The 72,089-nt window shown below is 38.3% G+C and overlaps 4 protein-coding genes and 1 long non-coding RNA gene across 8 annotated transcripts; 3 read left to right on the top strand and 2 right to left on the bottom strand.

Moving 5' to 3' along the window:
* Positions 1-7,150: 7,150 nt before the first annotated feature.
* LOC307004732 lies at positions 7,151-10,624 on the bottom strand. Of its 2 annotated transcripts, XR_013799123.1 has the most exons (4): positions 10,468-10,624; positions 9,171-9,451; positions 7,953-8,380; positions 7,151-7,459 (listed from the first exon to the last, which is right to left on the bottom strand). It is a non-coding gene; the product is annotated as an uncharacterized lncRNA (long non-coding RNA). The 2 variants fall into 2 exon arrangements; XR_013799122.1 differs by having other exon boundaries at positions 9,171-10,624.
* Positions 10,625-14,661: 4,037 nt separating this feature from the next.
* Positions 14,662-16,468, top strand: LOC307004539 (uncharacterized protein; the record flags this gene model as incomplete). Its single annotated transcript, XM_079623857.1, has 2 exons — positions 14,662-14,859; positions 14,945-16,468. Exon 2 carries the CDS (start codon positions 15,125-15,127, stop codon positions 16,466-16,468), a length of 1,344 nt encoding a protein of 447 aa, XP_079479983.1. The 5' UTR covers positions 14,662-14,859; positions 14,945-15,124.
* Positions 16,469-18,487: 2,019 nt separating this feature from the next.
* LOC307004716 (uncharacterized protein) lies at positions 18,488-27,468 on the top strand. 2 transcript variants are annotated; one of them, XM_079624131.1, is made up of 10 exons: positions 18,488-18,707; positions 18,803-18,928; positions 19,043-19,090; positions 19,169-19,222; positions 19,340-19,381; positions 19,486-19,560; positions 19,911-19,967; positions 20,209-20,274; positions 20,523-20,713; positions 27,313-27,468. In XM_079624131.1, the coding sequence occupies exons 1-10, from the start codon at positions 18,584-18,586 to the stop codon at positions 27,439-27,441; spliced, it is 912 nt and encodes a 303-aa protein (XP_079480257.1). In that variant the 5' UTR covers positions 18,488-18,583; the 3' UTR covers positions 27,442-27,468. The 2 variants fall into 2 exon arrangements, with proteins under 2 accessions (XP_079480257.1, XP_079480256.1); XM_079624130.1 differs by having other exon boundaries at positions 20,209-20,286.
* An 8,935-nt stretch (positions 27,469-36,403) lies between these two features.
* LOC307004708 (uncharacterized protein) lies at positions 36,404-38,589 on the bottom strand. Its single transcript, XM_079624116.1, has 3 exons — positions 37,279-38,589; positions 37,089-37,175; positions 36,404-36,887 (listed from the first exon to the last, which is right to left on the bottom strand). Exons 1-3 carry the CDS (start codon positions 38,297-38,299, stop codon positions 36,520-36,522), a joined length of 1,476 nt encoding a protein of 491 aa, XP_079480242.1. The 5' UTR covers positions 38,300-38,589; the 3' UTR covers positions 36,404-36,519.
* A 1,353-nt stretch (positions 38,590-39,942) lies between these two features.
* LOC307004692 (uncharacterized protein) lies at positions 39,943-70,448 on the top strand. Of its 2 annotated transcripts, XM_079624086.1 has the most exons (10): positions 39,943-39,992; positions 40,083-40,164; positions 40,385-40,607; positions 46,207-46,457; positions 46,557-51,952; positions 52,061-52,226; positions 57,146-57,357; positions 57,701-57,973; positions 58,126-58,232; positions 69,372-70,448. In XM_079624086.1, the coding sequence occupies exons 2-10, from the start codon at positions 40,096-40,098 to the stop codon at positions 69,587-69,589; spliced, it is 6,915 nt and encodes a 2,304-aa protein (XP_079480212.1). In that variant the 5' UTR covers positions 39,943-39,992; positions 40,083-40,095; the 3' UTR covers positions 69,590-70,448. The 2 variants fall into 2 exon arrangements, 1 of the variants encoding a protein (XP_079480212.1); XR_013799109.1 differs by lacking the exons at positions 39,943-39,992; positions 40,083-40,164; positions 40,385-40,607; ... (4 more) ...; positions 57,701-57,973; positions 58,126-58,232 and adding an exon at positions 58,247-68,821 and having other exon boundaries at positions 69,372-69,506.
* The last annotated feature ends 1,641 nt before the right edge of the window (positions 70,449-72,089 follow it).

Here is a 72,089-nt window from a genome sequence, read left to right as displayed (position 1 = left end):
CATCCTCAGTCGATCTGTTGGCACGGTATGCATACTGGTGGGGGTCTAGTGCAGGAGGAAAACTGGGCTTGAGGTGAGCTAGGATTAGCTTCTCAAGACATTTGGTGATGATGGGGGTCAGTGCTACCGGTCGATAGTCATTCAGGCACTCTGGGTTTGATCGCTTGGGCACAGGGATGATGACGGTGGTCTTGAGGCACACGGGAACAACAGCCTGGGCCAGTGACAGGTTGAATATATCAGTGAAAACTCCAGACAGTTGCTCAGCACATGTTTTCCACACGCGCCCAGGGATCCCATCCGGGCCGTCTGCTTTCCGTATATTCACCCTGCTCAGTACTGACTGCACGGCAGAGACCGTGAGTCTGAGGGTGAGTCTGAGTTGGTCATCAAGTGGGGGGGTAGTTTTGACAGGCGTAGTGTTGTTGTCCCGATCAAAGCGGGCATAAAAGTTATTGAGCTCATTAGCAAAGGAGGTAGTGGTGGTAAGGGGGGTTGAATTTACTCTTCTGTAGTGTGTGATGGTCTGTATCCCTTGCCACATGCGTCGGGGGTCAGAGTTATTGAAGTGGTCCTCAATCAGAAGTTTGTGGCTATGTTGGGCATTCCGTATTCCCCTTTTCAGGTTAGCCCTTGATGTGCTAAAGGCTTCTGCATTGCCAGATCGCAAAGCAATGTCACGAGCCTTTAGCAGTAGGCGGACATCCTTTTTCATCCAAGGCCTTCTGATTGGGGTATAACTTGATCTGCTTGTGAGTTGTGACATCATTGACGCTTGTATTGATGTATTCCAGAACAGAAGAAGTATATGTGTCAATGTCCAATTGGGAGTCAGAGATGGCATTGGTGGCGAACAAACTCCAGTCTGTGCGCTGAAACCCAAGCTGTAGTGCAGCCTCTGCAACCTCGGGCCAGATCTTTACATTCTTTACTGTGGGTTTCACCCTGTTAATGAGGGGTGTGTATCTGGGCAGCAGCAGCAGGGATAGATGGTCAGATTGACCCAGGTGGGGGAGTGGTTTAGCTTTGTAGGCCTCTGGTATGTTTGTGTACACCTTGTCCAAAATTCTGTCACCTCTGGTCGGGCAGGAGACATGTTGGTGGAACTTGGGGAGTACAGACTTGAGGTTTGAGTGATTAGAATCATCAGCAGCAATAAATGCCCCTTCTGGGTGTGCAGTTTGCTGTTTGCTAATGGCAGCATATAGTTATTTCATTGCTTGCTTAGCATTGGCATCAGGGGGTACATAAACGGCCGTAATAACAGTACATGTAAACTCTCTGGGTAGGTAAAAAGGCCGACATTTAACAGACAGATATTCCAAGTTCTCAGAACAGTGACTCCCGGTCATGACAGCGTTCGTACACCAAGCATTGTTGACATAAATGCCCAAACCACCACCTCTGGTCTTACCGGAGTCTTCAGATGTTCTGTCAGATCTAAACATAGTCCGCCCCTCCAGTTCGATCGCGACGTCCGGAACACGGCCGTTTAACCAGGTTTCCGTGAAAATCATGATATTACAGTCCATAATCTGTCTGTGAGAGGAAATCCAGAGTCGTATTTCATCCAGTTTATTCGCCAGTGACCGCACATTGGCTAGGAATAAGCTTGGTAGTGGTAGCTTATATGGGGTTAGCCTTAGCCTAGCTCGTAGGCCACCGCGCTTTCCCCGCTTCTGTTTACGGTCTTGACGCCGCCTCCGAGCCCTCCTTCCTGGGAGAGCTGATAAGTTAGAGCCCGACGTTCTGGCTATCTCCGGTGGAAGTTGAAGATTTTGAAAGATGTTACTCATGCAGAGTGCGTGGATTTCAAGAAGTTCTTGTCTACTGTAAAATATATTCCCATGGTTGTAGCGAGGAAAAAGCACTGCTAATAATAAACAAACACTCAATAATTCATAAAAACTGGGGAGACGCAGAGCCTCGCGCTGTACTCGCGACGCCATCGCCAGCTGTACCCCTTTAAAGGCAATTTCCCCCTAACTGTCATCTTTCATGTCAAATTCTATGCATTTTAAGTCACTATATTTAAATGTAAAAAAATAAATGCAATGAGAATCAATTTAAGATTATTGGTTCAGAATAAATGACTTTTACAACACAAAAATTGAACACTTTACTGAAGTAGTTAGTTATTGCACCACCACAGGACTTTATAAGGGTAGATTTTATTATAATATTAGGTCAATATAGCTTACATGAGTGAGTCGCCAGCTGAGGAAAGTGAGTCGCTCGCTGAGGAAAGTGAGTCGCTCGCTGAGGAGAGTGAGTCGCCCGTTGTTTGAGGAAAGTGGACGACGCTTTGCAGGAGACCGCGATGATTGGTCAAAGTTTCAGAAAAGTTGCGGTGATAGGTCAAAATTGCAAGTCGCACTGAATTTACCGGGATTTGTTGAAGTTGCGTTAATAGTTGCGATCGCAACATCCTGGAGGGACTGCATAATGATAGTACTTGTTGAATCTGCAGACTAACCATTTGATAGATGAAGAGAAATATAGTAGGAACAATTAATTAATTTAAGAAAATAAAATGTACGATGATACATTTCCATGTCTTTCATGTGATTCCGTTAGTCATGTGATCCTGCCATGTGTTCCCTTGTCTGATGTGTCATGTTGTCATTGGTTAATTGTTCACAGGTGTCCCTTGTCTTGTCATTAGTCTTGTGTGTATTTAAACACCTCATGTTTGCCATGTGTCTTTGTCAAGTATTGTTTTGTGTAACCACTGTTTGTATGCTTTTTCATGCCATGCCATGCCTTTTGACTTTGTTTTCTGTTTAATCATGTTTTGTAATAAACTACACCTGGGTTCTCGTTAAGCTTGCCTCCAGTGGATCATTTACAGAATACTTGACCGACCATGAACCCAGTAGTTGCCCTCCTGTGTTTACTCCAGGGGAATCGTCACCTGGACAATAATGTCCAGGACTTTTGTGAACTCTCTCACCTGGTGGACTTCAATGACATTTTTCGTTTTGGGTTAAACAAACCTCCCCGGTCTTGTTTGCCAGGTGGGAAGATTCACTTTTCCCTGGCCAAACACATAGACTATGCCCTTTTTCAGGGTGGCTCATGTTTTACTGTGGGAACTGTGAATGAGGAACTCCACAATGCCTGCCAAGTCTGAGTCTCTTCACGTCATCCCTGCCAAGTCTGAGTCTCTTCACGTCATCCCTGCCAAGTCTGAGTCTCTTCACGTCATCCCTGCCAAGTCTGAGTCTCTTCACGTCATCCCTGCCAAGTCTGAGTCTCTACACGTCATCCCTGCCAAGTCTGAGTCTTTTCACGTCACGTCCGCCGAACCTGAGCTTCTTCACGTCAAGAAATGGCGTGAGCCCTCTCGATTGGTTGTTCCATATTACAACTGGTCCCCATTCGTGAGCCAGCAGGGCCTCCTGGTCAAGCAACCAGGCTTATTCTCAAAATGCCAGCCTGCCAAATCTCTGCATTTTGGGGGGTCTTTAATCTGCCGGCTGTCCTTTTTAAACCTAATTAAACACAAAAGGACCTCATTCATATAATGAAACCGAATTAGACACGAGTGGAGCACACTCTGTTAACCCTCTGGGGACCAAGGTGTTTTTGGGGTCCTTAAGATGTTATGACATGCCCTGACATTTGTGCTTTTTTCAGTTGCTTATAAACATATTAATGGAAAAGGTGTAATTACACTCTATTTATCACAAACAGGGCTACCATAATATGTGAGCAACATGCATGTACATGTTTGTATTTTTGAGGGAATAATGTTTATGCATGGTTATTAAAAAAACAAAAAATTAAAGTGTCTGAAATGACGCCACAAAACACATAGTAAATATGTGTTCACAATACTTTTGAATAATGGGGGTTGTCGCCTAGAGTTTTTCCTTCAAAGTTATCTGAAAATCATCCTGCCTAGTCACTCACATAAAACAATACATTGATTTACATTTTGTAAAACACTTTTTGTTTGGGAAGCCAATATGCGCAGGGGCGTGACCAGTGTTGGGCAAGTTACTTTTAAAAAGTAATTAGTTACAGTTACTAGTTACTTCTTCCAAAAAGTAACTAAATTAGTTACTCAGTTACAAGTTTTAAAAGTAGCTAGTTACTTAAGAAAGTAACTACTGCGTTACTTTCAAGTAAAATAAAATTTTAAATGCTCAAATGTGACCCCACCTCTACCTAGGGTGACCACCCGTCCCGCTTTGCGTTGTACCGCACAGCATTTTCACCCCTTGTCCCGCACGTCGCATATTGAGAAAATGTCCCGCATTTCCATCAGTCTGTTGGTTTTTAATGATCATATTAAGAAAACGTGCATGCGATCTTTTGCCTTTTTAAGAACGCATTTTATTTATTGTTTTTGTGGCGTAGTTTTTCACCTATATTTAACAGCGCTTCGTCAGAAGTGCAAATACAACAGCCGTTTTTAAAATCCTATGGTTGAAATGAAAGGAGTAAACACGGTCACTGGTAGGTTGTGGCGGCTGTCAATCAAAATGTGGAGCGGTGATTCGTTCCATGTGTTCCCTGTCAGAAAACAAATGGATAATTCGGTCAATTAAAATGTGAATTTAACAGAGTTAGAACTTATTGCCTGCTGTGGTTGTTCTAATTCACATCCTTTCTAAAAATATAAAAGTTTTTGGTTTAATAGATTCTTAATATATAAGACTGTCAATTAACTAATTTTATGTTGTTTTTTATTTTATTTGATCTTTATTTATTTTGTTGGATTTTAGTTGGACTTGGTCAGAACTGTTTCAAAAATAGTTATCTGCATGATGCCTGCTGCCTTTGGGCTCAGTGATGTTGAACTTAAATGACATGTAAAATACATGTTATGTTACATTGTAATGTAATGGTGTTTTCTGGAAGGGACTAACGAACAAAGTATTTTAATCAGCTGAAAGGCAGAATACAAATGTTTTTATTAAGTTAGATTATATTATATAATCTTTACATTATATAACAGTTTCAGGTTATTTTTTAGTGTTGGTAACATGTCCCACATTGTCCCACACAAACTTAGTAATCGTCCCACATTTGGTTTGTTTGATGGTGGTCACCCTACCTCTACCCCTCTTTAACGGAACTTAAAATACATGTGCATGTTCAATAATTTATGATAAATCTGAATATTATAATGAAATGGACACTTAATACAATACATTATTAACAGAAACATGAAACATTGTACACACATCTAAAAAAATGTTTTTTTTTTGCTGTGAGACTAGCCTCCATTATTTGGGCTCGTCGCCTTACCTGTCTCTCGTTGACTGACTGGCTTGTGTTGTTCCTTGTGTGTCCTGTCCTGTCCTGTCCGACTATGCGTTATGATGGGTCGTTCGCAATTCATGAGCGTTAGTGATGATGTGTCGTTCGCGAATGAGCGTTAGTGATGATGGATCGACTCGTTCGCGAATGAGCTTTTGATGTGTCGTTCGCGAATGAGCTTTTGATGGTTTGTTCGCGATTCGCGAATGAGCCGACTCTAAGAGCCGGCTCTTTTAGGTGAACGTCGGGAGCTGGCTCGCATATCTGAAGAGCCAACTCTATTTTTACAAATTTAGCCTATAGAAATTAAATAATTATGTAATAAAAATTTAAATATTATAGTCAAAGTCATTTAAAGAGCCGTTTGTGAGCCAAAAGAGCCGGCTCTTTTCAGTGAGCTGACTCAAAAGAGCCGAATGCCCATCACTACTATGCGTGCTTTCGAACACCCGCCCAACTCTACCTCTGATTGGCTTACAATGAAATTTTACTCTACCTCAGCCAATCGTCAGCATTTATGCGCTTGTCTCTTGCTCTGCCCACTAACCAAGGAAGAACAGCTTCATCAGGTATCCCAGCTAACACACGACGTCGCAGTTACGTAATTTATTCATACTTTTTGGTCATTTCATGACTTACCAACTGACAACGTAGTCTCGACGTCGCATGTCTGTAATTTTATTACCATCAAATTACCAACTGACAACGTCGTCAGTACGGTCTCCTAAGGTTACAAAACAACCAACTACGTCCCAGTTACGTGACGTTTTGGTCATTTCATGACTTACCAACTGACAACTTAGTCTCGACGTCGCATGTTTGTAATTTTATTACCATCAAGTTACCAACTGTAATAATGACCTGCAAGACACTATTTAAATATGAAAGATTTTTCGTGATTTTTACCATACAATTTATAAGACTAGGGAAAGACTCAGTAGCACCTCAATGCAGTACATAAGATCCAAGGGGCGGAGTTGGATCCAGATCCAAGGGGCGGAGTTAGATCCAGATCCAAGGGGTGGAGTTAGATCCAGATCCGATGGGCGGAGTTGGATCCAGATCCGAGGGGCGGAGTTGGATTTCCTCCCACTGCATTCTGATTGGTCGACAGGTTCCTAGCGTTTCTCACAGGTTCGCGTTTAAAGTCTGTGTAGAGAGAATGGTGTCGTCTAATTTAAGAACCTAATTTAATAACAAATTATCGTTGCGACGGAAGCGAATCAATCAAAACTAACTTTAGCTGGAAAATAATTGTATTAAAGAACCGCTATAAAGCCAAAACCATCTCCATTTCCTTAAATTATAAGTTTATCTCTGTAAAGCTGCTTTGAAACAACACTGTTAAAAGCGCTATATAAATGATGACGATTTGACTTTTGACAGAAAAACAAACTTGCTGAAAACAAATCTTATTTAATGAAGTTTAAAAAGTTACAAACATTGTAGTTTGTACATTGTGTGAATGTGATTTGTTTTTCATTTGGAAAAAGCGTTTAATTATAATCCAAAACAAAAAGATTGATTAAAAATTCTTACATTTCATCTTCCCTGAAAAGCATGTGGTTCCTTGTTACATGCAAGAATACATATCTCTTAAAAAGAAATGTATTCTTTGATTGGCTGATCTTTTACCCCTCTCAGTAGTCCACATGCACTTTGATTTCAAATATTAAATCAAATATTATAATATTAATAAGTAGGCGCGTCTACTTTTGAGTAATATTAAATCAAGTTTAAATTCATGTAGAAAATATGTGTGCTTTTCCACTGATTATGCAACTGTAAGTGACTAAATTATAGCAGCACTAATTTTAAACTTCTAAATGACTTCACAAGGGAATCTGACTTAATTTACATAACATAAGAGCATCTCACTTACATAAATGCATGAACAATTCATTACCAGCACAATTAAATAGGAAAAAAAACACGTTTATTAACACACTAGGTAAAACAGACATTTTGAAAACAGTAGGGAAACTTTGAAGGCAAAACATAAGGAAACTACATTGGGAGCACACGCAGAAATGACACAAACATTACAGGGAAACCACCGGACATTCACAATTAACTATTCATCCTTTCAGGTCAGCACAGATCTGGCAGAACTTGCTGCAGAAGTCTGGGTGGGTGTCTTCACATATTATTTTAAAAAGTTCCCCCTTTCTTCCTCGACCTCCATATCCTGTGGGTTAGCAAAGAAAGCAAATATTTAAATGTTCATTATTTTTTTAAATGTTTTAATTCATCATTGAAAGTAAAACACTCCATGGCAACAACTAACAATGCATACCTGGAGTGCAGTGTTTGCCTAACCTGGCTAGTGGGTAGCGTGGCTAACCTGGCTAACTAGATAGCTACCTGACAGACAACACCACATGTTAGCTTACCCTAGCTATAAACATATGAACATACCAACAGTATTATCCAAAGCTAATTAGTTTAGCTAAATAGATAGGCCACCTCTACACGTGCGTGCTAACGTTAACGCTACAAACGACCTAACTTACCATTAATGGATGCCAGTTTAGCGGACTAGTTAAACATGTCTTGCTGTTATCAAAAAGTATGGACACTGTCAAAACTTTAACATATATTTAAGTGTGATCATTACTTAAAGACGCACACTAAATTATTAATCTATCTCGACTATATTAGTAATCAAAATGTAGACTTACATTGATGAGAGCAAACAATGGTGATCACCGATATGCTGGTTCATCTGGTGGTGGGGCTGGGGCGTGGGGGCGAAGTATATATAGTTGGAGGAGTTGGATCTGGATCCAACTCCTCCCAGTGGATTTCACGTTCTGCAGTGAGGACCTTCTCGAAAAACTAAACAAAATGACAATACAACTACAGAACAGGCTTTAATTTTTTTTTTTTTTAAAAAGGAACAAATGGAACAACAGGGCAAATAGTTTAAAGCAGGACCAATAAAAGGGGGGAAATATCTGCAGAGTAGCTGAGATCTGCATTTTGGAGCCAAATAGTTCCAGCTTCATGCACACAAGAGTGAGAAAAAACATTCAACAGAAAGAAGATTGCTGTAAACTCCGGTCTCAGTGATGGGCAGTCAGGGATAGAGTCCATTTAAAATTGAGAGCTTTAAAAGTAAAAGGGGTATATAAATTAGAAGCATATTGAAAACACTGTAATGTTGGCAAATATTTAGCTATTAAAAGTAATTAAGATGAAAAAAACTAAAAAATAATTAACTGATAAATTGTTACAACTTTTACTCTACGGTGGTCTTAAGGGCTTTGTCGATCTTCTCACGGTGTTGTGTTCCATGAAACAGAGTCATACATGTTTGGAGTGACAATGTGACATTAAGTAAATAATGAACGAATTTCCATTTTGGTTGCACTATTCCTATAAAAAAAAAATTGTCACTTGTAATAGAGTAAATTTAATATAGGTTTATTACATAAAATTTACTCTAAGGATAACACACCGTTGCCATGGACACGCAGGATTCTTACCGTTCAGGCAGATTCAAGACCTCTCCGCTTCCTCCTGATCAGCCTGTCGGTGTTGTATTCGCTATAACAACCGCCTTGCTCTACATTATCCCTTACTTATTATTTGCAGTTTCAAGAATTTGTTCAGAACGACACATAGACCTACATAGTCAAACAGGATTAACTAGTAGCCAGTTAGTTTGGTTTTACACTTTTCAATGGACACTCAGAAAATGTAATGTTTAACTAAACTTTGGTACTTGTGTTGTATTTAATCTCCCTCTGGTAAAGAAACGAAGTAAAACCCCTTCTGCTCTCTTCCTTGTCAGATATCCTGTTTATTGTGTGTGTGTGTGTGTGTGTGTGTGTGTGTGTTGGACTGAGTATGTATATGCCCTATTCAACTGATTAATGCATATAGAGGAAACACACTTGTGTCATTCACCAGCTTTCACCCATCTGTGCCTTTCCTGTAATGCTGACACTCGGTCCTTCCAAACCAGCCAAATGAGGAAATCTTTAAACAGATGAAGACCTGTAAAATAATGATAGGGTATTAAATTACTAATGGTAATAATAATCATTATCATCATCATCATGTATTTATCTAGCAGTTATTAGCCTCTTGTTTCAGGTGAAGAGATGTGCCTTTATTGTTATCACGGACGTCAGAATGAGAACCGCACCATGCAGAAGGGCAGGATCATGGCACCCTACAGAACCAGGGAAATTAATCAGTAAAAGTATAAATGTACTTGTTCTTCGTAGTCCATAATAATAGAGCCGATTTTACTCATTGAGAGATTTATTTGTGAGGGAATAATTATCTTAATTTTATTGGTGCCTTACAGATTAAAGGGACACTACAACCATTTGCATTAAGAGGTCCATTGTTAGAAAACCAGTCATACTATTGAATGGTCGTGCAACATTCTCTCATTTTCCCCTGAGACAAGAGAAATACACTATTTACCTTTTTCCCTTCCTCCTACAATGACGCAAAAATCGTCATTTGACGTCATTGTAGGAGGAAGTGTAAAAAGGGGGGATTTCTGTAAAGACTACAAGCACAAGTTCCCACCCTTTCAAACCTGCCCATAGGGGGTTGTACCTAATAATTCACCATTTCGAAATAAATACAAACGAGGAGTAATTCACTAATGAGTTAATGTTTGTGTGAAATTAATTTCAAGCTCTGGTGGTTAGCTAGCTTTGTAGACGGAAGAGTGATAGAGAGCCCTAAAGTTACTTTCTGTCTTTTCTCGGTCAAGAAGGCACCAAATTCGAAAATTATTTTACATTTCGACTACATATATGAACCACTTTCAATAAAGATTTATGTTCCCACGGGTGAAATGCTCCTTTAAATACTGTAAAAACTATGTTATTAATTTGTTCCTGGCCCTAAAGAAATGTGAATTGCTCATTACAATAGGCCATACTCTTGGAACTGGAAAAAAAAGTAAAGCCTGTTCAAATACACAAATTAGTGAACATTTTTAATAATTAGGAATCATGTAACAATCATTTATACATTTTATTTATCTATTAGACATTTCATTTAATTTTGCCTGCTTGGCCGTTTCTTTTTTTAATTATATGATGTTATGTTGCTTTCTTGATGCCAGCCAATCGTTGCATTGCTGATCATGGTATAAACTTTAGAGTATTGATACATCAATACAAATGCACACAGAAGGGCACATGGGTTTCTGGGCGAGAGACTTACCCAGAGGTGGACAACCTCACTGTACGCACAAATGACACATTGTGCTGAAGTGACTAGACGTAGACGCCAGGAGACTGAGGACATCCAAATGTCTCCCTTCTTGAGCCTCCCATTGGACATGATCAGATCATGATCAGTAGATCAGTTTCCAAACCAAGCCTGCCTGGGTGTAATGAAAAAAAATCAATTTAGCATATGATATGTATTTTTCAGACCATTAATTAAAATTGTAAAATTCATTCTTAGAATTAAACAGTGTAGGGCCTTCAAAATGATGATACCAAAATAACATTTTGTTAACCAGAATTAGCAAAAGGATATTAAGATGTCTTTAATATTTATTGGAATACAATGCAACAAAAATTCCTAAAGTCAACAGATTTTACTAATAGATCTACAAATCTCTGTGTTAAAATAAAATAACGATGCTGCCATTTCTCTAAAGGCAGTTGTGGCCTAATGGTTAGAGTCAGACTTGTAACTCAAAGGTCTCAATACAGACAGGAAACAACTGAGGTGCCCTTGCTCTTTACCCCCGATCTCTCCCCTGGCGCTGCCTACTGTCCAAGGTTTGCAAAGTTTGCTACTCCTAATGTGTAAACTAACTTGGATGGGTTCCAATTCCGAGTATTTGGCCTTCACTTTAACTAAAGTCATTTTTTACCCCTGTAATTTTGGCTTCATCTCAGATGAAAATAGTACAATAAATTACTTGTCAATGTCATAGACAAAGTTGATATTTTTATGGACGATATCATAGTTGAACACCTCCAGAGGGACAACGCAAAAAGAGCCACAATTCAGGTAAAGACTTTTACATGTTTGTTATTTTTGTCTTTGTATTGTTCTAAATATTTTTAAAGAAAACAAAATCACGTTGTGATGATTCATAAAATTTTTAAACAAGACTACGAGTACTTTTCCCCTATTAATACTAAATTAATTTTAGTAATAAAATAGTAATATTAGCAAACGCCCCTAGCAACCGAACCTAGAACTGAACTGGTTAGATGCTCCGCTGACGACCCTGGATTGACGTCTTGCATCTTTAATCTAAAGGTAAGGGCAATATTTGATTACAGTGGATTATGAAAATGTTTTAGAAGGATCTAGGTATTACAGTGGAATAGAAATACAACACTTCCCAAAAAGACCATAAAACAGTTGCAGCTCATACAGAACGCTGCTGCTAGATTGAGGAACCAGAAAATATGAACATATCACACCAGTCCTCGGATCTTTACACTGGCATCCAGTTACATTTAGATCTAATTTATAGTCTTATTAACTCACTGTATGTAAAACATTTCTTCTCCCTCTTCATCTTTCTGTCATTTTCTCCTCTGCTAAAAAAAACTCTTAAGCCTCTTAAAAGTCCTCATCCTTACTCCTAACAATTTTGACCTTAGGACCTCTTTTAAGGGTTAAGATGTTTTATGAATTACTTTACTAGGATTTTTATTTAATTGTAAGAACACCCACATTTTTTAGGATTTTTTCACTAGGTGACAAAATCTTTGCATTAACTCTTTGCATTAATAATTTGTATAAATACGGGCCCACATGTGCTATTTCAGTAGTCACATTCAAATCCAGACTCAAAACACTTCTGTTTAGCTGTGCATTTACTGAATAAACACTGTGCCACTGTTCGTACTTTAATTTTTCTCATTTCTTTTGATTATTTTAATTTCTTCTATGTACGCACTTTGAATTACCATTGTGTATGCAATGTGCTATATTAATAAACCTTGCCTGTCCCTGCATGTTTCTGTTGTACTGAAGGGTTAATTCTAAAACCTGTAGAAATTTTCTGCACATATTGTCAATGTATAAATAAAACAATATCCTGCAAAAAAAAAAACTGTAGGTTATTTTTGTAAGGAAAACGGTTTCATTCACAACTAATTAACATATGGATGCACCTTGCACTTCTCTTACATGTTTAATTTACTTTAAATTCTATAAGATAGATTTCATCACTGCATTTTAAAAAATTATAAAGCTCCTAACAGGGCCGCGTGCAAAACGCGTTAGACAGCTCTGGGAAAACGCTCACAATCCCACAAATTACCACACTATGAAAAACCATACATTTCCACTTATTATTCCATATCATACTAACGTTACTTACTTCTCAACCTGCACATATAGCCAAATGCTTCCACCGATAAAGGCTGCCTCGCGTTGATAACTCGCTACTGTGGGCTAGCTGGTTCTTCACTTGCCCCTCGTATATATCGCCACCTATAGGTTGTTGAATATGTATGTATTATATGTATATTTCCCATCCCTTCCAGGTACCCAACACTGACTGCACGTACAACCGATTCATTTTAATTGTTAATTAATTTTGTAAATCTAACCAATTTAGTTAACATATTTATATTCTAAAGTTTATATACAACTTATTTACTAAATTATTGTGGTGTATCACTTTTTGGCAAGGTAACGCAAGGTATACATAAAATATATACTTATTTTATTTTATATACATAAAATAAAATAATATACATTTGTGCGCGTGCCAAGCCCGCGAAACCTTCCAGCGGGCATATATAAGCAGGGGTTGTGACCACCGCGCGCAGAACCCGGTTTTCATTGTAAGTGGACATCCTATTCTACCCTATGATTACCAGCATTTCTGAGGTAAAGTACTTTTTACTTAACCGATTTAGGTACATTACTTTTAAAACATACGAACCCCCTACAAAGGTAAATGACACCTAAAACTTTGAAGAAAGTAAATAATAAAATCTAATTATAGCATATAGGGTATGGGCCCCTACTCAGGGTAACCAGATAAATAAGATAAATAACTGCCACTTTCACCTAATGAACGTTTTTAATTGTCACAAAATTGATTAACTGTCTTTTCCAGTAAATGTACCACTACTTTTCACATAAACAATGGTTTTCGGGGGTTTTTCCCACCGTCCCAGCTATATTATAGTCGCTATAATTAAATACCGTTAAATGCCGTTACGTCTGTGTGACGTCATTTGGGATAATAGAGAAAATCCGCTCATATTGAAATAAACTTTTTCGTTTCATCAGTCATGTCTGTGATGGTATCGTTAGTTTAAAATAAATAAAATATACAATTATTAATAATACTATCTTTACTTTGTATGGAAAGCGCGTTGTCTCACAGGGTTGGCTGCGAGCGCGTGCGCGCTGGTGGTGTACGCGCCGGTGATGTACTCGCCAGCGCTCACGCGCTCGCAGCCAACCCTGTGAGAGCGAGAGACGTGGCTTGCAAAGATGAGATCAGATCTATATTGAAATCGGAAACCCGTCTGTCTGTCATATTATTAATACCACTACATTAAATCATATTTATAAATATTGTTTTATTAATAACTAATTATTATTATATTTTATTTCAATCATTATTGTTAACAGTGTTAATAATTATACTAATTATTAGTATTACTACTACTTCTACTATTAATAATAATTAAACTCAAATAATAATAAAATAAGTTATTATTAGTATTATTAATACTATTCATAATTATAATTACAATAATAATAATTATATTTTGTTACTGTTAACAGTATTAAAAATAATAATACTAATTTAGTAGTATTTTCAAGAAAGAACTTTTATTTTACTGACTTAATATGGTGTCTTATTTGTTAGTGGGTTGTAAAGTCTCATCAGATGCATTACTGCATTCTTCTCATGCATTTTTTTATGCAATTGATATATTAATAAATCAAGAGCCTTTATTAACTTTTGGAATTTCAACCATGAAAATAATTATTCTCTTCTCTTTTTTTCAGTATATATTGCAGTCTGATTATTGTAAGTGATACATCTAGCAGTCATCCTAATTAGTCAAAAATCATTGCCGAAATTGAATGCATTTTAATTTGTACAGATATATCTCACTCATATTTAGACATGTTTCTACTTTCTCTCCCCTTTCCTTGTGTGTCAACAGCAGCTAACTACACCCCAAAGGCTCTTTTAAGAGCCCTAGCACATAGCGACTTTGTCTTTGTAAGTATATCTGTTTTGAATGCCTACCAGATATATTCTTAGTATTTACAAGTTATAAGTCAGATGTTGGCAGTTTCTGATCTCTTTTTCAATTCATGATACCAATGCATTTACCTAAACCAACCCAATGATTATCTTTTTTTAATTTATTAAACTTAACTTCATGTGTTTTTAATGATGGGTTACCATTTGCACAGTGAATTTTACACATTAATCAAAATAATTCAATAAAAAATTACGAGATGTTGGCTTGGGACTGAAACAGATTTAATGATTAAATTTCCCCAAATAAAGGGATTTCTATGCTCTGATTGTCTCTAACAGACATATTTCCCAGAAATTGATCTTGAATTTCTCTGGCAGCCCAGCAGCCACTGATCAAGGTAAGTGACAAATATTAAGAGTTTTGACCTTCATTAAATTGTTTTTAGAAAAACACATTCAGACATTACACTAAAATATTTACAGGCTTAACAATGAGTGAGGACAGAATAGAACGTTCGAGGCAATATCTAAGATCCTGGAGAGCAACTAAACGTGTTTTTCAAAAGATATCTACACAAAATAACAACACTGAATTGGACAGTCTGGAAGAGTCCGAAAGGTCAATGGGATGCAGGTGATGCCTTAGATTCCACGGAGAACACAATGAACCTTTCATCTCCAATGTCCTCTGAAGCATCCTGGCCTTCAGAAGAAACTGACTGGGACTTAGAGGAAGTCATGGACATTGCAGAAAAAAAAGATGGTACATCTGACCAGGAAGACAGCATGGCGAGCTTATCCCTGGCAACAGAACTGGCATCCTGGGCTTCTCAGTTCGAAGTAAAGAACAATGCTGTTGACCATCTGTTGAAGATTCTTCAGAAACATGGACACACTAATCTTCCATCCTCTGCTCGTACTCTGCTCAAAACACCTAGGAAAATAACCACAATGCAGAAATGCGGCATGGAGTATTTGCATTACCCACTGCGTCAACAGTTGCTGGACAAACTGGATAAGTACCCTGTTGAAGAGATCCTGGACCATGACACAATTAATCTATCATTCAACGTTGACGGCCTGCCATTGTTCAAGAGCTCAAGTAAAGTTGTGTGGCCTGTGCTCTGTGCTGTCCACCTCAAGCCCATCATCGTTTTTCCAGCAACTTTAACGTGCGGAAACAAGAAACCCACCGATCTGACTTTCCTAGATGATGTTATTGCAGACCTCAATGATCTAATGTCTCATGGCCTTCAGTATAAGGAGAGAAATTTTACTATTAATGTTCTCTGTATTGTGTGTGATGCTCCAGCAAAAGCCTTTACACGAGGCACAAAGCTGTGCTCTGGGTACTATGGATGTGATAAATGTGACCAGAAAGGTGAATGGTTTAATAAAGTAACATTTCCAGCCACAGAAAACCTCACCTTGCGCACAGATTATTCATTTAGGAGCCAAGTTCAGCCTGACCATCACAATGCTAATACTCCACTCATCCAGCTGCCCATTGATGTGGTCAAAAGCTTTCCAATCGACTACATGCATCAGGCATGCTTGGGGGTGACGAAGTGGCTTCTTGTCAGTTGGACCCGCGGAGAAAGAAGAGTCAGGCTCTCCACCACCCAAAAACAAGAAGTCAGCTCTAGGTTGCTTCAGCTTAGGAGTCAAATTCCTTCCATTTTTGCTCGCACCCCTCGAGGCCTGGATGAGCTGGAGAGATGGAAGGCAACAGAATTCCGTCAATTCATGTTGTATACAGGCAAGCTTGTGTTGAAAGGAATTCTTGGGCATGACATGTACCTGCATTTCTTGGCATTCAGTGTGGCAATGTGTATTTTAGTTTCCCCAACACTGGTCAAAAAGCACTCCGAATATGCAAGATGCTTGCTCAGCTACTTTGTCAGCAGAGGACGAGAGCTCTATGGAAATGAGTTCATAGTGTACAACATCCACTCAATGCTCCACATCACTGATGATGCTGTACAATTTAAAGGTCCCATGACATGAAATTTTCACTTTTTGAGGTTTTTTAACATTAATATGAGTTCCCCTAGCCTGTATATGGTCCCCAAGTTTCTAGAAATTTCAATCGGTGTAAATCGAGCTTTTGCTATCTTTCTCTGCCTTTGAAAAAGTGGAAGCTCAATCGGGCTGATCTTGAATCTCCTCCGTATGACGTCATAAGGAGGAAATGTTACCTCCCCTTTCTCTGCTTTGCCCGCCCAGAGAATATTTCCCGCATGAGAAAATGAGCTAGGAAGTAGGAACGCGTGCGCGCGATTTTAGTTTGTCCACGGAGATATCATGGCTTTTGAGCGAGTGAAGCATAATAATTGCTCAATAATTGGATGTACAAATGAACACCGAAGCCTTTTTTTAGTTCCTTCATCCAAGCCCCAGAAGAACCAGTGGATTAATTTCATTTTCTCTGGAAATGCGCCGACACAACTCCCCAAAGTTTTGCATGTCTGCGGCACACATTTCACCGACGACTGTTTCCTTAACTTGGGCCAATAATACAGAACTGGCCTCGACGAACGTCTGAAAATAAATCGATCGAACTAACGCTACCAAGCAACACTTTCTGATGTGTAATTGTTCAAGTTCAGACAGGTAATCTTTCTCTCAAATCGTTCAATACTGCTGTTTATGCCTCAGTAAGTCAAGCCAGTGACTAAAATATCAACTTCACATCGTTTCTTTTAGTATGAAAATAATCGTATTTAAATTGTGAATAAATTAACTTATAAACAGAAAGCGATCAAAGAACAATCTTTGTAGGAATCGCGCGCACGCGTTCCTACTTCCTAGCTCATTTTCTCATGGACAGCGCGACAGTTTATCTGGACACTTGCCAAACTCGTTATGAAATCAATGACGCACGTTACACTGCACATGAAGCTCTTACTGTATTTACATCATCGTGTTTGCATTGGTGAAAGCAGAGAGAGTGCAGAAACTGCGTTGCAATGATAAGATCTTCATTCTCGCGATCAATAAAAGACTCATCTGCTTGCGCAATGCTCATCACGGCAACATTTTATGTGATGGGAATAGATCTAAATACTTTAAAAACTTCTGACGATTTGTTAATCTCGATAGCTGTAATAGTAAAAACGTATAATAACTGTAGTAAAAGTATTCGAGAGAGTTTCACATGTAATAAGTAGCTATTTCATATGCAAGCATGTCAGCCAATCACAGCATTGGCCGGTTACACTGAAGTCTCACACAGACACGCCCCTTCAAACAGAGCGTTCAAATCAGAGGCTAAAACTGGGCTAGGAAAAATGCCTTTTTTGTCTAAATTATGACTATTTTCTATCTAAAAAACATAGTAACATTATAAGGGCAACCCAGGAAACATTATAAAATAATATAATAACCCCATGTCATGGGACCTTTAATGGTCTGGACAACTGCAGTGCATTTAAATTCGAAACATACCTGCATACGATCAAGAAGATGGTACGAAGTGGAACACACCCTCTTAGCCAGATTGCCAACAGGATTGAGGAAAGATGTGCATCCACAATGAAAAACACCAAAGACAGACAAACAAAGATGAGCAAGGATAGAGCATTCATCCTAGACGATGACAATGGCTGCGAGATCACCAACGATGAGGAGAAAGATGGACATGTTCTTTGCAGAATTTATCATAGTCCTGCACCATTGTTTATTGAGCCCTGCCACTCATTTCTTGTGGGGGTTTACAACTTCAATAAAAAACAAACGACAATGAGGTGGATCTCCAAAAAACGAATTGAAAAGAGAGCAATTAAGATCGAAAATGGAGACACCGTGACATTCATGGCCATCTCACACCAGCAGTGAATCTTTTATAACAATGTAGGAGAACTTTAATGTGCATATTCTTTGAGATGTAGTAAGCAAAATGTTTTGACAAATCACTGACCTTCCTTATCCCTTCCTTAGCATGTATGTCATCGTTGAATTCACAGAGGAGGCGACGGTTGGCATCGTAGCACAGTGCTGGACACACAGGGAAAATGAGGTACAAGAAAAAAAATTCATAACATTAACAATATAATCTTGATCAAAAATATAAAAATTAAGAAATGTATATAAATATTTTAACAATGTCTCTGACTTCACTGGATGCATGCTAGCAACAATACAGCTACTGGCCACCTACAAACCCCACTAAAAGAGCAAAAAAAAGAAGAGATTCCTGATAAACAAAATTGGATTTCCAGGAAAATACGTGTATTGGCAAATACTGGTAATGTTTAATTTATTTGAGGATACTTTAATTATCTGATTGTACATTATGATTATTATATTTTAATTGTTTTACCATTGGCTTTATATTTTCAGACAATTTTGTAAAGGCCCTCAAGTGGTGTAAAGCAGCAGAATACAATTCTGCAGTGGAGAGTGATGTTGACACCTACACAAAAAGGCCACAAAAAAAACCTGTCCGGTATGATGACAGCAGCGATGGTATGCATTACTTTTAGTCTTTTGAGTGTAGTGTCTAGTGTAGTCCATTTATATCTTCTGATAGTGAAACAGTCAGATCATTATCAACTTTGCACATTAATAATGTCTATATAGATGAGACACCACTGAGGGCACCCACAACAAGCAAAAGAAAGCATCAAGGTACCATTGTAAATACCATTCAACAAATGGCAATTTAAATTCAGGTTAAAGTAAATTAACATTTTGCATGCTATTTAGATGGACCATTTCCTAAAAAAAACACATCAATTGTTGAGAAAAGGCCATACAAAGGTATAAGTATATTTGTATGCTCTTTTTAAACAACTAAATAAATTATTTAAAATTAATGTTTACAATGAAAATCCCCCCCCTGAAACATATTTGTTATTTTTCATTTCTTTGATACAGCACCAGAGGCTACACTTCCCATCCCACCCCAGCATAAACCAAGTACATTAGTACAAACACATCAAACAGTATAGTACCATAAGTATACAAAATATATTTTCTGCAATTACATGTAATTATTTTTTGTCTTTGTATACTCAAAATAGAAAAAGTCAAAGAGTCTTCACAGAATGCAACCTATGACCATTCAGATCCCAGTACATCAAATGATTTATCTAAAGGTATAATTGAATAAATGATTTAACCAAACACTATGGGGTGAATTCACTAAGAATTAATTGCAAAATTATTATTGGATAAATTACTGCTGCCATGATCTATACAGACACTTCATTTAAATAATTGTCACGATAAATGTATTATTTTAAATTATTTAAGAATAATTTGTATATACATGTTGTACTTGTTGTACAGAAAAAAATGACAATGACTTTATTTAAATACTCTGCTGGTACTTCTACTGGTAAAACAGGTTTTTGTAGCAAAAGTGGCACATCCGTTTAGTGGATTCGTCTCAATGTGATGTTTTTCAAGGTTCAAGTTGACAACAGTGTTTTTATTATGCTTGCAGATCTTGATGAATCACCCATATTTACTTCTGTGTCTGTGGCAGAATATATTACTGAAGGTAAAATGTAATTTGTATTCAACATCTGTAAACTTTATTTGAATTGATTTTAGATTGAATTGAAAATAACTGATGTTGGAAGTTAGATGAGGCAATGATAATAACATTGCGTATGCAACAAAATAACATAGTTAAATAGGTAATATCATGAGGAATCAAATTGTCCATACAAGATACCTTTTCCCACACAGGATAATTCAAAGTTGAGTGCTTGTTGTATAACATTACATAACTTTTTTAGAGGAGAGACAAACATCTGCAAGGGCTGACCACATGAAGACCCAACGACCCAATGACCCAACCAAGAGTGAGCTTAAAGGTACATTTTATAGGCCTAAGAAACAAATGCATTGAATGTAAATTATAAAAAGAAAAAGAGTACATATTAATACAGAGTTTTTCCTTTAGATAGCGTTTTAAGTGAATTACGGTGTAAAGTTCATTTTTCCTCCAATTAGACAGGTTTATGATGTTTGTATTGTAGTTAATATATTACACTAACATTAGGCTACTTTTTGGTTCACCAAGTGTGTAACTGGTGCTCTCTAATTGCAGAAACACTAGAGGTTCTGCTACGAAAAGTAGACAGCCTGGCAGCCACCCAGAGAGAAATACTGATCCTACTTAGGAAACGCCAGGGTCATCAGAGAGCGGAAGACATCCTGGAGCTCAATATTGCTCAGAGCAAAGAGGAGCTTGAGGCCCTTGACCACCGTCTTAAGGACTCTGATTTCAGAAAGAGTGTGGTGAGTATTTGGGTTATTTCCGGGGCGCATGCAATTACCTTGATATTTAAAAAAACTGTGTATTATATATTTATTTAAATATGATTTAACAATTACAAAAACACATTCGCGGTTATGTCATTATTGTTTTTTTTTTTACTCTAATTTACAAGCAATGGAAAGTTGCATTAATATTATTTCAATTATTTTTATTAGTCATATTTATTTAAAAAATATATTTAATGAATTCCTCCTCATTCCTAATAAATAAAATCTATAAATTGGTGATACAATTCTATAGTATGTATTTCTGTAGCAAATATGCACAATTTCTTTATTAATATATAAGTAGTTATAGTATGGGGCTTGTGTCAAAGTGATTAATGGCTTTGACCTTTAGGGGGGTTTCCCACCCCGCCCCCTTCTGTTATCTGGGATCAAAGGCTAACCTTTGACCTTAGGGGGTTTCCACTTCCTCCGGTATAGGAGATCAAAGGGTTGACCTTTGCCCTGCTATCGATCCATCATGTAAATAGGACAGTTGGTTTGACCCGGCGACCTCGCTAGCCATCGATCAAGTGATATGTAGTTTGACCTTGTGGGGCCCTCGCTAATATAGATCATGGTTTTGAGATAAGAGATTCCATTTATTTTTGATGAATGGTTTTGACAGAAGGTCTTTTAATTATTTTTGACGAATGGTTTTGACAGAAGAGATTCCAATTATTTTTGACGAATGGTTTTGAGATAAGGTCTTTTAATTATTTGTGATGAATGGTTTTTGATCGTTTGAAGAATCGGCTATAATTTGACATAAGGTTTTTTTTTTTTATCGGGCTATGTCATAGTTTTGAACATGGGTTTAATATATGTGTTTGTGTTTTGGCATAAGGTTTTGAAGTCGGTCTTTTAATTATTTTTGATGAATGGTTTTTGATCGTTTGAAGAATGGGGTATATGTATGTCACAGGTCCCCCTCCCTCCCACACTGTAAGTGACCGTATATGGGCTGTACTGTGAAACTGAGAAGAAACTGTAAAGTCTATCTCACACAAAAGTTGAAAAAGAATATAAATGTCTATAAAATAAAACGTATAATATAAATATCTTACTAAAACCTCACACAAAAAGCTGAAATGATTATAAAATAACTTGCTAAAGTTTTAAAGCTATATAAATGAGATGCTTATAATATAAAATAACTAAAGTTGAAAAAAACATTCATGCAGATTATATCAATGAAATATAAAATAAATGAAATATAAAATAAACATCTACTGAATCAGTCTAGATAAAAATAAAATCATCTTACCTTTTTAGAGAGTTGAACAAAGCTGTGAATGCTTTAACTATTGTTTACACAACTTTTTTACGGGATATAGTCATTCAAGAATGTCTAAAAACATAGGGAGCGCGCCTCTATGTATGTCTGTGTGTCAAAGCAGTAAAGGAGCCGCGCGCGTCTGTGTCTGTGTGTGTTTCAAAGCACTAAATGGGCCCGCGCGCATTCCAGCACTGTGAAAGAGTTTCTACATTCAAAAAAAAAAATAATGAAATGCTTATAAATAAAAATCTTACTAAATTTGAAAAAACATTCATTTAAATGATATGAATGAAATATAAAATAAACATCTTACTAAAAATCTACTGAACCGGCTTAGATAAAAATCCTCTTACATGTTTAGAAAGTTGAACATATAGCCGTGCATACATCCCTATTTCATGTTTTTACTGAATGTTTTCTGAAGTGTTTCTCTCTCACGCCAGCCTCTGAGGGAGTATGTGCAGCCTCTAAATCAGAGGGGGAGTATGTGTGTGTGTGTGTGTGTGTGTGTGTGTGTGTGTGTGTGTGTGTGTGTGTGTGTTCAGCGATCAGAACGAGACATTGCAAATATTTTGTTAGTGCAAAATTTATTGTATAAGTATAAAAAGTTTAAATATGATCTTTTTAAAAATGAAAATATTGTTTAAATTAAATATTTAAAGTTAATACATTCGTATAATCTATTTAACTTTTAGCAGATTACTGTAATGGTTTTGTTTAACGGTGACCCTAAAGTATGATTGTTATTAAGCAATGTCTGTTTTAAAAACTTTAGATTGTTGAAAAACTGTACTGTCGTCTTGAATCTCATTTATATGAAAAAAACATTTATTATATATTTATAAATTAATATATATAACACTTTATATTTTCATAGAGCTGAAGAAGTAGTTCTTTATGCAATGATTAAAAAACTATCCAAAAAGCAAAACGTTTAAGTTGTCATAAAGAAAACCCTCCCGGATCCTTCAGTGATAAACTGCAGGGTGAAACGAAGCTTCAGTCCCTCACAGAGACGGGGGCAGTTACAGACCAGATAACCCATGAACACCTATAAACACAATGTCACAGTAAAGCTAGTCTGCTTTCCAGAGTTTTATTCATACTAAATTCATTTAAAAGCATAATCTTAAAAGTTTAAATTAGATCTTTAATTTAATTAGATCAAATCTTTAAAGTTTTATTAAGATTTATAGAAGTTTTATATCTTCTATATATCTTCTTAGAAGACTTCTGTATGATATATGTATCTGTATGATATATATATATAAGCTATTATTTTTACTAAACAGCGTCTGTTCAAAAACAAAATAAAATTAAAACAAAAACTGTGCTTTGGCGTCTTAGATTTATAAAAAATATTAAATCATCACTTTTGTCCATGCGACATGAAACTTGCTGTCAAAGTTTGTCACAATGTTTTTAAGAAATCCCAGGACTCTACATTGCTCTTATTTAGATTAAGTTGTATCATTTAGAAAATCACCACATATTTTCAGAGACGCGATGTGCCTCTGTGGCCTAAGAGTAAAGTTTGTCTTGAGCGAATATTAAATTTGACTCGTCTTTATTAAAATCATGATCTTACTTTTTCTACGGTAGCTATGATCTATTACACGTATAAGATGAATATATCATTTTTTACTTATCTTGTATCTCCCGAATTATCCTTAATCAGTGTGGAAACACACAGGGTGAAATATATGTAGCATTTTTAAATGTTAGCATTTGTTGATGCGACAGTTTGTCTGTTGGCCGCATGATATTATAACAGGGAAAGATCTGACAAATATGTAAAATGTGTACCTTGAATGCAATGTAAGTCGCTTTGGATAAAAGCGTCTGCCAAATGCATAAATGTAATGTAATGTAAATAACAGGAAGCATGCCCTTTGGCCTCCTCCATTTTTTAGGCTTATTTTTTTTTTTGTTAAAGACCCTACAAGTTAGTCTTTAAAGGTACGCTTTGTAGGAATTTCTCCCATCTAGCGGTGAAATTCTACTTTGCATTTAAACGAATAGTGCGCTCTCTAGCGCCTCGCTTTTCATTTTTCGGAACACAGCAGGTATGAAGATATGTTTTGGTTTTAACTTTTTTCTAACTTTAAAGCTAGATTATCATTTGAAAAGTGTAATACAGTATTTGATTTTGGGGTAGAATCTGGAAAACTACCCTACACAGGCCGTGTTTTCACCCATCGTCCATCCTTAATGATGTCATTGTGTTGAAGTATTGCAGTACCTATTTCTTTGCAAAACCTTGCATCAGACATATCATATCAGCAAGATTATCCTTTGAAAAAGTGTAATAAAAATCGTATAGAGTTTTTGATTTTGGGGGGAATGGTGGTGTCATTTAGCTTAATCTTTGGTTTTAAAGGAAATTACATATTCTCATTGAAGAAACGACTTCTGAAGACGATTGAAAAATGCTGTTTTGTAATTTACACATCTGAAATTGAAGGTACAGTCGTTTTCTAAAATTATTTTATTAGCTAAAATCAATGTCTTTATTCATAAAGATATCATCATTTGTGTAAAATTACCTCTGCCAATGATTTGACTTATCCTCGTAAGCAAATAATTTCTTATCTGTATTTATACGGGGTGGGTAAGTCCATGGATGCTTCCATGCCGTTCCGCCATCTTGAAAAAAATATATAATAGCAGAGAGGGGCAAAAAGCACTAGCCTACCTCAATGCGTTTCCAAAACACGTTTTCGTTCAGAGCCGGCTGACTGAAACCAGCTGATGCGGACAAATTTGAAAGGCTGCACTGCACGGTATAATGCAGGATCATACTTATCCAGAGACACAGGAGAAGGTATCCTCGTAGCCAAAAAGCAAAAAAAAATAAAAAAAATAATGAAATATTTCGAAGGAAACGTGATCGGTGAATTCAAAACGATGGTAGATATCGCGATAGCTTTTCCCAGGTGGAAAGAGATAATGAAGGGACGCTGCTTTCTTCTCGACAGGTAAGTCAATGTTACGGTCTAAATTACTAGCTTTTTTTCTCATTACTTGGTTGTGTAAGTCATTATTTAGTCAGCATAACAGTAGAACATGTATAACTCGATGATGTGCTACTGGAAGACATGTTCATAACTTCTTGGCTAATAACGGCTACCGCAGTTGCAACACGCCTTTGAAAAGCGAGGCGCTAGAGAGCGCACTATTCGTTTAAATGCAAAGTAGAATTTCACCGCTAGATGGGAGAAATTCCTACAAAGCGTACCTTTAAAGACTAACTTGTAGGGTCTTTAACAAAAAAAAAAAAAGCCTAAAAAATGGAGGAGGCCAAAGGGCATGCTTCCTGTTATTTACATTACATTACATTTATGCATTTGGCAGACGCTTTTATCCAAAGCGACTTACATTGCATTCAAGGTACACATTTTACATATTTGTCAGATCTTTCCCTGTTATAATATCATGCGGCCAACAGACAAACTGTCGCATCAACAAATGCTAACATTTAAAAATGCTACATATATTTCACCCTGTGTGTTTCCACACTGATTAAGGATAATTCGGGGAGATACAAGATAAGTAAAAAATGATATATTCATCTTATACGTGTAATAGATCATAGCTACCGTAGAAAAAGTAAGATCATGATTTTAATAAAGACGAGTAAAATTTAATATTCGCTCAAGACAAGCTTTACTCTTAGGCCACAGAGGCACATCGCGTCTCTGAAAATATGTGGCCTCTGATTTAGAGGCTGCACATACTCCCTCAGAGGCTGGCGTGAGAGAGAAACACTTCAGAAAACATTCAGTAAAAACATGAAATAGGGATGTATGCACGGCTATATGTTCAACTTTCTAAACATGTAAGAGGATTTTTATCTAAGCCGGTTCAGTAGATTTTTAGTAAGATGTTTATTTTATATTTCATTCATATCATTTAAATGAATGTTTTTTCAAATGTAGTAAGATTTTTATTTATAAGCATTTCATTTTTATTAATTTTTTTAATGTAGAAACTCTTTCACAGTGCTGGAATGCGCGCGGGCCCATTTAGTGCTTTGAAACACACACACACACACAGACGCGCGCGGCTTCTTTACTGCTTTGACACACAGACATACATAGAGGCGCGCTCCCTATGTTTTTAGACATTCTTGAATGACTATATCCCGTAAAAAAGTTGTGTAAACAATAGTTAAAGCATTCACAGCTTTGTTCAACTCTCTAAAAAGGTAAGATGATTTTATTTTTATCTAGACTGATTCAGTAGATGTTTATTTTATATTTCATTTATTTTATATTTCATTGATATAATCTGCATGAATGTTTTTTTCAACTTTAGTTATTTTATATTATAAGCATCTCATTTATATAGCTTTAAAACTTTAGTAAGTTATTTTATAATCATTTCAGCTTTTTGTGTGAGGTTTTAGTAAGATATTTATATTATACGTTTTATTTTATAGACATTTATATTCTTTTTCAACTTTTGTGTGAGATAGACTTTACAGTTTCTTCTCAGTTTCACAGTACAGCCCATATACGGTCACTTACAGTGTGGGAGGGAGGGGGACCTGTGACATACATATACCCCATTCTTCAAACGATCAAAAACCATTCATCAAAAATAATTAAAAGACCGACTTCAAAACCTTATGCCAAAACACAAACACATATATTAAACCCATGTTCAAAACTATGACATAGCCCGATTAAAAAAAAAAACCTTATGTCAAATTATAGCCGATTCTTCAAACGATCAAAAACCATTCATCACAAATAATTAAAAGACCTTATCTCAAAACCATTCGTCAAAAATAATTGGAATCTCTTCTGTCAAAACCATTCGTCAAAAATAATTAAAAGACCTTCTGTCAAAACCATTCATCAAAAATAATTGGAATCTCTTATCTCAAAACCATGATCTATATTAGCGAGGGCCACAAGGTCAAACTACATATCACTTGATCGATGGCTAGCGAGGTCGCCGGGTCAAACCAACTGTCCTATTTACATGATGGATCGATAGCAGGGCAAAGGTCAACCCTTTGATCTCCTATACCGGAGGAAGTGGAAACCCCCTAAGGTCAAAGGTTAGCCTTTGATCCCAGATAACAGAAGGGGGCGGGGTGGGAAACCCCCCCAAAGGTCAAAGCCATTAATCACTTTGACACAAGCCCCATACTATAACTACTTATATACAATTATGTAAGTTTCTACTTTTACATATTCAACAACTAAATTGTGACAATTTGAAATGAACAATGACTATGAGTTTGTTGACTCTACTAACCTGCATGCCAAACCATGATGTTTCACAGATTCACCATCTCAGCCTTATTGGTGGGGCAAATCCAGGGGATTGTGTGAGTGATGCGGGCAGTAGCGACAAACATTGTGTGGAGCCACTTCAGTTTGAAGGGGAAAAGGGAGAAATTGCCTCTGATTGACACAACTCTGTGTAAAGTCATCAAACGTGAGTCTGAAAAAATAAATAACATTGTAAAGAATTAATATTTATTTTCATTTCTGGAAACATTTACTTGGCCTCATGTCATTCAAAACTGTATTTCTTTCTTGCATATAACAAGGGATGCTTTGCAGAATGTTAAGCCATTTAAAAGTATAAAATCACTGTGCACTTTTTTGTGTTAAAAATATGAGCATCATATATCTTTAGTGTATCAGAAAATAAATAAATAATTGTTAAAGTAAATAATAATCAGGGCTTCAAAATAAGTAAATAATAATCAGGAGTCAAGTAAATAATAATCAGGGCTTCAAAATAAGTACTGCCCGATGGCCCAACGCTCGGGACAGTTGACGGAACTACTGTAGGGGTTAATGCCCGACGAGGTGTCCATTGTCAGGTATTAATGGACGACGGCGAGGCGTGGTTGCTTCCGGTTTTAGAAGCAAGCAATAAGGTACGAGAGGCTGTGCTATATCGTGAATAAGTCACAGCTGAAGGGTGTTGTTTGCCGACGCGAAGCGGAGTAACCCCTTCAGCCATAACTTATTCACGATACAGCACTTGCCTCGAGTGCCTTATTGCTTTTATAAAACGGTTGCCACACAATACAACTATTAAAGCCGAAAAATATGTATCTATGCAACTTTCATGAAGTAAAATCACTTAAAGCCTTCCTTCCGCTGGAAGAAATTGTCACTGATCGTAAACAACAAAATAAGTTACATACATTATTTATCCATTAGATGGCAGCAAAGACTGTCTTTATGAGTGAGTCAGTCTGAGGGGAAAAAAACGTTACATGGGAAAAATGCAGAGTCGTTACAACAGACGTTATTTGAATGTACCTAAAGGCGGATAATAACAACCAATCAGCAATCGCTCCTTCGGAGTAATCTCGGTTTTGTTTTACTGTTGCTGCGGGATTAAGGCAGTGTGCGTGAATTTCATAAGCAGGAACAATAAAAGCTTGCAGTGAGAATGCAAAAAAAAAAAAAAAAGATGCTAATTTTTATCCCAGCTAAAGTGTCCCTCAAAGACATAATTTCGCCGTTTGGACCAAAAGGCCAGTTTATAAATTGCATTATTTGCAAAAAATTATGTGACATAGGTGACAATTAAATACTTTTAATGACAGTGACATTGACAATGAAAACGACTAACCTGTTGTTTTGTTGTTGTGCCGTTTCTTTAGGATCGACTGCCAGTACCTGCAGAATTGGAGTAGTTCGCTTGTTCTACATTCCTCGAAGTGTTAACATATGTTAATATGTACTGTTGTTTTCGAAATAAATTAGATGAATTTACCTAATTTTGAGTAGCCTGCATTCATCATTCAGCAGATTTAAATAGCCTTTAAATGAGGTGTGGGCAAATGAGGACAAAAACTGTCCGCCTTGAAAATGACATATTTATTACCAGCACAGGACGTTGTCACAACGTCGTGCTTACTAACAGCTAACGTTGTCACAACGTCGTGCTTACTAACTAGTAACGTCACAAAGTTACGTTGTAGCAACGTATCTGGGAATTTCACTTTTCCGGTTGCCACGACGTAACTAATTACGTCGCCACGACGAAAGTTTGGTCACTAGATTACGTTGCAGTTACGTAACAGTTACGTATTTGTGTTAGCTGGGATAGTAACGCGCCGCATTTTTGGCAGTAACGGTAGCGGCGTTATTAAGATGAGAAGAGTAATCAATTAGATTACTCGTTACTGGAAAAAGTAATGCCGTTAGTAACGGCGCTATGTATAACGCCGTTATTCCCATCACTGGGCGTGACTGATTCAACACCATCATGTATAGTAAGTGGTTCACACCTGAGAAGACAATGACCCGCATAATGAGCTTGCATAATGAGCCTTTCATTCAGGTGTGTCACACAAGAAAGAATGTGAGGACAAAATAAATAAATATATATATATATATATAATCCAAATATAAATTAAAGTCAAATGCACATTTTTAGTACATAGTCATACCTGGAAACCAATCCTGTTCAAATAGGCTATATGAGCCATTCTACAGAATTGGTTCAAAGTTAGATTTGGAAACGTTTCTTCTTTTTTTTTCACAATTTTTTTTTATACATGCAAATTGTATAATATCCAAGGTAAACATTTCTAGTAATTGTGTAGTTAATTATCATACTGTATTTTCAGAAAGTTTTGGAATACATCCTCTGCCCAAATGTGTCACTAATAAAAAACAATAATAAATAAATTAATGAGAAGGCTTATATTGACCTATAAAGATTATTTTACATCTACCTTGTAAATTTGTAATTTATTTGTAATTTATTTATGGATAACCCCTTGAGATGAACCATCTCATTTTCGAGGGGGTCCTTACAATACAAAGAAACCAACATCATAATAGAAATCATCATTAAAGTAAATACAACACAAGACTGTAACAAACATTTAGATACATGGATATTCACACACACACACACACACACTAACAATTCTCACACAAGCCCAGTCCCCTCCCTTTTGGCCCAAACCATAATCAAAGACAATCGGTGAACCATCTGTGAAAATGCAAATACAAAATCAAGGTATAAATATGCTTACCCACTTCCATATACACATACAAATATAATAATAGTAGTAACAATAAATTAATTAAAAAAAAGAAGGAATCAGAAACAAGAACACAATGTTTGAGAATAAGTAAGAAGAGATGACAGTGTTTCCTCTAGGATTTTTTCCAGCTGTGGTGGCAGGCCCATTTCCCCAGGGGGAGGGGGCGTCGCCCATGCGTGATATTCCCATGGGCCACGCCCCCTTTCCTCAGGTGTTTAAACCTCCCCTAAGTATTATAATTAGGGATGGGTATCGATTCAGATGTTCCAATTCGATTTCAATTCGCAAGCTCTCAATTCGATTCAATTTTGATTCTCGATTCCACTCAATGAATATACTGTAGATTTAACACAAAACCTATATTTATAAAAAAGAACAGTGAACATAAGTTTACGAGTGGTTAATTAATAAAAAGAAATTAAGAGCCAGTATATTAAACTCATATTATTTTAGGTACACTTGGGTACATTAAAACAGCATATATCAAATGCATACAATGAATAGACAGGATTTTGATGCAAGATGAAAAAATGATTATTGAAAAAGTCTGACCAGTCTCATGCCTTGATCAAACAGGATCAGGTTCTTTAATGTTTAAGAGAAAACAAACATAAAATCTCACTGCATTAGAATAACATGGAGGCTGCAAGCCTATGAAGTGTAGAACAACTAATACTGGCTTTTGGGTGATATATAAATAAATATGGGGGAAAAAAATCGATTCATAGCCTTTGAGAATCGATATTGAATTAACCACAATTTAAAAAACGATTAATCGAAAAATAGTTTTTCTAGTTATAATATGAAAGGTTCCAATTTACAGCGGCAATGCGATTATGCGCATCCCGTGCGCCGAATGATGCACTTGAAGCAACTCGAAGTCACAGCGTGCAGCGCGTCGCATTGAAAAGTGTTAGCAGAGTACAGACAACACACGAAATACTGTTTCACAACTACCAGTCTCTATGACCGGCACACTTTATTTAAAAGCACAAAGCGAAGAGATATTTGATGCTTACTGTTTTATATCTATGCAACAGTTTATTTAGCCTTTTCTTTTAACAGTTTTACATTTCAGTACAGTGCGCAAGAAGAACAATTCGAATTCAGAGTGCTGCTCAGTGCTGTAATCTAACAGAACTAACGCAATAAACTCCAGTAACAGTAAGATAAAGTACTTTTATGCAAACCATAGACCTTTATCTACAAATAAAGTATAATAATGTGAACATTGATCTTGGAGAGTGTCATCGTGTTACTCGTAACCGAACGCGACGCGCTGTTTGAATGCTGAATGGAGAATGACTGAGGAGAGATGAGTTTTCATTAACTTTAACTTAACGACTTCAATATTATTTTTTACCTCACATTATGCCATCGAATGACTTTAGAAGTCTTGGAATATAGTGCACGAAAACTTTATGGTGCTTTACAATGTTTTTTATGCCTTTAGTGGGGCTAAACAATAACCCAATAGTATGCACAATATCGGATGGACCTCACTGAGAAGCTGCAGCCGTGGCGGGAGGATTTTTGGTGTGGCGGCCCACCACGGCTGAATGAATGTAGCGGAAACACTGGATGATTTGAAAAAATAAAAGGAGGTTATAGATCTGAGCGAGCTAGGAAGATTGTTCCAGTCTGATGGAGCTTTAAATTTAAATGCACGACGACCTACTTCTTTACTGATTCTAGGTACATAAAAATAGAGCTGATCCATATGCCTTAAATTGTACTGTGTATGAAAAGGAGTTAGGTAATACTTCAAATATGGAGGAAAGTTTAAATGAATACACTTAAAAATAACTAGTAACCAATGGAATTGCCTTCTTGATTTGGGAGCCAACCAGTTCAAAGACTCATACATTTGACAATGGTGAGTTCTGTAAGGACATCTAAGCACAAATCTACAAAGACTATTATATAGTACAGAAATAGGGCGAAGATTTGAATCTGTGGTGTTCCCGTATATAGTATCAGCATAATCAATTATTAGAAGTATCAAATGATTAATAATTCTTTTCCGAACATGTTGTGAGAAGCAATCTGCAGAGCGATAAAGTGATTTCAATTGACCATATACTTTATTGCAGATTGAGTTAATAATATGAGGTTTGAAGGAGAGCTGGGTATCAAGCCAGAGGCCAAGATATTTAAATTCTTCAACTTTTGTTAAAGCTGTTCCATCCAGAAAACTAATAGACCAGTTTTTAGATATAGGCAAAGAATTAGGTCGAGTGCAAAACAACAGAGTGTAAGATTTTTTCCTGTTCAAAAGGAGTTTATTAGATGAAAACCATTTTTGAACTAAGTTAAAATCCATTTGAAGAGAGTATTGGATTTGTGAAATGTCAGAACTGGATGAATATATTACGGTGTCATCTGCATATAAGTGAATTAAACAGTTAGGACAGGTTTGCGGTAAATCATTAATAAAAATGGAAAATAAGAGAGGACCTAAGGATGAACCTTGTGGAACACCTTTGTTAATAATCTTAAAGCCTGACTGGGTGCCTTGAAAAGTAACGCATTGACTTCTATGATGAAGAAAATGATTAAAAAATAATAAAGAGTTAAATAAATATATTTTTTGATATTTTATTAAAAAGTGTTCACATGTAAATCAACAACAATTACAATTTTAACAATATTTTAAAGTATCATACATATTTCAAAGTTAAGGATTCATTAGTTTGATTTAGCCTAACGTTACATTGGAACAAACACTATAACATCTATAACATAGCTTATGAGTTTATTTTTGACAAAACATACTATATATTTAACATATGAGCAGAAACTGGCTAAAAAAAGCTTATTTGATGTCTATTTTACAGTAAAAACTTTATAGTCTATCCAAAACTAGTCACAAATAACGTTAGCAACAGCGCGCATATATGCCGTTCATTCATCACACACAGAAACGCGAATCATATTTAAACAGTCTTTTTGCGGTTTACAGATACTATTCCATATCGCGATTAGAACAAAGCATATAAGAATAAAAAACTTACTACTAATCTTTAACTGTAGATCCATTGCTCCTCGAAGTGAAACCAGCACTTCTGAGGTAAATTTCTCAGGATTATTCCTCACAGCTTCGCAAGATGACACATAGTACATTCATCTGATTAAACTTGATGTGTTTATCGAGCTGATGTGGCCGGTTTGCATGTATTGGCTCAGATCATTTGCGTTTGAACAGCGCACGCTCTCCGTGGGCATGGTCACATTAAAAGACATTAAAAGTTTTAGTTTTGAATTAGATAATTTAAAAGTACACACTTAAATGATTATCAAGAGATATTGCTCATGCCTGGGTGAATAGTATTCGCTGAGTTTTGTTTATGTTTACAGACGTGCACTAGAAAAAAAGTTCACGGAGACGGAGAGGCAGAAAGCACACCCTGTTCATTTTTTTTATTTTACAAAAGCACAATGTTTTATTTAGATTGTAAGTGGACACATAAAAAAGTAGACATTTAACAGCTTATTTTTTCATATTCCTGAGACCCGCAGTGACGGAGTGATTGACAGCTGCTGTCAGACTCGCTAAGATGGAGACAGAGAATATAGTTCCCAATATTTATATGGTTAAAATATGTCTGTGTCTCATAGTGTTGGGTCCGAGTCCACCTTTGTCGAGTCCGAGTCGAGTCCAAGTCCTTAACAACCGAGTACAAGTCCAAGTCCGAGTCCAAAAAGGGCCGAGTCGGACTTGAGTCCGAGTCCTTAACATCCGAGTCCGAGTCGAGTCCGGCCGAGTCCACAAAGATTTAAATTATTTGAAATTGACCTTTCACAAAGACCCGCCCCTCTTGGTTACTGTTGCTACGTCCGACAAGCCATTCCTCTCTCACTCCACATGTTCTCGGTCGGAGAAAAGAGGACACTGACAATGTGCCAACAGACAAGACAGAGCAGGGTACTTTTGGTATGAAATAAAGTCTCAGCTTTCAAATTTTGTATGATTTTATGAAATTCAAACAATAAATACTGTTTTGTGGTGCTTTAATGTGTAGGCCTCAGTTCAAACAGCACGTGAACTGATAATCTCTTCTAGTTATAGCACAAACTAAACATAAATGAACATCAGAACTGCAAAAAGAAATCAATACACAGCATTTTTCAAGTTCAAGTCCACTGACTTTAATCTACTAACTGGTTTGGTTTGTCTGTCGAACAAAAATGGCGTGTATCTGCATTATAATTGGTCAGATCGCCTGTCAATCAAATTCCGGCGAAAGGTCTCAACACTGAGCTCTTAAATTAATATTTTAAACCTTACAAAATGATTGCAATGTGTAGTTACAGTTTGTTTATTGTACATTACCTATTGTACATATTTTAGAATCTGCAAGGTAATGCTTAATAATGCAACACGATAAGAGTCAGGGGCAAGACTTTTGAGCAAGATGATGTTTACATTTTTCTTATTTTGTTTTACATGCTAATATCTTATTTATCCTCTGAAGGGTTGGACTAAATTAATGAATGCATTTTTAAACAAATAAGAACAATTTACACCAATGATCCAGTTCAAAAGTTTACAACCATTGGCTCTTAATGGATGCTTCCTTCTTGGGCATAACTAAATGTTTGCAGGGTTTGTAATAGTTGTGTATGAGTCCCTCAGTTGTCACCAGTGTGGAAATATGGATCTTACAATCATAGTCACTGCTAGTAAGGAGTCAAATATGCAGAAGATGCTGGAAAAGCAAAGAATGTAAGGAGCTGGAGGATTTTCCCTCATGAACAACCATAGAAAAAAAAAAAAAAAGTTGTGGATCATTCAGGTAATGACACAATATTAATATTAATATGTAATATGTAATCTGTCTTTATTTTGTGTTTGTATTTTATTTAGGCTATTAAACATCTGTTATGTGAAAAAGATTTTTCAGGGCAGTAGGCTACTAAATAGAAACAATGTGTGTATGATCCGTCTTACTAAAAAAATTATACAAATAACATTTAGGAGATTCTGCAAGGTGTAAACTTATGACTAAAGTGAAAATGTAAAAAAAATTCCAACATTATTAGACGCCAAAATGTTGCTATGGTTATCAAGTTTCTTATGTTGCTATGTGTCAAATCATCGCAATTTCATGACTCAAACGACACAAATTAAGTGGATTAAATCCCACATTTAAATGCAGTTATCACTCTTTATAATTTACAGTGTGAACGTAACCACTGGTCCTCTAGAAGTATGAAAAACAAAACTATTTAGATTGTCAATAGCGCTCCCTTTAAGCCATCACTTACCGCGTTCGGCACTCTCCCTAAAACTCTCGTCATAAACACTGACTGAAGTTGTCCACACTGCACAGTGAATATCTTATATTGCGTCTAGAGAGACTTTGTCTTTTATGAGGGGATTTGCAAAAGGATACAGCTCGTGCGGATTCTGAACATACATTTTGAGCGAATTCTTCGCATGCTGACTCTAAAACGCCTCTGATTTGCCACTGTGTTTATGCACTTAACTGTGATTGGCTACAATATGCTCAACGCTGAAACAACGTCGTTTCGTTTCGTTTTTGAATAATATTGTGTCATCCAGTGCCCGGACTCGACTGGACTCGGACATTTTTCCGAGTCTAAAATGTCTCGAGTCCGTGTCGAGTCCGAGTACAAATTCATCCGAGTGCGTGACAAGTCCGAGTTCATTCAAAATTGGACTCGAGACCGGACTCGAGTCCGAGTCCGAGTTCGAGTACCCCAACTCTAGTGTCTCATGTGACTTTGTTTTTTGTACACTCTGTGACTATACAAATCACAACATGTAAATAGGAAAATGTTTGCGTTATTTTGTCACTTATTTGGATTAGTAGGGTAGAGTGGGGGAAAACGCCCCCCCTTAAGGAAAATGTGACATTACACTGTGAAACAAAACATAAATGTGACTAGAATTGCCATCCCAGTTTTGAGTGACTGGCAGAAGTTATTCACCAAATATTAAAATTGCTCAGCCTTCATAATTAATTAGTATTCTGACTGAAAATATTTTTGTACAAAGGGGGCGTTTTGCCCCACTGGTGGGGTAAAACGCTCCCCAAGGTGGGGTAAAACGCCCCCTGTCATGCTAGGGGTAAAACGCCCCCTGTCACCAATCAGTTTGCTACATAGATCAACAGCAAAATGAACAGACTACTTTTTTTAACTTCCAAAAGTAAAAGGCAAGTAATGTATTAACATGTACATATTTTAATATTTATTTCAGGAATGTCCAAAATAGCCATATTTTTTACATTTATATACATATAACATATAACTAAGCCATGCAAACAAATATGTTGTAATTAATTAATAAATAAATAAACATTCATTAGCCATTCACTGTTCATCCATGCAAATTTTGCAGATTAATAAATAAATAAACATTCATTAGCCATTCACTGTTCATCCATGCAAATTTTGCAGATTAATAAATAAATAAATAAACAAACATTAATTAGCCATTCACAGTTCATCCATGCAAATTTCGCAGATGAATTCCCCTCGAATCTCATTGGAACAATCTACATGTGCCCACTTCTGGCACCCCTCACACCTTATCCAGTCCCCCCCACTAATTGAAAATAACTCCCCACAGTAGATGCATTCTGTATCTTCTTTCTTCTTACTCTTAACTTCAGCTGCGCTTTTGCGTTTAACTTTTTTCTGTGTGCCTTTGTTTCGAGCAGCTATCTTGTCCTCCAACATTTTTTTGTATGGCGAGGAGGTCAGCACAGCTGAAGATTCACATGCCCTCTTTCGTGGCCTCTTGTTTTTGATTTTTGGTCTAGGGGACAGCTCTTCTAGAATCGAGGAGGGTGACTGACTCGGTCCTTTAAAAAGGAATAAAAAATACATTAGAATACAGAAACCCACTAGGGCCTGTCAAAAGAACACACACACACTTTTGTGATGAATAAGATGATGATGATGTAATAGAGGTTGTAATACAAATTAAATGACCAGCTGGAGTGTCTTGAAGTGACTGGAAGAATTTTTCTTTAGAATTCTTTACAATACATAGTTTTTCTTACCATGTTCAGCTGGCCTCTGGAGACTTGTCCCGGGTTGTGGTTGGGAGAGGGCGCTAGTGCTAGGGACCACGGATGATCCACTGGGGCCTGTCAAGAAAACACACACACACACACACAATTTAGTGATGATGAAGATGATGATGACGACGATGACACTAACATTATAGTAATAGAAGTTGTAATTGTTTACCAGCACTTTCCTCCTCAATCTCCCTGCTGTCCTCGAGGGTTGGATCTGGCTCCTCAGTTACTTCGGCTCCTTCAAAGTCTTCATCTTTGTAGACAGTCTTGTCAACAGGCCACATCCCACAGGCCTTAAAACCCTTTTGGCCCTTCCCCACACACGCTGAAGTTGAGTAGGCTTTATCGAAAAGCCCACACACAGCATAAATGTCAATTCGTTGTCCTGGGTGAGAGGTCATCCAGTTATCTGCAGCCGTGTTGTACTTTGATTTTAAAGATTTGAAAAAGGTACGGTCTAATGGCTGCATCTTGTGGCTGCAGTGGGGTGGGATGGTAATCATTATCACCCCACGCTCTTTCGCAAGCAACACGGCCTCGAGGGTCTTATGCGAGTGGTGGCCATCCAATAACAGAATGTGAGGCCTCTGAGGAGTGCATCCAAGGGTGTCACAAAAATGTCTCAGCCACTGGAGAAACAGTGTACTGTCCATCCACCCTGAGTCAGTCGCTCCACCAATCGATCCTGCTGGGGCACCATACAGCAGGCGCTCATTCATTCTTCTACTTGGAAAAATGAACAGTGGTGGTACAAACTGCCCAGCGGCATTCATGGAGCAGGCAGCAGTGACAGTAAAGCCTCTTTCTGCGCTTGTGACCCTTGCCACCTGCCTCTTCCCCTTTGAAGCAACTATTTTGTTTGGCTTCTGTACGTTCTGGACACCCACCTCATCCATATTCCACAGACGGGTGGGGTCAACGTTTTTGCCAAGCCTATGGAGTTCGTCCTCATAAATACTGAAGAACAGGTCCACCTTTGGTCTGTTGAACCCCACCATCCTAGATATACTCGTCGCCTGTGGAGTCCTGACAGACAGGGTTCCTTGTCTCCTTAAAAAATTATAGAACCAGTCTTTCCCTGCCATCTTGCGCTCTGAATTAAAACAATGATTCAAGCCTAACCTCTCTGCCAGGTCATAGGCCAGCCTCCTTACATCCACCGTTGAAAGCCCAAACAATGCCCTCTCCATTGACTGAATGTGCTCAGTTAACTGGAGCTCGAATGATGCCGAAAAAACTGCTTTGCGGCCTAAACACTTTGATCCAGGCTCCAAAACTTTTTTATCCCTATGCCGCCTCAAGGTTTTTGGGGGGACTCCAAATTGATGGGCTGCAGCCTTCAAAGCAGTTCCCTCTTCAATAGCTCTGAGGGCATTTTTGTAGAGCTTGCTCTGTATAAGCACCACGGTTACCTTTTCTCTTATATGTTCGCATCTATAAGGAGAAAAAAAAGGGTTAAGATTTCTACACAAGGCCTATATGGGGTTTATAATTTATGTATTTGTTCACCACTATCACCAAGACAAACAGAAAACCTAAATAAATATTAAACTTATAAATTATATATTAAATAAAATTATAATTAATACAATTATCAATGAAATAAAAAAGTATATTTATGTACTGAAATACATTCAATAAATGCATTAAAAGCCACTATGTTTTATCTTAGGGTCACCTAACCACCTTCAATCAGTGAGCTAACTATACAAGCTAGCTAGCTAATGCTCACTTGAGGTAATTTTTTCCTGTTTTTTTCAAATATTTTGATTTTACCACCTAGTTATACTGCATTAAGTGTAAAACAAAGGATTTTATAGACAGAAATATGTTATTATAGTAATTATCATAGAGAGAAACTATGCCACCTAGGGGGCGTTTTACCCCATAGCGTAGGGGGCGTTTTACCCCACAAGCTATGACTTTTTTAAAAAATTAATAATTTTAAAAATACAATTATATTCCTTATAAATAACATATGCTCTCAAACTACAGACTTCACTGTTCATCTATCATACATCACTTTGATATCCTGCAGAACAATATTCTCTTAAACACTTGTTTACTAATATCTGAAAATTATAGCGCTTACCATGTAATCCTCTTCTCTTCAAAAACGACGCCGGTTTCAGCGTCTCCATGGAGATTTGTTTATCCCCGTTGTCAACGTAGTGCATAGCAACAGTAAACATGTATCTTGACTCCCTCTAGTGGTTATCTTGGGGAAAACAGGTGGGGGGCGTTTTACCCCAAGGGGGCGTTTTCCCCCACTCTACCCTATGCTAGCTGCAACCATTTACATCCAGTCTTTGTGCTAAGCTAGGCTAGCGGTGGGTGCGTCAAACAGACTTATAGCACGCACGGAGATGAAAAAGGTATGTATGGACTTATCTAACTCGGGGGGATAAGTTGAATAGGCTAAAGTCCCAAAAAGTCGGAGTGTTCCTTTAATCTCTTCATCAGTTAGCGAGGACATAACAAAAGCATAAATAATTTTAGTGTAAACATTCTTAATCTTTGTAAAAAAAAAATAATAATAATTAAGTACAATGAGTAATAATCTAATAACACTGCAATATTATCAAATTTGCACACGGTATATTATGGCTCTAACATAATATATAACTCCTGGGTTCTTGTTAAGACAATAACTGATAAGAAATAAACAAGAACCCAGAAGTTAAATAACACCACTGGCAACTTGTACTTTGTCTGTATTTAGGACCATTAGAAGATTGGATTTTGGCTTGTACGGCCCCTCATACCTAAGCTCAGCCCCCTTCTGTCCTCACACTGATGGACGGTATATAAAGAGCATCAGAATTCATGAGCTGCTTCACTTTTCTCACAGACATCCACTTCTCTGCACAGGAATAAAAACAGGTCTTTTTTTATTTAATTACATTTAATTATAATTAATGCAATTCCAGTTTTTTTAAATAGTGACCAATGTTTACTGTTTTACTGTAACAGAATATCCTGAATAATGGGTGCCAAGGTTTCAGTCGTCAATGAGACTCCTTATACCTGGCACTTTTCCACCCAGGACAGAGGGGTAAGAACTTTTGGTGCATTCACGACACAAGATTATTTATGCAATTCTATATTCTAAATTCTGTTTCATAGTTATTTTCCCCCCTAGTTAACATGTCTTCTGATTAGCCAGATAATAACTGAAAGCATGACATAATATCTCACAATGTCAGTCTGTTTTTTACGTTTCATTTTATTGATTGCTTTTCTGATGGAAACTGATGTATAATTCTGCTCCCCAGTTTACTCGTGTCAATCCTGGCAGCAGAGCACACTATGAGGAGCAAAGGTTAATCCATCGCTACATCTACATCAGATATGATCAACACACGTGGAACAGTTTTAAGTACGAGTTTAACACCCATAAAGGCGACGCCTCCTTCATCTTGAGAGAAACCTACGACCGCTCCAAGATTCAGATGCACTGCACCTCTGAGGGTGGCACTCATTACTGTCCCAACTACGGTAAGTTTCTGCAAACATTTCAGTTATGCACTACACTATACAGCCAAAAGTATGTGCACCCCCAACCATCACACCCATATGTGCTTGTTGAACGTCCCATTCCAGATTTATTTCCCCTTTGCTGTTATAATGAAGCTCCACTCTTCTGGAAAGGTTCTCCAGTAGATTTTAAAGCGTGGCTGTGGGGATTTGTGTTTATTCACCTACAAGAGCATTAGTGAGGTCAGGGATTGATGTTGGGTGAGGAGGCCTGGGGTGCAGTCAGTGTTCCTGTTCATCCCTATGGTGTTCAGTGAAGTTGAGGATCAGGGCTCTGTGCGGGACACTGAGTGTAAAATTTTATTTTAAATTGTACAACTTGAGTAAAATGTTAGTCTCAATTGTGTCAAAATTGTTTTTTAATTATACATTTTTTATTTTAAAAAATTAAGGAGTAGCAAGATTAATTAATTTTGGCATGCATGTGATTCACGGTGTAACTTACACCATCGGTGTAAGTTTATCAATTGGACATGTTTTGTCTTGCCAATTTACACATTCAAACAATTTTAAATGCGGCAGAAGAGGCGAAAATCGGGACTTGCAAATTATCTGTGCGCACAGCCGCACACACCCGAAGCGCACGATTCACAGAGAGAGAAAGAGAGAGAGAGGCGTGCGTTTCAGTCAGCGCTCGAACACTGAATTGATTCCTCTTTCACGGTTTCTTGTCCTTGAACGGACACATGTACACACAAAATTATGTCAAAATACCCGCCTCTGCAAGTATTCTCTCGGTAATGTCATAGGTGAATAGTTGAGAAAAAATAGATGTTTGTCAGTTTATTCGGGTTCGTGCATTCAGTCTTGAAGTGAACAGCCTAATATTCCTGCTGTTGTCCATGTCATTAATGTTGATAAAACAACAAAATTCAGCTTTAACACAGATCAACCTATATTTCATTTCTACAGTGACCAAATAGTGTTATTTTACATTTAGGCCTAATTATTAATTTCTGTACCTGAATACTGGAGTTAGATTTTGTTATTTATTTTTATTTTTTCTGTGGTATGGAAGTACTTCAAGTGAACTTTAAGTATTAAATGAAAAGCAAAGTTACATTTAACCCCCCAAATCTGGGCAGACACTATGTTGCTCATTATGTTGCTGTATGGGGCTGATCCAAAAAATTATTTGATCCATGGCTCAAAAACCGTGAGTTTTTTTATCCGTTGCACCAGCAGCTTTGGTGCCTATGCTCTGTTGTTATGTATCGTCATCATTGTACCGTGTTCTGATTGGTTTGCTGGCATATGAGGATTTCGTGTGCAGAGAAAGCTGTTCGCTTGGCCAAGAGGAAAAATATGCTGTTGCTGCCAGATCTCAATCAATGAAAATCACATTGTATTTGATTCTAACTAAGCTAGACCTAGTGAAAAAAAATAATTAACTGAAACTATTATTATAGTATTTCATTTTGTCCATAAGTAAATGTATTTTTAACGAAAAACTTTTAAACTGTTTTAAGACAGATCTATTGTAAGCAGACCTACTGGGCCTCATTTATCAATAGAACAAAGAATCAAGCGCAGAAATAATTTTACGACAGGGTTCATGTGTGATTCATGAAACATTCGTATGCTGCCAATCCCATTGTACAAATGATTGTACGTTGATAATTGTTGCGGCTAAAAACAATCGTCTATAGAATATCACGCCCCTAGAGTTTACGACATAGAGACGATATGACGATATAACGTAACGCGGCCAAGAAGAGGAAGTAATCTCTAGAAAGAGAAAGTGAACTTACACCAATAACACCTGTTCACCTCACAATTGCAAACAATTACATTAATTGACCGTTCGCAAAGACCCGTCCCCCTTAGTTACTGTCGCTATGCTACGCCGCTCTCACGCCACACCATGTTCTCACGCAGTGAGAAATACATCACGAAGCAGAGAGGAGACTGACAACACGCTGACAGACAGGACAGACCATTTACAAACATTATTAACACTACTTTCCCTCAATCCACAACAAATACTTCAAATTTAACAGTATTCAGAACAAGAAAGAAAAATAAGTAAATCTTAAATTATTATTAAGGGGTTAACCACTTTAGGTTCAAAGATCGCCAGTGGACCCAGATTATTCTTGTTCAACATTGACCTTACGTTAAAACATCCCACTCTTACTTGATCTGGACAAACTGAATATCAATAGAAAGATTAAAGACTTCAGCTTCGATATTTGACTACCGTCTATGATAAAACTAGGTTGCAGTGACATCAATTTCTTAATTTATGTCAGGAGTGCAAAATAATAAATCTGAAATGCCATTTATGACATTTTGTCATAAAGAATACCATTTCTATTCTTTCCCACTGAATGATGCAATCTGAAGAGTCAAAACTGTACATAGCGAGCTGTCTCTCCTCTTCCTGATTTGCGTCAGATCATAAATTAATTTGATTTTAACCAATCCAGTGATTTGTTACTTCCCTGGCATTTTTTATTGCATACCAATCACATTTGGCAATGTTGAGTTAGCCCCGCATGCTGTCTCAGGTTTCTGTGTTTTTGTTGCCTCTTAACAGACACAAAATGCAATTAAAATGTCTGTCCAACATGAACAGGGTCCTTACATGACAAAAATATGCATTTAGCAACTTAGCCATTGTTTAAATTCACCTAAATAGTGTTTGAGACGACTAGCTGTAGTCTCGCGCTGAAGTCCCGTGGGAAATCCGTTGTAGCCGGAAAAAAGGTAAATAGCAGTGTGCAGGTGGGAGGAGCATTGTGTGTGTGAAGAGTGATGATCGGAGTTGCTCACAAGTGAAGAAGAAATGGTTCGCGTTTGTGCCGTTCCGAATTGTGGCAACAGAATGCGAAAATACAAGAATTTACATTTTCATCGTCTTCCTTTCCATGCCCTAGAGATTCTGCAGTTGTGGCTAGTTGTACTTCAACTTGATGTGCAAACTCCTACGCGCTAAAGAGTACTACGCGCTAAAGAGTACTATGCGCTAAAGATTACCGCATTGGCAGCGAACACTTTGACAAGGATGACTACACAGACACAACACAGGTGGGCCGGTTGAAGAAAAATGCCATTCCGTGGACGAAGTGCAACGCGTGCAACCACTGTATACTCGGGTTCTAATAAATAAGGACGACCATCAAAATCTTCTATATTCTCCATAGTTACGTTACGAACCATTTCTTCTTCACTTGTGAGCAACTCCAAACATCACTCTTTACACACACAACGCTCCTCCCACCAGCACACGGCTTACCTTTTTCCAGCTACAACTGAGTTCCCACGGGACTTCAGCGCGAAACTACAGCTAGTCGTCTCAAACACTATTTAGGTGAATTTAAACAATGGCTAAGTTGCTAAACACATCTTGTTGTCATGTAAGGACCCGGTTCATGTTGGACAGATATTTGAATTGCATTTTGTGTCTGTTAAGAGGCACAAAGACACTCTTTATGTATAAGCTGTAGCAGCTCCGTGTTGCAAGCACCAATCCGTTTTTTTTTTTTTTTCTATAGACAGTACTCACAAAGTTATAACGATCAAGATTAACTTAAACATTTCCCGGAGTTCTCCTTTAACTTCCTCCAGTTCGCTGTTAAAGAGACTGTTCTGAAACTGGCCTGGCAAAAGCAGATACAGGTGCTGGGTCGTCCCATATCGTTCGACCATGACTACGTGACTATGCAAAAACGTAAAGCATACAGTGGGATAAAGAAAGTGCTGAAAGAAGAGAAGTTATGGTTCCAGACACCCTTCACAAAAATGTGCATCCATTGGAGTGACGGAACATGGACTTATAATACCCCCAAAGAAACGGAACAAGATATGATGGGCCAAACAGAAAAACAAAGTTTACAAAAAAAAAGAAAGGTTCTGAACAACTCACTTTATCAGTTAGTGTTTCCGGTGGCTGGAATTTTGTCAGTCAAAAGTAGTCGATCTCCGAATACAATGTAATGAACTAACTCCATGTGAGGAAATGTCATGAACTTGTAATTCCAATGAAAAGCATGATAACGTAGACACTTAGAATTTATATGGAAACAAGCTTTAAGAGCTTTCCATCTTTACTCTCCTCATGTTACGTTGCATTCGGAGATAGACTACTTTTGACTGACAAAATTCCATCCACCGGAAAAACTAACTGATAAAGTAAGTCCTACAAAACATTTATTTTTAGTAAATTTTGTGTACACAAACAATTTAGTAAATGCTCAAGTTCATGTGTAGAGCCCCTGGTGATACTTCGAGCACAGTTTCATGTTGTGTCAAGCCTTCTCCGTTTTTTTAAAAACAGCGATTTTGATGCTATCATAGAAGTGCCCCTAGCACTCCCATTCAAAAGGCAATTTGACATAAAATGAAAATACAGTCAATCTTAAAAGTGCTGTTTCCATTCTAATTATGCTTTTACACGAAAGTTTGACTCGGGTAGATTCTCCAAAATTGAACCTAGACTCTTTTTGTTAGAATTACCCTTAACATACCAAAAAAAAGCAACAACAAACAAATACACAAAAAATAGAAGAAAAAAATCAGTCTAAACTCCAAAAAGGAATTATCAAAATTATTAATATTTAAATCTTTTAAACCGCTTCACCTCATGGAACCAGAATACAGACCTATTTGTTTAATTTAACACTTCTCAAATAACACTTCTCATCTCATGTATGATATATCATACAAATCCACAAGGCAGACTCACCCTAAAACACTCAGTAGATCAGCAATCTAAAACAGTCAGCTGTATGAACAGGACGATGAAACAGCAGCTAGAGCTCTCAGGCTGCACCTGAAATACAAAAGGTGGTAAGAGCACAAATAAAGTTCATATATTCTGCCAAGATTACGAGAAAAAAAAGCTTACCTCCTAGGTGAAATTCTTACTCTACAGTACGCACACACACATACAGTACACACACGCATCCCTAATTACAAATGCACATTTAAAGTACATTGTGACTGTGAGAAAGACCGATAAATTAGGCAACTCACCAGGTAAAAGTGACAAGAAATAGAAGCTGATTGATACCTTTACTACCCACAGAACATACGTAGGAGAATGACAATGCCATGCTCAGACATGCGTTTATGAAGCCACTAGAACCCAGCACGCCTCAATCACTGACCGGCACAGGTGTGCTCAATGTCAAGATGTAGCTCAATGCCAGTGGTCGTGTTCTCCTATTGGAGATGTACACAAATATTAAAATGTAAAGACGGTTTCCAATGAATCTGCCACAGAAATATTAAAAACACTCAACCTGTCACATTTAATAGGTGCCTACCTCCAGCTGGTGAAGCCTACAAATGTCTAAAATAAAGAGTGAGACATGAACTACCTTTGTTAATATCAAAATGGATGATAATAGTAGAGATAAAAAGATAAAGCCTTGCCAAAACAGTCTCAATTGTGCAGTTAATACAAACAATAGAGGCGTCTCCAATGTACAGCTGCACGTGGCTTGTTCATAGTGATAACGGGTAATTATTTAACATTAAGTAACCCATAAAATGATAAAGTGTAATATGTATGTTGTTTCTAACCTTGTGGTGTCTGATGATAATTTTTAAACAGGAAAAATCGAAGAAGATGAAAAACGAAGACAGCAAGAGGAGGAGAGAAGACGTCTGGAACGCTTGGAACGTGAGCAAAGGATTCAACAGGAGCTGGACAGAGAGAGTGAATCATCCAGACTCAAGCTTTCTCGAGCAACTGAGCGGCTTCGTGAAAAACAGAGTTTCAGAGGTCACGAGCAACATCTTGAACGCACACAAGTTCTCCATCAGCAAATAGAAGACGATGCTGCTGCAATTGAGAGGGACGAGGTATGACTAACTTGGATTGAGCAACATAACTGTATATACAGCATGTGATGAAATATAACTTTTTACTGAGACACATTTTTGTTTTGCACATTTATGTAGGTTACCGATGTTGAAGAAAAATTCAAAGACATGTTGTTAAAATACCAGATCACAGAGGATAAAGAGATACAGCATGACCAGATTTGGGACAGGATTAATAGGCTCCAGAATGAACTTGCATTTCAATATTGTAGAGAAAAGAACCTTTCAGCAGGGTCTCAGTTTACATTTGATCATGCTATAAGATATAATGAGCTGTCTCTTACAGAGAAGCTCACAGTTCTTGAGGCATCTCTACAGTTCATTCTGCACAGTAGCACTGAGGATGCTAAAGATGATGAAGATCAGCCACTTGGCTGGGAGAAGTACGAATTTCTTTTGGGTTTGGTTGAGCAGCTTCATCCCACAAATGCAACTTTGGCAGAACACATTTTATTAAATGTACTTGACATGATCTCAGAGCTTTCAACACAGAGTAGGGACATTCTGGGTCAAATGTTGTTCAACAGAATCTGGACACCAACAGAAATAATGCTCTTCATTTGCAAAAGTCCAGCTATCAAATGTGATCAACTCGATTCAGTTCTCCACACAGCACAAACCTACCACCTGGACTGCATCCATGTTCTCTCTGCTCTTACAAATGAAAACCCTTTAATGTTTCTTCAAGAACAAATAAAAAACGACAAGGAAAAAGATGCTGATACTATTGTGAAGGAACTTCGCGAAGCAAACTGTCCAGAGAAAGTCTTGGTGCTGTTGAAGGATGTGCTTAGATACTTAGAGTCGGAACTCCCAAAATATAAATTGGTGGACCTTACTGAACAACAAATCACTGATTTGAAAAAGAAGATAACATCTCTTAATCTTACAAACCCAGATATCACCATTCTGAAAGACGTATTGATTGGAATGTCAATAGCAGTGCAAGACTGCTCAACAATTACCACAAAAGACAACACAAAGATTCAAGGCTATTTTCCGAGATGTACACAACTAGCATCATTGCTTTTGCTCCTCCTGGCACAGCTGACAGAAGATAAAGGATGTCTTCTAGAGATTGGCACTGGAGAGGGCAAGTCCTGTATCTTAGCCATGTTTGCCACAATTCTGGCCATCCGTGGAACAAAAGTGGACATTGTGACAAGTTCTCCAGTTCTAGCCAGACGAGATCAAGAAGAGTGGAAAAAGTTTTTTGAAATGTTTGGTGTCACCTCGTCTGTAGTACCTCCACATTACTCAAGTGACTATTCACCAGAGGAACAAGAGGAACATCTTAAAGATGCTTACAGGCAACAGATAGTATATGGCACAGTGGGAGTCTTTGCAGCAGATATACTTAAACAGGAATTTGAGAAGAGGACTACTCGTGGTACTAGACAATTTGAGCTTGTAATAGTGGATGAAGTGGACTACATGACCTTGGACAATGGGGTTCAAGTAACATTCTTGTCCCATGAATCTAGTGGATTTAGGCACGTGGAGCAAGTGCTTTCCAACATATGGTCCATGATATCTAATTGTCAACCAATTGAAATACTTGAAACAGGGGAGATAAAATGGGCGACGAGGATACAGTACTTTCATAAAGCCGTAACAGCAGCCGTTATGGGACTGGAAACAGACAGCTTTTCAGCAAATGAGATCTTGCTACCCGGAGTGACTTTGGGATTTTACACTGAGGAGGATATTGATATGATACGTCAAGCTGAGCACAAGGAAGGAATTGAAGATGATGGGAAAGAGGACAGATTGTCCAAAGCATTATCTGAAGTCATGAAGAAACTTGAAGTTTCACAACAGTATGATCTTCTGATTATATTTGAGGAGGTCTTGGAGAACAGTGCAGTGTTTAAGTGCTATTCGTTAGAGAACAAGAAAGCAAAATGTTTTGAAGCTCAGGAAAAACGAGGTGACCTTAATGTTGAAATGCTACTGCTGGAAGGAGGACTGGCATGTGAAATCATGTCTGAGAAGTCCCTCATTGATGCAACTGTTAGCACAATAAAGTCATATATCAAGTACTCAGATAACCTCCAAACAGCCGAAGAATCCGACAACTTCATTGTCATCCCTGTTTTCTTGAAAAGCTACGTTGAGAATCAGTTACCAGTTTTTGTTGAGAATGCACTAAGGGCTGTTGAGATGTCACGGGGACGGGAATACATGATCGACACCTCACCGGCCGCTGAAAGAGTTGCTGACAGTCATGACAGAGACGAGTATAATGCAATAATTCCAGTGGACTTCAAAGCGAGCGGTGTGCTGGAGAAAAACAAGAAGTGGGGTAATGGTCTGCAACAATTTTTGGAGTTTAAGCACCAACTTGCGATTTCTCCAATATCCAACGTGACAAACTACATGTCAAATTTCCATTATTTTCAAAGGTATCTCAGTGGGAGTGGTATTTTTGGGGTTTCTGGTACATTAGGAGGTAAGGCAGATCAGGATTTTCTGGCTAGACATTATAAAGCAAAGAGCTACACTGTACCTGCACACCGCCATAAAAGGGTGGTGGAGCTTCCAGTCGTCCAGGTGAAAGGTGGGAATCACCAATGGATCCAGACCATTTGTGAAACTTCATGGAAAGTAGCAGAGAGAGGACAAGTTGTCTTGGTAATTTGTGAAGATGTTAAAACAGCAGATGAACTACATGAGAAAATACAAGGCGGTGGCAGATTTAAGGCAGAACAGATTACTCTGTACACAATCAGTGAGAAGCACAACATTGAAAGAGAGAAATTCTGTGCAGGCAGAATAATAATTGCTACAAATCTCGGAGGACGGGGGACAGACATAAAGGTTGATGAAAGTGTGAATAAGTGTGGTGGTCTTTACGTTCTACTTACTCACTTTCCACCCAACCGAAGAGTGGAGAAACAAATATTTGGTCGTACATCTCGAAAAGGCAATCCTGGGATGGTCCAGATGGTTGTGAACTGTGATCATCTCGCACCAGCTTACCAAGGTCAGTCTGTGGAAATCATGCGCCAGCTAAGAGAGGATTATGAAACTAAACGAATCCACGACATGGAAAGTGATGAGCTGGTTGAAATAAACCTAAAGGAAAAACTGTTCTCCACTTTTTGTACATTGCTGAAGGACTTTGATGGGCATTACACACAGCAAGAAAAACTGGACCCCATGGGAATGCAGCTCCAAAATATTCCTGATTGTTTTAAACATCATCAGTCTAAGTTTGATTATCAGCCAGCTATCAACGCCTTGAAAGAATCTTGGGCCTTATGGTTGACCCTTCACGAAGATCACATCAATAGGCATGATGACTTCAAACAACTTGAAGCAGACCTTATCAGGGCAATAAATGAAACAAGTGGAGAGTTGCTGCGAGGACAATGTGATAATTTCTATGATCACATCAAACAAGCCATTGTAAGAACTGATCTACACTGCCGCGACAAATCCAAAAATGCATTTGGAGCTGAATCCTATTGGCAAAAAGTTGCTAACTCTGACCCACACTACAAGGCTGTGGCACTCTATAACCAGGCGTACATCACCATCAACCTCGGTAAGGGTGACTATAAAGCAGACGCTATGAAACTGCTGGAAGATGCAAAGGAATCCATTGATGTCTATGTCTCAGAAGTTTCAAACACAATGGTCTCATGTAACTTATCAGTCACTGGTAACAAAGATCAGAGTACAGACAACTACAACAACTTTCAAAGTCAAATGGAGGCCAGAATGAACATCTTTAAGTCTTGGAAGACGTACATTGATAATGCATCAGCTAAACTTAAAGAGCTGGAGAAAAACAACAGTGATGCCATAACAGAGGATTGTTCAGTCTACACTCTTTCTGAAGAAAAGAACTTCATCATCACTAATGAGCTAAGATCGCTATACGACTATGGCCTCGGTGTAGTTTTTGAGGTGAAAAAGAAGCCCAAGTTCTGCATCGATGCTTTGATATGTTTCATACTCGGGGTGGTGCAGGTTCTCGCTGGCATTCTTATTTGTGCGCTGAGCTTTGGAACAGCCAGTCAGTTTGGAATGGGCCTGATTTCAGAAGGAGTGTCTGACATGGTCAATGGAATAGAGGGGATGATAAAGGGCACATTTGATTGGGTGTCATGGGCAATATCTAAGAGTATCAGCATTGGGTTTGCTTTGCTAACTGCTGGCTTTAGCGTTATCAAGAAAGCAGTTACTGCAGTGTTTAAAGCGACAAAAAGTATCCTCAATGGTACAAAGTCTTTCTCTTCTGTTGCTTCTGAATTCATCAAGTCAGGAAAGGCAATGTTTACTTCATTCAAAGGAAGTGTTAAGTCTGGTTTATCGTCCCTCAGTAAAGAATCTTTTAAGTCTGCAATGAAAAACATGACAACTTCAACAGTGGTTAAACAGAACTTCAAAGTTGCTGCTACATATGCAGCTCAGGAAATTGGGAAACAGACTGTGCTTACTGCCATGAACTACGCAATCGATGCAGCACTCCAGGAAGTCTTTAAGAAGATTTTACAAAGCAGTTTTGAGAATGTCGTTACTTTATCAGTGAAGCAGAGCAGTGAACTGGATCAGACTCTTGTCGAATTCATCAGCTCAGGCATTCCGAAAGCTGCCTTGAAAAAAGAGAATTTCAAGATTGACCAGAATTATGAGAAGCAAATAAAGAAATCTGTTGGTATGCTCTGTGAAGAAATAATTCCTCACCACATACTGGACTGTACCAAAGCACAGGACGTTATCAGCAAACTCTCTGAGGTCTGTGAAGCAGCAACAGAGCTTATGAATAAGGCAAAACTGTCAGGTGTGATTGAAACAGCAAAGCTGGTTCTGAAAGTTGCTGAGTACTCAACAACTCTCTGTCAAATATTGGGAGCCGTACCAACAAAGGAAATAATACAACAGAAATTTGTTCCTGAATTACTGGAGAGCATCAGTGAGCTTGAGAAGGAAATGACAAAGTATGACCAAGATGGACGACACAGTTTACCCGATGTACAACGCCTTAAAGGAGAACTTCTACAGATTATTGCACAGAAAGTTTCTGAGCAATTCATCAGTTCCTGTTCTACACGCATGACTTCTTTAATGACCAGCACCTTTAAGAGTCAGTTGAACACTGCTGCAGGACAGGGGGTAGACAAGGTCATGCGCAGACATAAGACTCAGCGTTTCTTTGATGACCAGAGAGGAAAACACAACAAGAAATCTGCGAGCCACAAGGAAGTAGACCAGCTGTCAGATGAGGACAAAACAAAACTAATGCAGTATACAGAAGATATGTGCAAAACTGATCAGCCTGTTAAAGCTCTTGATGTGTACGTGCTCACAAAAAGTAACCTGCTCGATGGAAGAGGAATTCAACTCACCGTCGTTGATGAAAATGGAAAACAGCTCACTGAGGAACGTTACCCAGGAACCACCAAATCAGCGGGCGATATAAAACTGAGATTAACCAAATCTGAAAAAGCCCCACATACATCACAGTAAGACTAATTACTTGAGCATTATACTGCTCACATATCAAAATAAATTTCAGTTAATGTTTATGAACTTTGCGTACTGAATGTGGTTACTTTTCATTTTAAAAACAGAGCTGATGCACAGCTGTACAGCGGCCATTTTGACATTGTGCAGGACGATGGCAAGATAATCAGCGTTAACTCGGATCATCAGAATGACCTTTATCATGCATTAGCACAAGCAACTGGCAGTAAGATGGAGGACGCATTAGTGCTACGTAAGAAAGTGAAAAATGAGGTGAGTTTACTTAATTCATGGCTCTGATTTCTTTATGGGACAATGGGCCTTATTTATCACTCTAACGTAGAAACGAGTGCAGATCCGAATGCAGAAATCAGCGTATGACAGGGTTCATGAGTGATTCATGAAACATTCGTATGCTGCCAATCCCATCGTATAAATTATCATATGGGGTCTCAAAACAATTGTCATTTGAAAAGCATGCCCCTAAAAAATCATGTTTTAAAAGCCTTGAACCTAGAGTTTACGACATAACCTGGCCAAGAAGAGGAAGTAATCATGAAAAGATAAATTGATCTGACTCCAAAAACACCTGTTACCCTCATAATTGTAAACAGTTAAATTAATTTATATGAATATGAAATACTGGCTAATAAAACAAAACATTTACAAACATTAAACACCATGGAAATGACCATACACCCAATTTTCTGTAGTATGTTTGTTTTGTAATTGAGGACTTAAGTGTTCACAACCTAAGTGCAAAAGCCAGATTTTCGCTCTCAGATTGACTGATGTACTGAAAATCATTGGCTGTTTCTCAGTCAGACTGACCAACTGATCACTTTGGGCTATGTTTACACGGAAACGATCTGAAGAGAAAACGCAAAAGTGACGTTGCGTTATTACTTTTCTGCGTTTAGATGAGCGTTACTAGGGGGAAATCTGCGTGCATATGGTGACGCAAAAGTGTGTGAAATTCGATGTAGTGTGCACTCCAGGCGGCTAGGTGGCGATGTGAAGCACTGAAAGTGAAAGAGCCGCTGACACTGTTTTTCATGTTTAATACGGTAAAGCTGCTGCTTTAACCCTCGGCGCTCTTCGCGTGTCGCTCAATAATGACAGATTTTTTTTATTTTTTGTTTCAATGAAATTAATACTATATTCTGGTTTGATAATGTTTTGTTATTTTCCTGTACTGGTGCATGCCTGTGACATAAACACGTACGCGACGCCTTCACTGTCTAGCAGACTTTTGCGTTTTTACCGTTTAGACGGGAATGCGATGGTGGAGCTTTTTTAAGATTTCCACTCTGGAGGGTGGTTTCACTTTTTTGCGTTTTTAAGCCCAAAAAACGGCGTTGCCGTGTAAACGAAAGGCACATCCGATAAAATATTTTTATGTTTTCACCCGCGAGCGTTCTCGTGTAAACAGGGCCTTTTTACAGGGCCTCATGAATGTTACAACATTCATGCCAAAAGGAAAAAGTTTATTATTTTTATATTTTATATCAGCACATACGCAAGTGTTTTATTCTTGTATTTAAAAAACACCACAAGCAGTACCAACATTTATAATTTTAATTTATAAAAAAATATCCACACCTTTTAAATGATTTCCTATGGCCACTTACATTATAAAAAAACAACACAGAAAACAACAAAACAACAGCTATACACAGTCGTTCACTCACCAGCATCTTTTTTAAATAATTTGTTAATAAATAGTAATAATAAACACAGAACTTGTCATGTTACTGAAAAACCGCAGTGTAAATTTCTCTGTTCTAGAGATGTTGGAAAACTTACAGCTTTACATCTGACTGTTACAAAGCTGGAGACTCCTTCCATATTTGTGAAATATACAGATGGTACTACTTACCCAGAATGCATTTTTTTGTCACCACTTTATTTCTGCAATTGACCATTAAGTGAATCTATAACCATAGTTTTTACATGTTGTGTGGAGTGGATGTATCACAGCTCATTTTCGTGAGTAGCAGACAACCATGCAATTTTCAGATTATATTAAAAAGAAATACTACCAATAATTTTTTTTTTTAAATCACTCGCATAACCCAATGTAAGCATTTGCTGTTTAGAACTAATTCAAACAGAGCAGTAAATGTCAAAATTATGTTTGACTTTTTCAGGGACTGCACTTTATAATGCAGTGCTAATACCCCATATACCAGTATGATAGTTTAGCCACAAAATGTAGCCTCTAGTTTAATATTGAAATTTGAAATGTACATTTATTTATTCAGAACACTTCGGCAGTGGCACTTTGTTATTCATCGCCTGTCATTTTTATTGTATTTCTTTTAACAACAACATTGTAAATATTTGCTCTTAACCAATGTTGGTTGACAGCATTTGTTTTACTGTTCTTGATGCTGAGAAATAGGAAACAGTAGATTATTATAAAGCTTACAAGCGCTTGGTCTAATAAATAATGGAAAGTTACAACATACATTTACTACAAAAAGTAACAATGGCCTGAATCTTTAATCTGCTAAATTATTGTTTTGTGAATTACTGACGAAATTGAGATGACTGAGAGTGATAACCATATTAGCAACAGAAGAAAAACAACAACAATTTCAAAACAGATCCATACAATTAACAAATTAGTGTTGGCAGAATATTTACATTTAATAATTTAACAGACACTTATCCAAAGCGACTTAAAAATGAGGAGAGCAATAGAAGCAATTAAAGAATAGGACAACAATAGGCAAGTGCTGTGACCCTTCCCAGTTCAGTCTAACGCAGTATATGTAATAAAAAAAAGGATATATAATTTATAGTTAATGGATTATGTGTTTATTATAACTTTAAGACTAAACGTATTGTTGACTAAATTTACTTTACAAAGAGAAAAAGTGAAATTCGGTTAAAAAAAAACATATATCGCACATTTTTTATGTTTACATAAAGTCTCGGGACAGTTTTATTTATTTATTACAGGTTTGCATGAGTTTACTGTTTATTACCTGTGTGATCTTATGTCAAATTGAGGATTACAGAAACTTATTCTTGCAACATTTTAAATTTGTATTGCCAAAGAAATTGCAGTGTCCACTTTTGTCCCCTTAAAGGCTGGCTTTTATGTTCTGTAGCTTAAAGCCTGGAACACACCAAGCCGACGGTCGGCCGTCGGGCAGTTTTTGTGCATCGGCCGACTAAGTTTCCTCAGTGTGTCCCGCACCGTCGGCTGAAATTGGTCCTCGTCGGCTTTGTTTCGGCCGATTCGACATGTTGAATCGGCGTAGGGCCGTCGGTGAAAGAGGGAACTCTGATTGGCTGTTCAGCTTACTGAACGAGTCAGTGCACGATAATAATAGCAAAACAGCGAGTAAAGAAGTCAAACAGTACAGATAGAAGGTTCTAATGTTACGTCATCTTACCTGAATGTTCCTTGGTGAATATTTCAATATCAACATGAGCGGAGTGAAATAAAGAAAGTGTGTAGCAGGATTGATATTCAAAACGGTAAGCACGCATTGCTTTGTTTACGGTTTATGTATCTGCAACCTGCAGGATTGGTTTCCCTTTTTGCATGACGAATATATCTGCAGAAATAGACAGTTGTCACATTTACACGCAGGCGCCGAACACGCATTCTAGCTGACAGTCAGTCGGCTGTAGTTCTCTCAGTGTGTTCAAGTGCAGCTTTTTACCCCGACGCGAGGCGACAACACAGTCAGCTTTCATCAGCGCTAGTTCATCGGCGTCAGCTTGGTGTGTTCCAGGCTTAAGGGGCTTTCGCACCGGAGGAACCTTTTCATAGTTCCTAGAACTATTGGTGGAAGTTCCCGGTTTTTGGCGCGTTCGCACCGCAGGAACTGGGAACGATTTAGTTCTAGGAACTCCTGTTGGAGGAACTAATTTAGCTCCTGCTTAATCGGGTCTAAACTAGCACTATAGGAACTATCCGTGACGTTAGTGTTCGCTGATTAGCCGAACGCACACGAAACACATAAAAAAAAGCTATGTAAACACAGATATGGAAAGCATAGGAAAAATGGAATGCAGTTTTTTAGGTTACCAAAATGGACACAGCATCTCTATATAACTGCCGTTTATCATTACCTGAAAACTAATGTAAATAGTTCAGATGATTTGAGCTGCAGCTCCTGAAATAAATTAGGGAAACAGTAAAAAGAATTTAAGACAGAAAGTGCCCATTTTTATTTCAAGTTACAGTCTAACGTTACACTTTAGATTACCACATAACGTTACCGTATGGGTCGATATTTTGGATGCCTGAGAGCTTCTCCAAATACCGCTGTTTTGCGCTTGGTTTGAGCTTGTTCCTGTAAGGTCCCTTTTTTTTTTAGCCTTATCTATTTGCATTGCTTTACTTTCTTCCTTTTCTTTCTCATATTCGTAGATCCATCTCTGTCCCGCTGAAATAATAAATGCGCAAAAATTAAAGAGCTCTGGAATGTTTTAGTCGCGCCTCTGTGAAGTTCTGAAGGCGTTGCCCCTGGCAACCGATAGCGTCTCCTAACGTCATGGCCGACCGGCTCAGACCCCGCCCAAATTGGCACGTGACTTCTCACTCTCAATATATTTTCTCCAGAAGCTAACTCTACGATCATGGAAAACAGTGATAGATGGACCTCTCAACCTTTACGCTGAGGAGAAAATCTAACGCAACTTTGAGGGGACCAAGAGAACTTATGTATTTCTGCTCAGCAACACTGGACATCAACCGCACGGCAAACGCTCATAACTTAGATGGATCGTAATCTAATGAACATGGAGAATGCGAGCACTGTTTGTTTGCTCAGGCTCTGCCGTTCTCAGCGCCGTCAAAATAAAGGTCCGCTGCACCTTCAAAATAAAAATCACAAAGACAAGCGTGGCTTACGTCACTTCAGAGTTCCTACTGGCGGTGCGAATGCAGGAAAACGTTCCTATAGGAACCATTAGTTATCGGGTAACCACCCGGTGTGAAAGCCCCTTTAGTTCTGGGTTTTATAGCTTGTTTGAATTACACCCTGTCCCACAGCATCTTTTAGGCATTGTTCTGTCTTTTGTTGGAAGAAATGCAATTCAAAATGGATTATAAAATATGGATGAAAATCCCATTCCTGACCAATCAGTGTACAGCATTACTCAATCACCTCCACATGTGACGAGAGATGATCAGGATTGTGTTTCTCACACTCTTAATTTCTCATTAGATCCAGACAAACCTTGAATCGTACAAACCCCTTCTCCAGAGAGAATACGACTTCTATCAAAAAAACACCAGGATATACAACATAACTGGAGGAATTAGAAAGGAGACCGATGTTGCACTGCAGAAATACTTGCAGAGTGTTAAATTCATCAGAAGTGACGAACGTATCCTCATCAAAATGTACCATCTTGGATTTGTTGGTGAATATATCAGGTAAAGTTTCTGATTGCTGAAGATGTTTTCTGTTATTTATTCACAACACAATAAGACTGTCTGGAGATCCACAAAGGAAATAGAGGATAATAGGAGGATAATATCCACAAATAGGAAATAATATATATATATATATATATATATATATATATATATATATAGCTGTATACTATTGTAATAACTGTATTAGGTATCAGGAGTGTCGTGTGTGCATTTATTTGATTCCACACAGCAACAGAATCTAGAGGAAGATCAAATACTCACATGACCTCTAAACCAGTTTACTAGTTTAAATAAGCAGATTTCATGCTAATTGTCACTAATTCTCATTCTCTCTGGACAGTGTTCAAAGTGCTCGGAGGTCCAGTGAGAACAACACAGGGACACTCAACACCAGCCATATTCCACCCAAGGACTCCATCAGACTAGCTCAGGCGTTCATAGAAACCCCGAACTCAGTGAGCGAGTTTAAAAATAAAAACCCTGAGCTTCATAAACTGATCAGTAGCATAAAGACTGACAATAATGGACAGAACCTGATTGCCATGGAGGTTCTGGGACTCGATCACAGACGAGCTTTAACTACAGGCCCAAGCAGCCGCTCACAGATGGCCAGGTAACGCTCACAGTTACAGACCCAATCCTCATCAAGACAATTATACAGAACTCCAATGAACACTATAGGAGTTTGGAGTAGTATTTAACATTGAATATTTTAGGTACAGCATCACAAAGGTTAAAACCGCTTTTAACATTTGTTTTTTACAGGAAACTTCTAGCAGACACTATGATTAGTGGAGACGTGGAGCTTCTGCTTAAACGCTGCATGATTCTTCATCACCCGTTTACTTCACAAAAGCTCGGAGAGGCTCTAGGTAAGAAACTCTTGAGGTGTAAAGGCCATTACACACTGAGTTCGAAATTCTTGAGGTGTTAATCCTGCAAAACACGTGTATAAACTGCCCTCAAGCAGATACTGTGATGTTTCAGGGTGTTTACGGTAGACACGATAATGCAGCAGCTTTTATGGTGGAAATATAATCTTTAACCAATTAGATAAGAAAGATTAAAGAGTTGTATTGTCATTTGAGCCATATACAGTACAGTATACTGTAGAACGATATAAAAGTCTATAAAGCCTTATTGCAACATTACAGAAGTCACAGACAGCAGTGAACACACTCAACAACATGTAGCACAAAGATTAGAGGAAGACAATGTGGCAGTTAACAATGAATGAGACAATAAATACAACAAGATATTAAGTGTAATTAAGTAAACAATTAATGTTTTTCGTAATGGCAATGAGAGGTTGTTTTGATTATGTTCTTCGTGAAACTATTCCAAGCATATGTTTTGTTTATATAATGAGAACTGATCATAGACCATTGTAAAATTGTTATTAATCTCTTATAGAAAAACTAGTGGTGGGCCGTTATCGGCGTTAACGTGAGACTTTTATCGTGCGATAAAAAAAATATTGCCGTTAATCTATTCTCAAAGTTGCGTTGGGAGCTGGGTCTATACTATGCAAGCTATAGCCGTGCTTCCATTACCCTTCAAATTGCGCAAATTGAAATTAAAAACTGAAAATACGCACAATGGAAACACGTCAATTTCGCAAAAACTTTTGTTTATTGCAAAAAAGTTTTTACGCTCGCATGAGGTGGTTTTTCAGACAATTCGAAAAAGGAATATTTCACAAAACTGCAATGGAAACAGTTTTTGCGCATTTACAGTCACCTGACTTAGAAGACGCGGTGTGTTTGGGGTCCGTGTACGCAAATAATAATAGCCTAATTATCATCATTATTATAACATTTACTAGGCTACATATTTAGAAGGCGCTTTTATCCAAAAAAGGAACAAAGCAATTCGTCAAATGTCATTTATAATACGGGTTAGACAATAATAATACAGGGCTAAGATTATCACAAATAAACACAATATTTTGACGTATATCCAAGGGTGGCTACATGGCACGGAGGCGCGGGCGTGAACACTTGCATTTTCCTATTAACAGTGAAACAACTTAATATACTCTAATAATAATAGATAATTTCTGGTCATACAGAAAATAATAATACATTATTTGTAACTACTTTTATTTGTGTAAACAATAACAAGAAAGCGTTGTGCTTTTGTAAAATAAAATAAAACAATCAGGCGCGTTTTCATGATCTCCGTGAACTGGAGCGCGAGAACTGAAACAAAATATAGCCTATGTAGGCTAAAGCTTGAAATGTCCACTTTAAAACGAACAAATTCGAATCGAAAGCTATACATTTTGTTTTGATTAAGTAATCCGTATGAAAGGTGCATTTCTCTCTAAAAGCGCATCTGCTTAACAGCAGAGATGGAGATGTTTTTAGCCAAGTTAGAAAACAATAGTTTAATAATATTAATGGCTCTTCTCATTCAGCACTGCGAGAAAATGTCAATTCCAGGTTCTAATTTGGCCTTAGAAAACCAATAAAATCAACATGTTTTCCACATTAATTTGTAAATATTTTACATGTTTAATAAAGGGGAAAAAAGTCATTAAACAAACATCTGAAAATTCGTCGATATTTACTTTTTTGCGCAGCAGTTGGTGCAGCCAGTTCAAATTAAAATGTTGGTGTTCAACTTTGCGTTTTAAAAAGACAACCATTAATTTTTCGTTTTTCAATTACGGGTTTAAAAAGGAAAAAACGAATGGACACAAAAGTAGCCTACATGGATCGTTTGGAATAGGAGACAATAATTAGCCTATAGGAATACTGGATTCTAAACCTCAAAAAAATGCCACAATCAAAACCTCAGAGCAGAAATGAGGGCGAAACACCCAGAAACTCCTTATATCGTTCGGAGTATAAGGGTCTTTCCCTGCCATTAAAGCTTGGATAACACGTACGTCTCCTTCCATTAATAATAGTAATGTCTAATGCGGTGGCTGTGAGATTATATAAACCAACGTCTGTTGCCATGATTTTTGGAATGACTTATCGTGAGAGAAAAAAGGACGTTTTAGTCGTATAACATCGGTTAATGGTAACGCCGTCATTTCGCAATAGTTTTTTATCGATATTTAGATAATAGTGCAAAACATTTGCGCAAATCTGTAATGGAAACGCGGCTAGTGATGACTTTCACCTTCATATTTGAGCGCGGATTTATACCTAGCCGAATTGCACTGTAGGGGGCGAGAACGAGTCTTCGAACCTGTGTGTATATGCCTACTGTGAAATTACCACATCAAACATGACGTGCTAACATGGATGCAGCTATGAAGCCGCCGGGTTTGCTTTAGGGAAAATTTATTTTTAAGAAGCTTCCCAATGGAAACCTCGACAAGTCTAACCCCTTATTTACACTGCACACGTCTGCGGCGCATTACAGCTCCGACAAGGTTTTATTCCGTCCTCCATGCGGTGCCAACTCTCACCAGGAGCTTTTCAGAAGCGAAGCAACTGGATACGCGAGACCACGTGATTTTCCTGTCCGACGTGTTTTTCTTAATTTTTGGGTTTCTACCTTACAGTCTCTGGTTTCTACCAAGGATGTATTGGTGTGCAATACAATTGGGAGTCTGCACAGGGTGTTTATTTTGAAATTTACAGTCTTTTGTTACTTTTATTTTGTATTTCCGGTGCGACTTGGACGCGCGTCCGTCAAAAATAGACTAGGCGCCTATATTTAGCGAAGCGCTTCTGGGAAGTTTCTGAAACGCACCGCGTCGCAGCCGGTGTAAACATAGATGGGTGTAAACACAAGCATTGACTCTGACTAGAATGGGCGCGATCAGCTCCGGTAGCCGTGTCGCAGCCGCAATGCGCCGCAGACGTGTTATTATTTGGGTAGCACATTCTGAATGCCTTCGGCAGAATTCAAATGAGCCATTTTAATCTAGATTAATTCCAAGATTACAGTGAGATTATTCTAGATTAAAAAAAATGCCCACCACTAAGAAAAACATACATGTTGTAGGAGCCATACATTGGGTTTGATTAGTCTTTTGTGACATTTCTTCTTTCCTTCTATACTGTTGTGTATGTGCACGTGCGGTGTGACGTCACTGGTAACTATGGCACCGTGAGGGGGTGTGGTGAGTATATATTAGCGTGTATGTTCACCTGTGTGACATGGCGGGTTGTATGGATTATGGCTGCAGGGTGAGCATGGGGAGAAACTTTCTTTTGACCGTCACCAACGTCACCATCACCAACTAACGCACTGTCTGAGGTATCTTTGCACGGTTTATGAAGTACATCACTCAACGTAAGTGTTTATGTTTTCTAAGCTGGTGAAAGAGAGCAATAAAGACATTCCATCATGTGCAATGATTTAGTGACGCGTCTTCAGTGTAAACCCTCATGTCTCAGCCTGCTGCGGCGTTTGTTTGGTCTTTGAGATATTATACGCCGCAATATTAAGTCAAAAGAAAGTTTTACGAAGCGCAGATTCAAACGTAGTGTTGGTTAACGTTGGATGTTTGACATCGTTCAAGGTTGTAAGCGATAGACGTGAACGCGCATTTGTCTCGTGTAAAATTTCATTCACAAATTTTCTGTTACAACCTATGCTTATGTTTGATTACTACAAACGTTGTATTTAAGTACAACCGTAAACAATGAGGATTGCTGGTCAATAAATGATTGTATTCCCTGCTAGGCTCAGCGGTACTTTCACATAAGGTGATCGTACTGGTTTGTTTGTTTTATTACCCTTTGTAGTATTTTGGTTCGTGCGTCAAGCGGGTGAAGCATTGCGCTTGGGAGTGCCGCCGTAGTTCTGGTTCCAAGACAGTTAGTCTGGTTCAAGGCTATCGGTATAGAGGTACATAAATACCCACCGCTAGTATGCACAGAAGACTAGGGTTGAGTTTAGTTTAGCTTTTGTGGATAATTTAGAGGGAAACAAAAGACCAATGCATCGTATCTTGTTTCTGAGTGGAAATGTAATCTAAGTGAGCTGTGTTATTGTGTCATTAGCAGATATTTTTTGTGATATTTTTTTGTATCTTGCAGCATAAAATGGAGATGAGTGATTCCAGGTTGAATGAGAAAAGGAAAACATCATTGACACCTAAGGCTTTTGAATATAAATTGGGAAAGCTCCAAGAAGAACGTCAAACAAAAATAAGAAAAATTAAAGGTGCAATTAGAGAGATTAAAGACCTAATGCAAAGTGCTGATAGTGCTGAAGGTATACGGTCACATCTCGAAAATATATGAAGCCTCTTTAAAGAAGCAAGTCATCTTCATGGTGTGGTGGTTTCTATGATCCCACCTGAAGAGCAAGAAAAACAGAATGCTTGGTTTAACAGCGTTGAAGAACATAAAACCGCTTTTGTGGATGAGACAAGCAAATGGCTGTTGAATGCGCCAGACATACCTGTAGAGGGCGTTGATGTCCCAATATTACGATCTACTGTTTCTAATGCTAATGAGGCTCATACATCTGAAATTATGGAAAATATAGTAGAAGATGATATTAGGCCAAGTGATAGCGTTTCTAATGTGTCAGTAAAATCAAAGAAATACAGTACCGTGGTGAGTAAATCTAGGTCTACTGCATCATCCGCTAGAATAAGGGCTGAGGCTGAGACAGCTGCTCTTATGGCTCGTCAAGGGTTGCTGAGTCAGAAGCATGCCTTGGAAGAACAGCAAGAACTGTTAAGGAGGAAGAAAGAGGAGCTCGATCTGGACATGGAGCTGGCAGCATCCATGGCTAAAGTAAGCGTGTTCAAGGCTTCAGAAGGAGCCAGTGTGTCTCACGTTTCTGTGAACTCCGATGGGATGAACTCTTATCTGGAAAGAGGGAAAAGAACACAGTTAAGCCATGACGCTGCAATATTTGTGCCTGAGTTCAACATTCAAACATCAGCTGTAGGGGCTGTAGGAGAAGCTTTGCTTTCAGGTGATGCTGCTGTTAGGCCCAAGACATGCAACAAAATTGAGCTGCCTGCTGCTGTGACCTGGGCCAGTCCGTCCACATTGCTTACTCAGCCCGTTGCCGTGACTGGGGTTGATCTGCTTACTTTGCCGCAAGGCGCTTCTCATCCACCAGTTACTCACCTTCAGTCGGAAGCGGCACCCGTAGTAATGAATAATTTTGATCAACGTTTTTTCAACGTTTTGGAAAGGCAAAACCAAATTACATCTTTATTGGTTGGACAACAGTCACTTTTTCTCTTGCCTAAACGAGACCTACAAGTCTTTGACGGAGATCCACTCCAGTATCAAACCTTCATAAGAGGATTTGAACACAACATTGAAGGGAGAACGCAAAGTCAGAAGGATTGTCTGTATTACCTCGAGCAGTATACGAGAGGTCAGCCCAGGGATTTGATCCGAAGCTGTCAACATTTGCCTCCTTCCCACGGATACACTAAGGCAAAGTCACTACTTCAGGAGCATTTTGGCGATCCATTTAAAGTAGCTTCTGCCTACATGGATAAGGTACTTTCATGGCCGATGGTTAAAGCTGAAGATAACAAGGCTTTACGGGCCTACAGTCTAATGTTACAGGAATGTTGCAACTCCATGGGGACCGCCTTAAGTGACCTGAATGTACCTACAAATATGCAAACTATTGTGAGAAAGCTGCCTTATAAGCTGCGGGATCATTGGAGAAGTGTAGCCGGTGATATTCAGGAGAAGCTTCGTCGTAGAGCTACATTTGTGGACATAGTGGAGTTTGTCGAAAGACAAGTCAAGATATCAAGTGATCCTCTCTTCGGAAATATTCAAGATACACCTGCGACAGAAAGAAAAGAATTAAAAATGGTCAAGTCTCAAACTGGTTCAAAGGCTAGAGGCAGTAGCTTTGCCACTGCTGTAGCACCTGCTGAGAAGAAAATGGAGTCCGTGAATAAAAGGGAGAATAATTCACTAGCGAAAGCTTGTTTGTTTTGTGGAGCTGGACATTCGTTGAATGTTTGTCGTCTTTTGGATAAAAGGACTCAAGATGATAAAATTTCCTTTTTGAAGGAGAACCGTTTGTGCTTTGGTTGCCTGTGCGTTGGGCACATGAGTAAGGATTGCAGAAAACGACTGATATGTAAAATATGCAATTATAGACACCCTACGTTGTTGCATATCCACCCCAAAGCTAAGCAAAAGAGTTCGACTCAGAGCACCGGTGGCTCGGAAATGACCAGAGAAGGTGCTGTTGTGTCTGTTCAGTCCAGTGGTTTGACTGGGGCCGGTAAACAGGACTGCACGCTCTCTATTTTGCCTGTTCAGGTGAGATCCAAGAGAGGACAAGAGACTTTTGTCACATATGCATTTTTGGATCCAGGGAGTACTTCTTCGTTTTGTACAGAGCAACTTATGAATCGGCTTAATCTTACAGGAAAGAAACTTGGAATCCTTCTTAGAACTATGGGACAAGAGAAAGTGGTGAACAGTTGCAAGCTGTCAGACTTGGAAGTGGCCGGATTAGATTCAGAAAACTTTTGTGGCCTGCCAGAGGTTTTTACTCAGAAGAGTATGCCTGTTCATCGAGGTAATATTCCATGCTCGAAAGACCTCCAAAGATGGTCGCATCTGAGAGATATAAAAATGCCAGAGATCGATGCTGATGTAGACCTTCTGATCGGCACTAACGTCCCTCAAGCTCTGGAACCGTGGGAAGTGGTTCGTGCAGCGAATGGGGGCCCTTATGCAATCAAGACCATTCTGGGTTGGACCGTGAACGGTCCGCTCCGAGGAGATAATCAGATCAGTGACCAGTGTTTGCAGCCCAACATCACGGTTAATCGCATCTCTGTGGCAAGGCTTGATGAGCTTTGGGAGAAGCAACTGAAGGTGGATTTTCCTGAAAATCTGCAGGATGAACAACCTGGTCTGTCGAGAGAGGATAATTGCTTCATGGAGTCAGTTTCCGATTCTGCCAAGCTCATTGATGGTCATTACAGTATCGGTTTGCCGGTAAGACAAAGATACCTGAAAATGCCTAACAATAAACCAGTTGCAGAACAGCGTGCATTGAGTCTCAAAAGGCGCTTGAATAAAGATCCATCTTTTTGCTCTGACTACATTGCATTTATGTCCAAGATGCTGGCTGATGGCTATGCTGAGAGAGTACCGACTGAGCATCTGACTCGTCGCGATGGAAGAGTTTGGTATTTACCCCACCATGGGGTGTATCATCCTAAAAAGAAAAAACTGCGGGTAGTTTATGATTGTGCGGTCACATTCCAGGGGACATCTCTTAATTCACAGTTGTTTCAAGGACCAGATCTCACAAATTTGTTGGTGGGAGTCCTCACAAGATTCCGCAAAGAACCCGTGGTGCTTATGGCAGATATAGAGGCCATGTTCCATCAGGTCAGGGTTCCGGCGGAAGACTCTGACTTGTTGAGATTTCTGTGGTGGCCCGATGGAGATTGCAGTCAGGAGTTAGTGGAGTACAGAATGAGGGTGCATCTGTTTGGTGCTACTTCCTCTCCTAGTTGCGCTTGTTTTGCTTTAAGGAAGTGTGCTGAAGACAATCAAAAGCGCTTCAGTTCTGCGGCAGTTAACACCGTCCTACACCATTTCTATGTTGATGACTGTTTAGTGTCTGTTGGCTCTGAAGAGGAAGCAGTATCTTTATGTCAAGAGCTTAGTGCCTTGTGTGCTGAAGGTGGTTTTAAGCTCACAAAATGGATTAGTAATCGACGTACTGTCCTTGCTGCAATTCCTCCAGAAGAGCGAGCCAAAGAGGTAAAAGATTTGGATCTGGATAGCGACTCGTTGCCTGTTGAGCGTGCCTTGGGTGTGCAGTGGTGTGTCGAATCGGACTCCTTTAAGTTTAAAATCATACTTAAAACTCACCCACTCACAAGAAGAGGAATCCTGTCCATGGTTAGTTCGATTTATGACCCTCTTGGTTTCGTGGCTCCTGTCGTTTTGTCTGCCAAGAAAATCCTCCAAGACCTTTGCAGGAGACGTTTTGGATGGGATGATCCTTTGCCCTCTTCTGTTGTCGGAGAATGGATGGCTTGGTTGAAAGACCTTCATGACCTTGAAAATTGGGAGGTCAGTAGGTGTTTAAAACCTGTGGACTTTGGCCGTGTCGTCTCTGCTCAGCTACACCACTTTGCAGATGCAAGTGAGGAAGGGTTTGGGACTGTGACTTACCTGTTGCTTCATGATGATAATGGACGAACTCACAGTACATTTGTAATGGGAAAGGCACGTGTAGCTCCTCTTAAACCTGTCACCATTCCTCGTATGGAGCTGACTGCTGCGGTGGTGGCTAGCAGGATGGACAAGTTGTGGAGGAAGGAGCTGCAAATAGACCTTGAAGAGTCCGTCTTTTGGACAGACAGCACTTCTGTTTTGAAATACATAAAAAATGAGACATCTAGATTTAAGATCTTCATATCAAACAGAGTGTCAGAAATATTGAAAACGTCTAACGTATCGCAGTGGAGGTATGTAAATACATCAAACAACCCTGCGGATCTAGCTTCCAGAGGTGTTAAAGTTCAGTCATTTTTGAAGACTGATGCATGGCTCTGTGGTCCTGACTTTCTTCGTGAGCCTGAGTACAGGTGGCCTGAAAATCCTGAGACTTTGGAAAGCTCTCTCTTTGGAGACCCAGAGGTCAAGGCTGTGGCGGTGAACGCTGCTCAAGTTGAGCAGGTTAGTCCGATGGAGAAGCTCATTGGTTACTTTTCCTCCTGGTTCTGTCTTAAGAGGGCAGTTGGTTGGCTTCTCAAGTTGAAGACCTTGCTCCTATCCTTGGTGCGACATCGAAAGCTGCTGAGAGAAAACCTTTCTAGTTTAGATCTAAGTACTGATCAGCTGGAGAAAAAGCTACAGGTTCAGATGGAAGGTGTTAAGGCTCAAGTGCCAAAGGATGTTTTATCCTTGGATGATATGGTCATGGCGGAGTTGAGTATTATCCGTTTCTGTCAAAAAATAAGGTTTCCGGAGGAACTGTCCTATTTGAAGAAAGGAGAGTGTGTAAGAAGGACAAGTCATCTCTACAAGCTCAACCCGATCCTGGATGGTGATCTCATTAGGGTTGGAGGACGGCTCAGTAGAGCAGCAATGCCACTTGAAGCGAAACATCCAGTTATACTGGCTAAAGATCAACACATTTCTAATCTTATCCTTGCTCATGTACATCAAGAAACAGGCCATGGTGGACGAAACCACATGCTTTCTCACTTGCGTCAAAAGTATTGGATTCCTGGTGCATGTGTTGCCATCAGAAAGGTTCTGACTAAATGTGTTATCTGTCGTAAACTGTCTGCTTCACCTGGACATCAGAAAATGGCTGATCTACCTCACAACAGAATAACTCCTGATGAGCCTCCTTTCAGTCGAGTTGGTCTGGACTGTTTTGGACCATTTGAAGTTAAACGTGGAAGAACTGTGATCAAGAGGTATGGGCTCATTTTTACATGCTTGGCAATACGAGCCATACACCTTGAAGTTCTTTCATCTTTAGACACGGACTCCTTCATTAATGGTTTTAGAAGGTTTATAGCGAGACGTGGTCAAGTCCTGGAAATTCGTTCAGACAACGGTACTAACTTCGTGGGCGCTGAACGTGAATTGAGGCAGGCTATTGAGAATCTAAATCATAACCTCGTAAATGATGTACTGTTGCAAAAGGGTGTTAAATGGGTTTTCAATCCCCCAGCAGCATCACACCATGGAGGCGCTTGGGAAAGATTAATTCGGTCAGTTCGTAGAGTGCTGAACTCGGTCTTTAAGACTCAGACCCTTGACGAAGAAAGCTTGGCAACAGTATTTTGTGAGGCTGAAGCGATTGTTAACAGTCGTCCGATAACGAAAGCATCTACAGATCCTCAAGATTTGGAGGCATTGACTCCTAATCATTTGCTTCTACTTAAATCGCGGCCGTTATTGCCTCCAGGATTGTTCAAGGAAGAGGATGTTTATTCTCGTCGTCGCTGGAGACAGGTTCAGTACATGTCGGATTTGTTCTGGAAGCGCTGGGTAAAGGAGTACCTTCCTGGACTTCAGGAGCGCCAGAAGTGGAATTCCGTAAAAAGAAACTTTGTTTCAGGAGATCTGGTGGTGCTAGTGGATGATATGGCACCTCGCAATACTTGGATTACAGGAAGAATTGTGGACACTGTTCCGGACAAAAGTGGACTGGTACGAAGTGTACGGATTAAGACTAAAACTAGCTATCTGAACAGACCAATAACCAAAGTCTGCCTTCTGCAGGAAGCGGAAGGGCAGTGAAGATTTTATACAGTTTGAATGAACTTTTTTATTATTGGACTTTGAAGGACTAATAGTTCATTCTTCATATTCTGATTGATGTCTGTCTCCCACAAGGCTATAGTGGTGATTAATTATTACTATGAAATAATTTGGGGCCGGAATGTAGGAGCCATACATTGGGTTTGATTAGTCTTTTGTGACATTTCTTGTTTCCTTCTATACTGTTGTGTATGTGCACGTGCGGTGTGACGTCACTGGTAACTATGGCACCGTGAGGGGGTGTGGTGAGTATATATTAGCGTGTATGTTCACCTGTGTGACATGGCGGGTTGTATGGATTATGGCTGCAGGGTGAGCATGGGGAGAAACTTTCTTTTGACCGTCACCAACGTCACCATCACCAACTAACGCACTGTCTGAGGTATCTTTGCACGGTTTATGAAGTACATCACTCAACGTAAGTGTTTATGTTTTCTAAGCTGGTGAAAGAGAGCAATAAAGACATTCCATCATGTGCAATGATTTAGTGACGCGTCTTCAGTGTAAACCCTCATGTCTCAGCCTGCTGCGGCGTTTGTTTGGTCTTTGAGATATTATACGCCGCAATACATGTGAAAAGTCATTGCTTTGAAGGAGTCTTGTTTTTCTGTCTTAAAGGGATAGTTCAACTACAATTTTATTTTATATTGTACAGCACTTTGTAGCAGTCTTTAAATGTGCTTTAGAAATGAACTGGACTGAAGATATTAAATGTAAGGCATAACACGACTGATAGTCTAAGAGTAAAAGCTGTTGTGTTGCTGCACTTGATAATATTAATGTGTGTAATTCCAGGTGACAGCGTTCCGTCTCAGTGTCACGTTTTGACGGATGAAGGCGTCCGAGGCTATTATAAAGCCGGATACCAAAACCTGGTGTCGGAGTACAGCCGCGTGGGAATCCTGGATCAGACGCAGCACGAGAGTCTGGATGAGTGGGTGAATCAGGACCGACACGAGGACACCAACACCGCGGAGTACGGACAACTTCTGCAGGGACTACAAAGAAAATGATGATGATGCTGGTGATGAAGATGATGGCTATAGAAAGTAGAAAATGATTGATATCTGCTCCTAAAATCAGATTTATGGCAACAACATAAAAAAAACAGCATTTTAGCAATTATATTTGTTATCATTTTGGTAATTGTAAGCATTTATTTCTAGGAAGGAGTGATAGAATAAAAGCATTTGAAAATCAAAATCAGTAAAAATGTCTAGAAACATTGTTCTATTGAAAAAAATCACAAAATTGGTGAAAAAAATGTGTTTTTTGTAGTTACTTTAGTTTTCATGATAATAATTTTCTAATGTGTGTGTTTAAGGTTTAAACATGTAGAGGGTAAACATATTTTTAATTATTTGAATCAATATTTGAATCAATATTTGAATCAATATTTGAATCATATAATTCTTCATAATTAGTGAAATGAAGGGAGTTTTTAATAATCTAAATTTTACACATGTAAAACATTTTTTAGATGATTATGGTGATGAAGATGATGGCTACAGAAAATAGGAAATGATTAAACTCTGACCTTATATATTGGTGATCATTTTGGTCATTTTAAGCATTTGTTTCTAGGGAGGAGTGATAGAGCATTTAAAAATCAAAATCAGTAAAAATGTCTAGAAACATTGTTCTATTGAAAAAAATATATAATATGGCAAACCAATGGTGTTTTCTTGTAGTTACTTGTATTTTACTTTTAAATCATATACTTCTTTATAATCAGTGAAATTAGTTTTTAATAATCTAAATGTTACAGATGTAAAATGTTGTGTTACTAATCTGCATGATGCTGGTGAATGATTTATACTTGTAACTGATCTAATTTTCTTAAACTTTTGCCAATAAAATTTGATTATTTTACTTTTATGCATTTTTCATTCTTAAAACTTAGGTTATCATGTCCCATCATCAAATAAGCAACGCAGAAAGTAGAAAGGAGATAAATGACTAAAAACGTGGTGGAATTGACCAAATATACAAAGTAAGAAAAATAATAAGGGACCGTAAATAATAAATAATATAAATAAATAAAAAATATAAATATAAATAATTAATGGAGTTATAAATATATAAAGTTTTTATTTTTATTAACTTTGAGATTTTAGAAGATAATTAAAAATATTTTACAATTAAGAAAATCACTCTATAATCAATGCTTGTATTTGGTACCTGTAACTTAAAGGGGTCATGACATGAGAAACCAAATTTGCCTTGATCTTTTGGTATATAAGAGGTCTTAGTACCATTAAAACATCCTGCAAGTTTCATAGCTTAAGACGTCCTCCCCATTATAAACGAATAATTTATTTAATCAAGCTCTAAATACAGCTCGTTCTGGATCCATGGTAAGAAGTGACGTCACGGTACGAAGTGACGTACCAGCGTTTGCATATGACCGCCTCCAGCACAAGACAACTACGCTTAAAGCGCAAGGCAACTACGCTCATTTCGTATCGTTGTCGCGCCCGCGCGCTGCGCGCCTCACAAGTGTTCAGTCGACGGACAGCGAGTGGGTCTGTGTACAGGGAAATTACGATGCCGCAGATGTGCTGTTCCTGGCTGTGGACAAACAACATCTTTGAATACGCTGCCGAAAGATCCAGACGTCAGGGAAAAATGGATGCACTTTATTTTTTGCGGACGTCCCAGTCACGGCAGTGTTAAAGGCTATGTTGCAGGGTTTTTTTTTTTTTTTCAAAATGAATATATAACCTTGTATGAAATAACATATGAAAAGTAAATGCAGGATTTAAAATCGTTTTGCAAGACATAAGGGCACAAATTTAGTAGAAAACGTGACCGTTTCCTTGACCGTGTTGAAAAAACGCTTTTTTTCACCATCGCGTCATATTACGTCAGGACAGGGAGTCGTTTGCCGCCGGGCTCTGCGTTGTGCGTTTGCTCAGTGCAGAGTAGGTTGGTATTCAGTTGAAGCGGTCGTGATTCAGTGTGTTTTCGGTGGTTATTGTATTTCAATTAATCATCGTCGTGGTAAATGATTGTGAATTATGGCCTGTCAGGACATCGAGTCCACAGGTTTCCGAAGAATCCGAACAAGAAAAAGGACGGTGCTATCTCCCGTGCGCGTTTTGTGCAGGGTAAGAGACGGGACTTCACTTCTGCATCTGCTTTGAAAAACGCGGTAGTGTGTAGCGTTCACTATAGACCGGATTATTATAATTTCGGTGACATGGAGTTATATGATGACGGCGATATGTGCACACTGTCCCGGCTCCTTCATCGGGTCGCCCGGTCCGCCGTCAGATTGTGTTTCGGCCGCCAGCGGGAAACATGACGGTCACGGATCCGTCAGAGATCACTTATTGTACATCTGTTTTACAAAATGCATACATGTACCTGTCTTAATGTGCCTTGTCTTAATTTAATTAACATATCCTACATAAACTTGTAATGTAATGGATTTATGTGTTTGTTATTAGTCTGAAGCCGACACTTATTATTATAAATATATTAAGTTAATTTCCAATCTGTACTCCAAAT

This window comes from Phoxinus phoxinus, assembly GCF_949152265.1.
Source record: "Phoxinus phoxinus genome assembly, chromosome: 9".
In the NCBI taxonomy this organism is placed as follows: Eukaryota; Metazoa; Chordata; class Actinopteri; order Cypriniformes; family Leuciscidae; genus Phoxinus; species Phoxinus phoxinus.
Note: the sequence above shows the minus strand (reverse complement) of the source record. Positions and strands in the feature narration are given on the sequence as shown.

What these genes read in the sequence shown, in the direction of transcription:
- LOC307004716 (XM_079624130.1), top strand. Translation starts at nt 18,584, where the DNA reads ATGCATGCTAGCAACAATACAGCTACTGGCCACCTACAAACCCCACTA. An exon ending in AAGCAAAAGAAAGCATCAAG is followed by an intron (nt 19,091 to 19,168) that starts GTACCATTGTAA and finishes CATGCTATTTAG; the next exon opens with ATGGACCATTTCCTAAAAAA. An exon ending in AACCAAGAGTGAGCTTAAAG is followed by an intron (nt 20,287 to 20,522) that starts GTACATTTTATA and finishes CTCTAATTGCAG; the next exon opens with AAACACTAGAGGTTCTGCTA.
- LOC307004708 (XM_079624116.1), bottom strand. Translation starts at nt 38,299, where the DNA reads ATGGAGAGGGCATTGTTTGGGCTTTCAACGGTGGATGTAAGGAGGCTG. An exon ending in GATTGAGGAGGAAAGTGCTG is followed by an intron (nt 37,176 to 37,278) that starts GTAAACAATTAC and finishes TTTTCTTGACAG; the next exon opens with GCCCCAGTGGATCATCCGTG. An exon ending in CCAGAGGCCAGCTGAACATG is followed by an intron (nt 36,888 to 37,088) that starts GTAAGAAAAACT and finishes TCCTTTTTAAAG; the next exon opens with GACCGAGTCAGTCACCCTCC.
- LOC307004692 (XM_079624086.1), top strand. Translation starts at nt 40,096, where the DNA reads ATGGGTGCCAAGGTTTCAGTCGTCAATGAGACTCCTTATACCTGGCAC. An exon ending in TTTCCACCCAGGACAGAGGG is followed by an intron (nt 40,165 to 40,384) that starts GTAAGAACTTTT and finishes TCTGCTCCCCAG; the next exon opens with TTTACTCGTGTCAATCCTGG. An exon ending in AAAGCTCGGAGAGGCTCTAG is followed by an intron (nt 58,233 to 69,371) that starts GTAAGAAACTCT and finishes GTGTAATTCCAG; the next exon opens with GTGACAGCGTTCCGTCTCAG.